Source organism: Saimiri boliviensis, chromosome 1 (genome assembly GCF_048565385.1).
Source record: "Saimiri boliviensis isolate mSaiBol1 chromosome 1, mSaiBol1.pri, whole genome shotgun sequence".
NCBI lineage: Eukaryota > Metazoa > Chordata > Mammalia > Primates > Cebidae > Saimiri > Saimiri boliviensis.
In genome coordinates this window covers 97,896,590-97,968,678 of record NC_133449.1, presented here as the reverse complement: position 1 = coordinate 97,968,678, position 72,089 = coordinate 97,896,590, and the positions used below count along the sequence as shown (strand labels likewise).

At 45.6% G+C, this 72,089-nt stretch overlaps 1 protein-coding gene across 1 annotated transcript; it reads right to left on the bottom strand.

Moving 5' to 3' along the window:
• Nucleotides 1-16,418: 16,418 nt before the first annotated feature.
• On the bottom strand, nt 16,419-36,441 carry MLYCD (malonyl-CoA decarboxylase). The gene is made up of 5 exons (XM_039478654.2): nt 35,873-36,441; nt 25,559-25,671; nt 24,062-24,218; nt 20,173-20,322; nt 16,419-17,654 (listed from the first exon to the last, which is right to left on the bottom strand). Exons 1-5 carry the CDS (start codon nt 36,398-36,400, stop codon nt 17,121-17,123), a joined length of 1,482 nt encoding a protein of 493 aa, XP_039334588.1. The 5' UTR covers nt 36,401-36,441; the 3' UTR covers nt 16,419-17,120.
• Between the last annotated feature and the right edge of the window lie 35,648 nt (nt 36,442-72,089).

Below are 72,089 nucleotides of genomic sequence, written 5' to 3'. Positions count from 1 at the left end.
AGGGGTCCAGAGCTGGTGGGCTTTCTCCTACTGAGTCTTCATAGCCTGTCCTGTGTTGAGGTGACCACCCCAGGGCCTCCTTCGGAAAAAAACTGAGTTCCAGTCCTTTCTGCTCCCATGGGAGAAGCCACAGGTACCAACCACTTCCAGAAGAAACAGCTCAGGCTCTCCAAGTGCAGCCTCAGTCTACACCTCTGCAGGTAGCTTTGGGCCCAAGATGCCAGCCAATATCAAACACCCTTGTGCCTGCTTGTGCCAGTGCCTCCTCTGAGGACCTCATGGGGAGGATGGACGCCTGCATCCAGGCAGGATCTGGGTCCTGGTGGGTCTCTTCTTCTAATTCATTGTGCCAATATCTCACTCTCCTTCGTCCTTAGCACAGCGTGGCTGTGCGTGTATGTCTGGGGGCCCAAACCCCCACATGGCTGTTGTGGTTTGCTCTTGGCATTCTCTACCCTACCTTGAGCTGCCTAGATAGCTCCCCTCCCTGGGCCAGAACAAGGACTGGCTAGATAATTTGCAGGGCCTGGTGCAACCTAAAAATGTGGACGCGTGTCAACAGTGATAGCGAATTTTAAGGTGGTGACGGCAGAGCTTACAGAAAAGGCTGACCACCTTCTCTCATTCATTCGGTTGCTCATTAACTCATTCATTCCTGTCCTGGTCAGATATCAAGCTCCTGCCATGCGCCAAGTTCCACTGAGGCCCTGGGAACACCACAGGTTCCAACTCTGTGCCGGCTTCCAACGAATCCCCTGCACCCAAGGCTTCCATGCCCCTCCTCGCCAGGCCTCCCCTCGCCACCCAGCCCCCCATCCTCGGACCTGCTGTCTGCTGGGCTACTGCCAGGCTGAGTGTAGTGCTCCCCAACAACACTCCCTCCTCAGAGCACTGGGGCATGAAGCCACATCACTCATCATCCCCTACAACCCGCAGTCTGTCCCTTACCCCAGGCCCCTTCAGCTCTCTCATCTGCTTTATCATTATTATGATCCTACAACATGAGGCACAACTTACACCTTACAGTAAATCCACCTATCTCAAATGCACAGCTCTGTGAATCTTTGCAGATTACACCACTCAGGACAAATGCAGAACATGCCCAGCTCCCTGGAAGGCTCCCTCAGTTAACCCCTTTTCTTTCCTTTTTTTTTTTTTTTTTTTTTTCCCTTTAGAGGCAGGGTCTTACTGTCTTCCCCAGGCTGGAGTGCAATGGTGCAATCACGGCTCACTACAGCCTCAATCTCCCTCAATCAAGGCTCAAGAGCTCTTCCCATCTCAGCCTCCTTGTAGCTGGGACTACAGCAGCATACCACCATGCCCAGCTAATTTGTAAAAGTTTTTTGTAGAGCTAGGGGTCTCATTATGTTGCCCAGGCTGGTCTCAAACCCCTGGGCTCAAGTGATCCTCTGGCTTCGGCCTCCTGTGCTGGGATTACGAGTGCTTACCAGTCAACCCTTGTCTGACTTTTGTCCCATAGATCAGTTGTGCCTGTTCTCGATGTTGGCATAGATGCGATTGAACAGGAACCTCTCTCTTGTGCCTGGCTTCTCTGGCTTGACATCCCATCTCTGCCGGTCACTGCTTGGAAAGACGCACAAGAAACTGGTGGCTGTGGCTGTCTCCCAAGATGCAAGTGGGGTGGCTAGGAGACTTGCTTGTCACTAGAAACCTATTTGCACTTTTTCAAGCGTTGTACTTCTCATGTAGTACCCAATCAATTAACATATACAATGTAAACACGAATAAATAGTTGCTCATGAAATTTAGCAGATGATGACTCTTGTTCATTCTCAACTTAGCCCCTTCTAAAGCCAGTTTCCCTGCTTCTTTCCCGGTGCTGAATGACCAGGGGAGGAGGCCCTCAGCCAAGTCCCTGCCAGGACCCTGAGTTTCACTCCTCAGGGCAGGAAACCTGGTGGCTCCAAAAGAACGTCAACAGTGGTGACTTCTCCTTTGCCTGAGAGTGCTTCGTTCATCCTCTGTCTCTGTCCTGGCTCTGCTCTGCTCAGCTCAGGAGGCTGAGCAATGACTATGCCCACGTGAGAAGGGAGAAGTGAGGGCAGGGGGTGGTGTGATGGGGCCAGGGCCACATGGAGGGCTCTGGGAGGGTGGAGATCTTGCATGCCTCGGACACTCCATGACACCTGGGCTGTCCCGGTACCTGGCTCAGGGCATGCTCAAGGTCTGTGGAGTGACAACCACTGGACAGGACCCAGCCCCTCTCGGCTGGAACAGCCTTTCCGTTCAGTTCCACAGGAAGCTTGATTTCACCATGTTTCTGCCTTCCACTCTTGGGTGGGTGGAGGGGCTTCCACCCAGACTTGCCTGGTGACCTCGCGTAGGGGGATGGTTCTAGAGCAGTGCTTCACAAATTCACTGACCACATACCTGTTCTTCACGGGGCATCCTGCAGAAATAGTGCTCGCTGGAACACACTTTGGGAGCCACAGTTAGCAGCTGGCATAAATGCTGTCACTGTTAAAGACCTGGAGACCAGGGACTTAGGGAATAATGGATGGTGGTTGGGGCTCGGAGGACTAGGAGGCCAGGGGACACCAGCACCTCCAGTTTTTGGTTCTGGCTACCCACTGAAATCACCTGATACCATCTCCAGAGATGGTAATACTGGATTTTTAAAATTCTCAAATGATTGCATTGTGTAGGCTGGAGAGAACCACTGTCCTAGACGTAGGATCAGAGGGAGAGGCAAGAGGATGACAACCTTTCTGCATTACAATCTTGGGTCACATTAATAAGGGCATTGTCTACAGAATGTGGGACGTGATGGTCCTGCTTGATTTGTCATTGATCGATGATACCAAGCTCTGGGCTCCACAGCTTAACACAAACATCAAGTTGGAAAATTTTCAGAAAAGAGAAACCAGTGCGGCAAGGAGACTCAAAAGGAGGCCTGTCCTCTGCAGAACTCCACAGAGAGCGGGCATTCTGGAGAGCATGGGAACAGGTTCGGGGCTTGCCATCTGTCATACCAGCCCTAAGCTCTGACAGTTGAGGGGCACCTCTGAAGCCACTCTGGTGTCTGTCTTCCCATGGAGGAGCAGGAGGGCCTTCCTGATGGTGGAAACGGCAGATGCAGGGTGGGCAGAGCCCAAGATGAGAGGACCTGGGGCAGGGCTGCAAGGATTCACTTGGTTGAGGACAACGATGAATGATTCTCCAAGGTCATGCAGGAAGACCAGCTAATCTCAGGCACTAGCCAAGGAGCTCATGAATATTTAAGAGGAAGGATGGTAAGAAGAAGGGTCAGATGACATGCAGGCCATGCTGGTACTCGTTCCCAAGAATGCACGCCCTGTTCCGGAGGTCACGTCTTGCTGTCCTCGTTCTCTCTGCATCCCTGCCCAGACGGTACTGAGGGCACGCTCAACACAGCTGCATTCAGTGAAAGAGTGAGCAGGACAGCGAGACAGGGTCCTGATGCGGGGGGAAGATGGGCCGTCTGGGCTGACCTCTGTGAAGAGGGGACTTTTTCACTGGGGCCCGAGGAGTGGGTGGCAAGCCGGCCACTGGAAAAGCATTCCAGGCGGAGAGAACAGCACATGTAGAGGCCCAGAGGCTGGCAGGGCCCGGTGGTCGGAGGTGAGCAGTGGGACCCGAGGGTGTGGACCTCTGGGCGTGAGGATGGCAGTAACAGAGAAAGTGGGAGAGGGCTGACCCCACAGGGCTCAGAGGCATTGCAGTCAGGAACCAGCTGCTTCCTGGCTGTGCTGCCCGAGCCAGTGACTTAACCACTCTGAGCTTCAGTTTCCTCAGGGCAAAATGTAGAGGAAAATAGCAGCTATCTCTCGGGACAGAATGACAGGTGGCACTGGGAATCGTGCCTGGCACACAGTAAACTCTGAAGCAATGGTCGCTGCCATTGTTACCATTATTGTTATTAGCAGCGGAGGAGCTGGGAAGACAGAGCTGGACCTGGACGCTGGGTTGGCTGGCCTGGGTTCAGGGTCTTTTCCCCTGATTTGGAAGAGTCCGCAGCTGACAGAGGTCCAGGGTTTCTGGGTGCTGGCCAGGCGCTCAACTGGGAGCTGTGTCTCTGACACTTCCATGTCCTGGAAGGAGGGTTTGGTGGGCCTGCCCATCCCTGGAGACTGGGTGCCCTGGCAGGTGTGCTGCCTCCTGCTCTAGGTGGCAAGGAGCAGGGAAGTGGGCAGGGCAATGACAGGGCCTGGGAGTCTTGCAGGGCTGTGAGGGCAGTGGGCTGTGTCCCAGGTGCTCAGGGACACGGTGTCCCTCTGTGTGAGCCACTCGGCTCTGGGTGAGCCGGGTGGGCTGGGTGCCCTCTAGATGGGTGGGTGAGGCCCTGCCCCTGCCCATGGGCTCAGCAGAAGAAAGGGGCTTCCAGGTGAAGAGTGGACCGGGGCAGGGCAGCCAGGTCGCCTCTTCTCTCTGGGGGCTCACACTGCTCCCTGCCTGGGCGCCGAAGCCGGTGCTGCCTGCAGCTTCACCCTTCCCTCCCCAGCCCCGCTCTCCTGTTTCAGTGGCTCAGGCTGAACCCCGAGTCAACTCTGCCTGCTCTTTTGTTCACACCCCAATCCCTTAGCAAACCCACCAGCTCCACCTGCAAATAGATTCGGATTCTGACCCCTGGGCCCCTCGCTGCGACCCTGGGTTCAGCCTCCCAGCTGACCGGTGCCCCTACGGCACCCTCCACACAGCAGCCAGGACACCCAGACCAGAACAAACTCCTCTGATGACCACCCTGGATGTCGACAAGTCCCTGCTGAGCTGGGTCCCTTGTCCCCGTTTCCATCTCCCTGGGCTCCTCTCAGCTCCTCAGCTCCTGATTCATGCTTACCCCAGGGCCTTCGTCCATGCTGTTCCCTGGGCCTGGAACACTTTTCCCTCAGATGCCCACCCGACGCTGCCTCACTAAGTTCAGGTCTGTGTTCCAACATCTTCCCAGCCAGGTCGCGCTCCCTACACGAAACCAGAGCTCACTCCCACTACAGAGCCTCATTGCTGATTTAGGAGCTACACACTCCTTGTTCACTTGTTTATCTGAATCCCCATGGTGGGATGTAGGTTCCCAGAGGGCAGGGTGTCCTCTGCTCTCTTCCCTGGTTATCTCAAATGCCTGGCACATCGTAGGTGCTCCCTAAGTACCCTTGCCTGAATGGGGCCGACACAGCATTTCTCACGCCAGAGACAAACAGGACCACAGCCTCCTCCCTCTGGGACTGGCCTTTCTGTTCCTGGAGACACAACACCAGAAGGGTCGGCCATTGTCGAACACGTTTAAGCTCCCCAGGAGTGGCCGCTGATCCTCCCTTTGGACGGGCCATGGGGAGCACTACATAGCCAGCAGGCTGGAGCTGTTCTTTCTGGCCAGGGAATTGGGGCAGGACACAGTTTATTTGTTCAGCCAGCACGGGGCTAACTCTGTAGGGGCAAATGGCAGGACCTGTGAGACAGAGGAGGGGAGCAAGCAGGAGGCAAATGCCACACCGTGGCACATGCTGCCAGGTGGGCTAAGATGCCCCTCAACCCAGTCTAGGGGGCTCAGAGACTTTCTGCAGGAGTAAGATTAAGTCCAAAGGGATTAGCCAGGAAAGCTGGGCCAAGAGATACCCCCAAGTGGGGAAAGCAGCCAAGGCCAAGACAGGAGGGGACGGGGCTCTGCTGGGTTCAGCGCCATGGCTGAGCTTTGGGATGTGCAGGGCCGAGATGGAGGCTGCTGTCACCCCGAGGCAGCTGGGGCTGGGACGAAGAGCAGGGCGGGAGCCAGCTTCTGTGGCAGTTGCAGAAAGACCACCATTGACTGCTGGGAGAAGGGCCTGTTGCTACAGAGGTCGGGCGAGAGACAAGGGTGGTGGCGAGGGTGTAGACAATCAGATGGATTTGTGAGCTGGTTCAAAAGCCACAACCTGGGCTTCAGGATTCTCACGCGTAAATGAGGACGCTGGTCTGGCTTCTCTTCAAGGGACTTGGTGTCTTGAACATCTGGGTGTTTATTCTTCCAATCCCCTCCACTCCCGAAGGAGCATGAAGTGGCATGGAGAGTGGGGAGTGTGTCACTCACTGTCGGGAAGAGCAGGAAGCGTATTCAAGTGAACAACCACAGCAGAAACCCTGCATGGCTCCAGGCTGCTGAGACCCCACTGCACCTTGTGGGAGAGCAGACCGGGTGTTGAGGACGAGGTGTCGGCTTTCCAGTGCCACGTCCGGAATCTGTAAATGTGGCCTCGACTGGAAAGGGGTCCCTGCAGACGTCATTCAGTCAGGGATCTCAGAATCATCCTGCATTCAGGGTGGCCCAATAGCCAACAACAAGTGTGCTTATATGAAAGGGGAGATTGAAGGAGCCAGGGAGGAAGGTCATGTGACCACAGAGGCAACGGTGAGATCCAAGGGGCGCCTGGAAACCCCCGAAGCTGGAGGAGTCAGTGAAGATCCTCCCTGGGGCGTGGGTCCTGCTGGAGCCTTGGTGTTTGACTAGTAGCTTCCAGAACCATGAGAGGGTACGTTTCTGTTGCTTTAAGCCACTTAGTTTGTGGTCACTGGCGGTGTCAGGTACGGGACACTCATTCAGGAGGAATTGCAGGGGGATTAAACCCTGACAGCGGGACTGATGAGGAATCTGTGGAGGATCATCTTTCCTTCAAGTTTCAGGTCTCGGTTCCAGCATAGCTTCGGGCCCCGCAGGGGTGGGGGAGGCGCGTCAAGGAGACAAGAGACGGGGCTTGCGGGGGTAGCTCGGCACCTCTTCCCTCCCCCAGTTGGGCACCTGCGGCTGCCCCGTCGGAACATTCTGGGCCTTGTGTTTGCCGGAGGTGAAATCTTGCAAAATGAAGGGAACCAGGGGGAGTGTGGCTGAACCTGACTTCACCTGCCCTTGGCTGTGACCTTGGAGCCCCAGGAGCCTTTGCTGTCAACCTTGGAGATGTTTAAACTGGGAGAGACAGCACGGGAGGGAGTAACACTCTGCTCACACAGGGCGAGCGTGCACCGAGGCCATGCTGCTCCTACAGAGGGCGGCCCGCCTGACAGTGGAGCCGTGGGGGCCATTTCTGAGCACTCATTGCCCCCACCACACCCAAAGGCGGAGCTCAGCACTTTGCCTGTGTTACACCATGGGCGTCTCAGCCTCCCACGAGGGAGCTGCTGTTCTAGGCATTTTACAGTTGAGGAGGCTGAGTCCAAACAGCCTTCCCAAGGTCATCCTGTCAGGAGGTGGCAGGGGTGGGGTCAGAGCGGCTGAGGCTCCTGACGGCTCTCGGCCCCAGGAGCCTCCAACTAACAGGCTCTGTGGGCCTCGTGTGTGCAAGCGACCAGGTGTCCCTCCAGGGAGTGGGCCTGTCCAGAGTCAAACCCAGCTGGACCTACCATGCTGACGAGGTCCCAGCATGGGTTCCCATGCTCAGGGCTGAAGGTTCCCCAGTGGCTGCCACCACTGAAAGGACTAGAACAGGTTTCGGGTCCCTCCCGGGCAAAGACTCCAAAACCAAGTGTGACTCAGGCAGGAGCAGTGGCTGAGGGGGTGGGAGCAGGGCTGAAGCGTCCCGACAGGGACGCTCCAGTCCAGTGCACTGAGGCCCTGGACCCCCGATCTGCCGCCTCTGCTGGTGGAGCTAGGGATCGCAGGGCTGGGTGGGGCCCGTGTCCAGGGACTCCAGTTGTGGTCTGGGGTTGGGAACTGGGTGTCAGTGTTGACCAAAGCTTCCCAGGTGGTTCACATGTGCAGCCATGGGTTATAGCAGAACAGGCTGGAGAGACCTGAGGTCAAACTGCAGCCCTGCCCTTTCTTGCAGGATCCAGGAGGTGGTTCCCGCTCAGCCCTGAACGGAGCTTGCTGGACAGAGCAATCGAGAACACCCAAGAACCAAAAGCCCAGTGATGCCGCAGCCATCTGCCATTCTGTGGTGAGAGAGGCTGGGGGTGGCCATGGGCGTCCCTGGAGGGCCTGTAGTTTATTCTCTGCGTCTCACACTGTGGGTGGGGCACACAGAGTCCCTTGGGCAAGCTCAAGCTCGTTCACAGACAAGGTCAGGGTCAGAAAACCTAATGCTGGGCCTCTGACTCTGCCAGGGTCCCAAGTCTTCCCCCCAGGTGAGTGGCAGCCAGAGCCAGGTGAGAACGGCAGGAGCAGACACAGAGGGGAGACCTGCTCCTGCTACCTGCTCCTGCCCGTCCACCAGGATGAAGGGGCCAGACCCCAGTGTGGCAGTGGGTGGGGAATCGATGTGGGGCTGGTGACCAGAGGACAGCCCCGAGCCTGGCTGAGACAGGCATGAGTGGTGGTCGGTTCCGGGGCCTGATGACAATGGCCAATGTGTTTTGGGTGCATTCTGCACCTGGGGCGAGTGCCAGGGCCTGGCACTTTCCCAAGATCACGACAGGCATGCAACGGCACTGGGTTCCCACCCAGGCCACCTTTGCCCGAGTCCACAAGCTGAAGCTCCTCACTCCAGGGCCACCTCCTGTTAGCCTCTCCTCCTGCCTGGCCTGACCAGGCCTCCCCACGACACGCCACCCCCTCCTGGAGCAGCCCCTATCCCTCCTTGCTCCTGGCCCTCCTTACCTGATGATGAAGGGGCCGGGTGTGGCAGAGGTGATGGAAGTGACTGGCTGGCCGGGGAGGACCGGACACAGTGGGGCTGTCCCTCCCCCAGAAGACCCCCCCGGTGTGGTAACAGAGCAGCTAGGGGACAAGAGGCCAGCCTGGGCCGTTTGTTGCATCACAAAGTCTTGCCTGCGCAGTAGCGGGCAGCCTCAGGGTGGCTCTGCCCGAGGGCCCAGCAGGCCCCGCTCCTGTCCTCTGCTGTGCCTCCACCAGAGCATCTGTAGCCTCAGTGGTGGCACCTGGAAAAGGGGCACATCTTGCTAAGGTGTGGCTGGGGGGCGGGTAGGGTTGCTGTGACAACTGGTACACAGGGCCCTGCACACAGATGCTCAGTAAACACCTGCTGAAGGACGTGCCTTGCCCAGTCACATGCTCGCAGGTGCTGGCACAGGGTTCAAACTCAGACCCACCTCAGTGCCCTTCTGGTGCCTCCTTCCAGGCAGCCCTGGTGGCTGTGAGGATATGGGAACCCTGGGGATGGACGTTTCTACCTGTCCTGACTCCCTCCCACTTCCTGCAAGGGAAGAAATTCTCCGTGGAATCCCCCTGCTGGACCGACACTCCTCCACCCCTCGACACACTATCAGGCCAGGGCTCGGTCAGCTTGGAGCCTTCCTCTGGGACAGTGACACTCAGGAGGCTGCCGGCCTGGCAAGGAACTCTGGGCAGAACCCTCGAGAGCTGAGATCCGCACCCCCCCCACCAAAATTCAGCCCATGTTTATTCTCCTAAGAGCTGTCCTTGCACAGGCAGCCGCTGTGAGGGAGGAGAAACGCACCCCCATCTCTAGAGCAATGTACCTCCGTCTCGCCGCCATATCCCCTTGCCAGCCATCTCCACCCAGCACTGCTTCCCCACCCACAGGGACACCGCCTACCCCTTCTCATGTGGACACCAGCACTTTGCCCCAGATCCCAGGGTGAACATTGCAGCTGCTTAAAGACAGCACAAAGACTAGGAAGATAAGGTGGATGACATCAGGAATGTTCAGAGGGTCGTACATGCCAGCTGTGGGAACAGCCCCAGGGGCGAGGTCTGTGGGCACCTGGGCCTCTCTGAGAGGCAGCCTTTGCAGACCAGAAGAAGCAAGTGTCCATGTGTGTTGATGTGAGCCTTCTGGTCAGAGCTGCAAAAGGAGACACAAAAATCACAGCTCATTCCAGGAGGCGCCGGGAGCCAGCAGCACCCAGCAGCATCGTCACCACCACAAGCAGCCGCCGAGGGCCGATGCGAGAATGAACGCGACGGCTAGGGATGGGGTGGCCCGGCCTTCCAGGTCAGCAGTGCAGTTCACCAGGGCCTGCCAATCGTCTTGCTCAAGTTTCAAATTCTGTTTGCCAAACGACCACAGAAACCTTTTAATAAAACATCTCACTTGAAGGCCAATGTGAAAAATTTTACATAAAAATTTTTTACTGGTTTACATGGTTTTATACATTAAAATTGATATATTTACTTGTTTTTTCGAGACAGGGTCTCACTCTCATCCAGGCTGGAGTGCAGTGGCATGATCATAGCTCCCTGCAGCCTCCACCTTCTGGACCCAAGCAATCCTCCCCATTCAGCCTCCCAAGTAATTGGGACTACAGGTGCTCACTGCCACATCTGGCTAATACTATTTTTATTTCTTGTAGAGATGGGGGTCTCATTATGTTGCCCAGGCTGGTCTCCAACTCCTGGGCTCAAGCAGTCCTCCTGCTTTGGCCTCCCAAATTGCTGGAATTAAATTGCTCATTAAGGCATGAGCCACTATCCCCAGCCAAAATAGATACATTTACTTACTGTCAATTTAGTAATGGCCAGATGGCTCGTAAGTGACATTGCCAGGCTCAGGCCCCATCTCTGGGTTCTAATAAAATATTTTCTAGCCTCTGTACTCCTGTGTAACAATACAATTGAAAAAAACCTGGATATAGCTATGTTTTTATGTGCCTGAGGGTCAACAAGATGTCAGAGACAACAGCGTGTTCTGTGGAGGGGCTGGCACCGTCTGATGAGTATCGCATGCAGTCAAGTGCAATTCATAAATGACACGTGCTCCAAGGCAAGCTGGACTTCGTCAGGAAAGAGGTTCTTGGGCTCCTGCTGTCAGAGGACGGACCATAAAATTCAATGACTGCGTCTCTTCTCTCACCTCAGCTCTTCCACCACGCAGCCCTGCCTCTGCTCCAGAGCAATGTCCGTCTCTGTTGGTGAAGCGCAAGCTACCCGCCTTCACAGCATTAGACGCAGTGGCCTTTGGTTTCACAGTTATCAAGACAGAGACACAAGCGTTTCTCCAAGGCTTGAGCAGCGGCCGTGCAAGAGTAGAGGCTAAGTCTGGACCAGCACTGAATGCTGTATCCCAGGGACACAGGAGCCTGTCCTGCATTTGGGTCTGTGACATTAGGGCCTCTCAAGTGTGCGGTCCGTGGCTGGTGCCCTCCTGCCTGGGTCTAAGGCCGGAGCCAGTTATGGTTGTGAAAGCCTCACATTCCTTTCGGAAGAGGTATAGCAGTCGGCTGCTTTGCTGAAGTGTGGCGCTAACACGATCCTGAGGCCGTGGGTAAAAATCTCCACTTTCAACCACAAGGCTGCTTTGAGGATTGCAATTGTTGGGCAGCAGGGGTTTGAGGTGTCTGTGGCTGGTTTCTAAGCCAGCCTGTTCCTGTGGTTGCACAGTAGTGAGCAGGAACTCTGATTCATACAGACAAAAAGCTACACATTCTAAGAGTTTTAGACAGTTCTCTCTGTGTGTGCCCCAACTCACAGATTTTGGGAGAGGCCTGGGTAGGCTGAGGGCTTATGAAGTCAAGACCTCATGCCACAAGCCGACAGGTTGGTGGCTCCAACGTGCTAATATCTGATGTATCACATTGGTGAATCAGCCACTTCCAGTGCAGTTACAAATTTGATTTTAAGTGAAGGCATAATAAGTAAAGTATTCTGGAGCTCTGGAAGGCCTGCAGGATTCGGCCAGTCCCTCAACGCCACTGTGCCAAGCAGAGGCCAGGTTCTGCAGGGGTCCCCCACCTCCTGGTCACTGAGGGAAGCTCCTTCCAGGACGCCAAGGTCTGGCTTCTACCTGCACGTAGCTTCTCCTCCTAGGCCCAATGCTTATCACAGGGCTTTCGAGAACACATCTTATGGCCAGGCGCAATTACGTGGCTCAAGCCTGTAATCCCAGCATTCTGGGAGGCTGAGGCGGCTGGATCACTTGAAGTCAGGAGTTCGAGACCAGCCTGGCCAACATGATAAAACCCTGTCTCTACTAAAAATAAAAAAAAAATTAACCAGGAATGGTGGCCTGTGCCTGCAGTCCCAGTTACTTAGGAGGCTGAGGCAAGAGAATCGCTTAAACCTGGGAGGCAGAAGTTGAAGTGAGCCAAGATCGCCCCATTGCACTCCAACCTGGGCGACAGAGCAAGACAGATCAACTCAAGGGCAAAGTGCATTTTGTGTCCAGGGCTAAAACTCTTCAAAGGAATGCCCAAAGTGTGAGATTCTGATAATCTGGTGGTTCTTGGATAAAGCAATAATCTCATTTAATCCTTTTCCAAGTATTGCTCCTTCATGAGTCTTCTGAGGACTTTTTGAGTCCTCAAAGAGAAAGTCTGTGTTTAAAAAGTCTTAACATTTATTAACCACCCCCCAGTTTTTTTTGAGAGAGAGAGAAAGCAAGTGTATCTAACTGAAGTTTAATACTGTTTTGTTTTTATATTAATTTTTATTCTTAACTTCTACTTAAGGGAAAAAAATGAAGCTTTTATTGATGGGAGTGACATAAAAACATTGCGACAGTGGTCAGCAAATGACTGGTGCGTGGGCTCTAGATTTAGTGGGGTTGGATTTGTGATCTGGGCGCCATGCCTGAAGCAGAAAGTCATGTCCTCAGCCTGACTAGAGACCCATGGAAGGGGCCAGAGGGGGCCCTCTGAGACGTTTGCAAATGACCACGCTCCTGCTCTACTGCAAATGATGACTGGACAAGGAGGGGCTGACCATGGGGCCAGGCAAATTGGAGCTGACCGTGGGCAGGGCGAGGAGGACTGACCGCAGGGGGCTCGGGCTGGGAGCCAGAAGAGCCCCAGGGGAAGCTTCTGAAAGCAGGTAGAGTGGCTGGTTTGGGCAGCCCCAAACGCCTGCCCTGGCTCTGAGTATCCTCACCCAAGCCGTGCGAGGGAATGGGGAGTGGCGGGCAGGCTCTGAGTGCAGGTTTAATACCAGGCTCGGTTTACTACCAGTTAGGAATTGTAACATCCAGCACCATAGTGCAGAGTGGAGGAGGCTGGAGGGGCGCAACACTGCCATCTCGTGGCGATGGGGTGCACAGCGCCTGTGAGGACCCAGACTGAGATCCACCTGTCCCAGCATCAAAGCGAGTCCTTGCGCTGTCCATAAGGAGCTTGCCACACGGCAGGTACCTTGCAGGACTCAAGCCTGCCTCATCTTATGAGATCCCCACAGTCCCTGAAGGAAGAGATCACTAACGTCAGCATTCACAGGATGGAACTGGAGGTGTCCTTGTGTTCGCAGCTGGGCAGCCCACCCCACACAAGGGGGAACTTGAGGACTGCTGTCTAGCTCGCAAGAGGTGGAAGTGGGCTACTGAGAAGGAAGGCCGCGTGTCGATTCACCATCCCCTTCTGTGTTTAAAAGGAGCTTCCCGGACGGATTAGGTGCCACGGCAGCAGTGTGAGAATGGAGTGTACTGTGTCCTCCTGTGCACTGTGTTCTGTGTACTGTGTGTTCTGCTGTGTTTGGTGGTCCCCTCTGCACTTCATTCTCTGCACTGTATGTGTGTTCTGTAAACTGTGTTCCATGCACTGCCTGAGTGTTCTGTGTACTGTGTTCTCCTGTGTACTGCCTGAGTGTTCTCCTGTGTACTGCCTGAGTGTTCTCCTGTGCACTGTGTGTTCTCCTGTGCACTGTGTATTCTCCTGTGTACTGCCTGAGTGTTCTCCTGTGCACTGTGTATTCTCCTGTGTACTGCCTGAGTGTCCTCCTGTGCACTGTGTTCTCCTGTGCACTATGTGTTCTCCTGTGTCCTGGCTGAGTGTCCTCCTGTGCACTGTGTGTTCTCCTGTGTACTGCCTGAGTGTCCTCCTGTGCACTGTGTTCTCCTGTGCACTATATTTTCTCCTGTGTACTACCCGAGTGTTCTCCTATGCACTCTATGTTCTCCTGTGGACTCTATGTTCTCCTGTGCAGTGCGTTCTCCTGCGCACTGTTTTCTCCTGCGCACTGTTTTCTCCCGCACATTGTGTGTGTTCTCCTGCACACTGTCTTCCCGCGCAGTGTGTCTCCCGCGCGCTGTGTTCTCCCGCGCACTGTGCGTGTTCTCCCGCGCGCTGTGTTCTCCCACGCGCTGTGTGTGTTCTCTCGCGCGCTGTGTGTGTTCTCCCGTGCGCTGTGTTCTCCCGCGCACTGTGTGTTCTCCCGCGCACTGTGTTCTCTTGCGCACTGTGTGTTTGCCTGTGCACTGTGCATGTTCTCCTGCGCACTGTGTGTTCTCCTGTGCACTGTGTGTGTTCTCCTGTGCACTTCATGTTCTCCTGTGCACTGTGTGTGTTCTCCTGCGGCAAGGCCCACCTTGCTTTCACCTGAATTTTAGTGATCTGTAACTCACAAAATGTTAAAAAAAAAAAAAACCTCTGCCTTAGTGAGAAAAACAAACAAACAAAAAATGGGGTCATATTTGGCCTAAGGAGTAGCATGATCTGATGAGTGGCCTTGCTGAAAGGGGGGCTACTTGGCCCCAACAGTTAAATGTATTTGAACAGTATTCCGAGACACACCTCAGCACAGCAAGTTCTTAGTGACTTAAGGACAACTGACATTTACAAACTCCTCTGGTGAGCCAAAACTTCCACGGATGTGAACTGAACCCATCTTTCCAGCAGCCTGTGTGGTGGGAATTCCTATCACCCCTGTCCACACAGGACAGAACTAGTCAGCACAGGTGAAGGACACAGGCAGGAAGGGCACTGCCAGGTAAGAAAGGCTGCCAGAGTGATCCGGAATGAGTGATCTGTTCACAGCACTCTGGAGGCAGCAGGATGAATCACAGAAGACTGTTGGTCTTTGCGGTATAGGCCAAAAGCTAAGCAAAGACGGTAAAGCCTGCAGGTTTCTGTAGGCCTGAGGGTTTGGGAACGCTTGCGGTAAAGAACTCTGCCTGTAGTAGGGGCCAGCAGGTTGCCAGGATTGGAGTGATTAGCCTGCCAGCTGCTCTGGTGCTTTCAGAATCAGCCCAGAGAACAAGAGGCATGAGACACCTTCCACCATCACACTGTCTGTCATGAGGCAACAGGCTGTATGCAGAAGACAGAGAAGTAGCCTGGCATGGTCTGGGAGATAAAAGGTAATGAAGGCGAGGGGAGGTACCTGTCTGCCCAACACACAAACGCGCACTGATACACACATCAGTTTAACTCTGTAAGTTGAATGCACACATTGACAACCATTCTGTTAGACAGCTCCGTTTTGCCTTAGAACCATATGTTTCTCTTTACAGCACATACTCCCATTCTCTCTGGAACGTCCAAACGCAGCTCCTAGAAGAAACTTGTTTCTAACTTGCTGAATCTAAACACAGGTTGAGCTCTCTTAGCTGAACGAACACACAGCAGAGCAGTTTGAAAGATACGTTTCTTCTGTGATTTAGATGCAGTCTTACTGCTAATTCTCATATGTCATGCACATGCACACACAGATGTGCACTGATACAGACAAGCCTATGCATATGCAAAGACGTGAACTGATACACAGATTGAGACATGCTCGTGCATATGCACAAACAAATATGCACTGATACAGACAAGCTCATGCACATGCACAGATGTGCACTGATATAAAGATTCAGAGACACGCTCATACACATGCACACACAGATGAGCACTGATACAGACAAGCGCATGCACATGCACAGATGTGTACTGATACACAGATTCAGAGACACGCTCGTGCACCACATGCACACACAGATGTGCACTATACAGACAAGCTCATGCACATGCAGACGTGCACTGATACAGATTCAGACATGCTTGTGCACATGTACACAGATGGGCACTGAGAGATACAGACATACCCGTGCACATGCACATAAAGACATGCACTGATACACAGATACACACCAGTGCACATGCACCCAGACATGCGCTGATACACACATACACACCAGTGCACATGCACACGGACATGCACTGATATACAGATACACACCAGTGCACATGCACACAGACATGCACTGATACACACATACACACCAGTGCACATGCACACAGACATGCACTGATACACACATACACACCAGTGCACATGCACACAGACATGCACTGATACACAGTATACACCAGTGCACATGCACACAGACATGCACTGATACACACATACACACCAGTGCACATGCACACAGACGTGCACTGATACACAGATACACACCAGTGCACATGCACAGACATGCACTGATGCACAGTACACACCAGTGCACATGCACACAGACATGCACTGATACACAGTACACACCAGTGCACATGTACACAGACATGCACTGATACACAGTTACCAGTGCACATGCACAGACATGCACTGATACACAGATACACACCGGTGCACATGTACACAGACATGTACTGATATACACATACACACCAGTGCACATGCACACAGACATGCACTGATACATACATACACACACACACACACCCTTCCTCCCACAAGCACAGTGATTGTCCCTTCCTTCATCTTTGTTTTTATCTGAGTCATCGCAGGTCCCTTCATGCCAAACACCCCACTGGCTGGCTGGCAGATTTCAGCCTTCCCAAGTCTCTAATTTTAAAGACAACCACCATTACATAATCATGTTTAATGTTTTATAGAACAAACATGTTCTTTACTGTAAAGTTCACTATGAACTTGAATCCCTGATAATTTAAAGCCTACCACCCAACGTACGCCTCAAGCAGCAAGATTTCTGTGTTCAACAATTTCACTTACTACACACACCTTGTGCAAAGTCACAAACCTTTTCATACATTTATGAGCTTCAGAATTTAACTGGGAAATTGTAGCACAGCCCTTTATCCCTTTGCACTGCATGGAGAGAAATGGCTAAAGCAACCACCGCCGCCTTCTGTTCTATGAGCGCGAAGGAACATCTGTTCTCATCTGGGCCACTCGCCCTGGTCAGTGGGAGGCTGCCGGATCCCCCTGGGACGACACTGGCAGAGGCTGCACTGCTTCCTGAAGACAGAGGTGCCATGGCACCAGCCCAGGGCAGAGAGTCAGGCCAAGGGCAATGACAGAATCTTCTGGAGACCGCACAGCGACCTACCCATCTGTGTGCATCCACACCCACCACTGTCTTGCACTGGGCACATGTCTTGCCCAGGGCAAGGGAAGTTGAGGCCTGGCCTCACAGCGTGGCCTGGATGCAGGCCTGAGAACACAGTCGACTTTGGCTTTGCTTGGAAAGCTCCTTCATAACTCCCAGCCCCTCCAGAAGATGACTGTCTTCTCAGCCGGAGCCGTGTGACTCAAGAGAGGTTTATTGTCAGAGTTTGCTGTTCTTCTGAAACTGGGCCACTAGGCTGAGGACTTGCTCGGAGGCTTTGATGTTCTTGGAGCAGAGGTAGGATGTGCTGTTGGGGCCGGTCTCCTCCAGGAAGTAGCGGTAGTTGGCCATCAGGCTGCAGGAGCTGGTGAGGCCTTTGAGGCTCACGTCCGCCATCCAGTTGATGCGCCACAGCACTGCGCCATTCTGCAGGTGGAAGTTGGCCACAGGGTTCAGGGCGTAGCCGCGGTGCTTCTCTCCATACAGGTACCAGGCGCACAGCCTCATCAGCGGGGCCTGCAGTGCCCGCACCAGCTTCTCTGACTGCACCCACTCGCTGCTGCTGAGGCGGAGCTTGAGGGTCTCGTTAATGGGGCCACCTATGATCTCCGAGATTTCCTTACATTCCAAATCTGTAAATAGTTCATTCCTCCCGTGCTCCTTTGTTTGCGAGCTCAGAAGCCCCAGAAGCCATTTGGTGAATCCAGGTATAGGTGACAGACTCGAAAACACCTCAAGGTGAGGAAACTCTCTCTGTAAAGCATGGTTGGGGTGGAAGGAAGGTGGAGAAAACACACAAATTCAGCAGGCACGTTACCAAGAGAGGAGCACCTCTCAACCTACGGTTGCTGCTGTGTAGCGGGCGAAGTGACATCCGATACATGTTACTTATCTTCTTTCAAGAACTTTTTTTTTCCTTAGAGTCAGGGTATTGCTCTATTGCCCTGGCTGGAGTGCAGTGGCGTCATCCTGGCTCACTGCAGCCTCGATCTCCTGGGTCCAAGCCATCCTCCTGCCCTGGCTTGCTCAGTAGCTAGGACCACAGCCATGCGCCACCGCGCCCAGCAGGGAACAGTTATCAGGAACCTGATGTGTGCCCGGCCCTGGAGACATCCTGACTCCCTGAGGCAGGTCACCTGGATCCCCACCATCCCTTGTCATGTCGGCAAAACCGAGACTAGTGTGTTGGGGGACTTGCCTAAAACCAGACAGCCGGCCAGGGTGTCCCACAGTTACTCACTGCAGACCGTGTCTGTCCCGCACACCATGCCCCTCCCATGGCCACCTCTGAGGCCCCACAAGCTGCTCTGTTGCTTGGCACATGAGTGCCCAGGGATGGATAAGTGAACAACCAGCCACACCACAGAGGGTGCACAACGGGGCAGAGGAGGAGGCTGCAAGGATCTCTCCAAGTCACATGACACAGCTCAACAGTGATTGTCCCGACTATAGACAGATCTCATTCTCATTTCCAAAAATCCACCACTTTCTGATTATAAATGTAATACATGCTCACTATAGAAATTTAAAAAAAAATTAATGACAGAAGAAAAGAAAACCGTCATACTCCACTACACTGAGAAAACTACTGTCCACAGTTTGCTACAGTGAACTGCTGGTGTTTCTTGATGCAATTTTTGCATGGGTGAGACACTTACTCTGCATTTTGCATTATGAATTTATATTGTGAGCATTTTCTTATCATTTTAAAATTCAAAAACAGAGAATTTTAACCACAGAGTAATATGAACAATGAAAAGGGAAGACTATTATGCTCCTCACCGTGTTCCTTTCCTTGAGCATTTGTGGTGGCTCCCAGGTTTTTTGCTTTGCTTTTTTGACACAGTTGCTCCCAGGCTGCAGTGCAGTGGCGTGATCTTGGCTCACTGCAACCTCCGCCTCCTGGGTTCAAGCAATTCTCCTGCCTCAGCTTCCCAAGTAGCGGGGACTATAGGTGTGTACCACCACACACAGCTAATTTTTGTATTTTTAGTAGAGATGGGATTTCACCACATGGGCCAGGCTGGTCTCAAACTCCTGACCTCAGGTGATTCGCGTGCTTTGGCTTCCTAAAGTGCTGGGATTATAGGCATGAGCCACCATGCCTGGCTGCTTTCTACTTTTGTAAACCCGGATGAGCGCCTCCCTGCAGAGGGGTCATTCACTCCCTTCTAGACTCCCTTTGAGGACTCCACACTGGCTGCACAGGGGCAGGTAAATGGCACCCTCAGGACGGCTAGTAGGTAAGGCCTGACTCCCCCAAATCCCAGGATCTGCTCCTCCTCTTCCTGCCTTCCTTACCCTGATACATTTCCCCTCCCTGCCCTGCTCGTTACCACCCTCAGCTAAGACAGAGGAACAAGGAAACTGTGTGAATGAGAGGTGGCTTATTGTTACCCAGGGGAAACATGGCTGCGTGGTAATGAAGCCAACACCCAGCCTAATCCTGAGGGCTTCAATTTGAAATTGATTATGAATTTATGAAGAGCATGTAGATGTCCCCACTGCACACTGTCACCCTCTAAGGAAGGGCTTTGCTGCAGCTATCTGCAGCCCCCAACACAGAGAGTACCCCACTCAGAGCCAGTCATTAGCAACCATCTAGCTACTGCAACTAAGCACTAGATTCTACACATCTGAGTTTATTCAAACCCCTGCTGAGGTTGGTGGTTTCTGAAAGCCTAGGTTTCTGTTGTAGGATGGTTAATGTGTTTTTCACAGGGCAGCAAAGCAAAGGGAGTTAGATCAAACTGAGCCGAAGCACCTACCTTTGAGCCCTCTGGTCTAACCTCGGCACCCCCTCACAGGCTGTGAGAAGGCCCATGCTGACAGCATGTCAGGCACCAGAGACCCTGAGAGTGTGGGCAGGGGCAGGGGGAGGTCTGACACGGCAGGATGACCACCAGCTGTGCCATCAGGCTGGGACACCTGAGAATGATACTTACACCAGGACGCATGAAATCAAGAGCGTCCTGAGCAGATCACAATGAGGTCGCCCTAGAGACAGCTGATGACCTCAGAACACAACTGCATCTTGCTGGCAGCTGCGCAGCTGGGCTGGAGGCCTCATTTCAGCATCATTCTCATCTCTCTGGGAGACTCATGGCTCCTAGGAGCTGCTGGGGGGCTGCTGGCACCCTTTCTATTCCCTGCCTGTCCCTTTAGCTCCTGTCTTCATCTGTGTCCCTCACGGCACCTGACACCCCACGAGGTTCGCTGACTCGACCACATGGAAGCCAAGTGTGACTGGGCTTCCCTGCGTGTCACTTACCTGCAACTCCTTGACAACTCGCTTTATGAGGAATGTTCCCAGCTCCACCCCCTGGAGCCCCTGCTGGGTCAAACTGATAGAATAAAAGATGGCAGCAGCAATTCTGTTTTTCTCTTCTGTTTCTGATGGAGGACTTTCCTTCACGATTGCCTGGAAAACATGAACGATGGTTCTTAGGACAGCCTGGACGCTCTGCAGCCCATATGGCAACCCTGTTGATGGGGTCAGAAGACAATTCTCAGAGCACTGAAAGAGATGGCAGAGAACTCAGCTTCCCCAGCTGGGGTTCAGGCTACAGAGCCTAAAAGCTGCTGTTCTGAAAACTCTCTACAGGAAAATGTCCTCAGCCTCCTTGGGGTCCTCAGGGCTGCACTGTTTGTGCCATTTTGCAATGTTCATGCAAACTTTGTTGATGAGCAACACATGTCCCTTTCTGTCTCTTTTAAGCCTTTGTGCAAACAAAAATGTGCTCCATAAACTCCCCCGCCGACACTCAGCACTAACACGCTGATCCTCGAGACCAAACAGCTTCAGTTCCTTCAGCTTGTCCTTAAAGTCCTGGTTTTTGACACCATTTAACTGTCTTTCCTCCATTCCTCTGACCCTAGTTTCTCACATTTCTCAAGAGGCCATATGCAGTCCCACAACATTTTCTTTTAGGAAACTGACCTTCGTTTGAATTTTTCATGTCCGTTTTCGGTTTTGTGCCATCTTTGTTTCTCCTTAATGGCAACACACCTTTGCACAGATGTACATGTGAGGCAATCTAAGAAACGACCTAGAATGGAAGCTGCTTCACTGAAGTCTGAGTTTACTGCCTCTCATTTTTGACTGCAGCATTTTCTAATCCCCAATACTCTGAAGCACAATCCTTAATACTCTAAAGGCCACTTGATAACAGTGGAATAGCAGGGGGTTACCTTTTCGATTGCTTCGAAGCAAGGATACTAGCTTACTTTTGAAGAACCAATTTAAACTGTTTTAACTTCTACCAGCTACCTCTGATTCTGGAAGAAGTATTTAGCTCAGAGCGCATACATCAGGTCTGGCAGTCAGTCCACAAACTTTCTGAAACTGTCTATGGAATGTGTGAGTTTATGCATATCTTCCCCGAGGAAAATGTCCTCAGCCTTTTTTCCCTTTACATTCTTAACAGGGTCTGTGACTCCTACAAAGTTAAGCAACACTGTGAGGAATGCAGGAGAGCTCATGACATGGAGGGACATCCTCCGACGCCCACGCCGGGCCTGCTGTCCTACACTGCACTCTGTGGAATAGCCCTGGGGCTCAAAGAACAGAGCTCACTTCACATCACTCCCAGGCTTATCTCCTTTTTTTTTTTTTGAGATGGAGTCTCGTTCTGTTGCCCAGGCTGGAGTGCAGTGGTGCAATCTTGGCTAACTGCAACCTCTGCCTCCTGGCAAGCGATTCTTGTTTGAGCCTCAGCCTCCCAAGTAGCTGGGATTACAGGCACCCGCCACCACACCCAGCTAATTTTCATATTTTAGTAGAGATGGGGTTTCACCATGTTGGCCAGGCTGGTCTGGAACTCCTGACCTCAGATGATCTGGCTGCCTCGGCCTCCCAGAGCGGTGGGATTACAGGCATGAGTCTGTAAGTTACCTTGTGATTCTTTGTGCAGAAATCCCAGCAATATTTTTTTAAAGTTTTCAAAATAAAAACAAAACTTTCTTTAGTTATACAGGGAGGTATGTTTAACATTAAAGAGGCAAAAATTTTTTTTTTACAAGGCAAAGTGAATAAAACGAACAAAAAGGAGAAAAAAAAATACATGCGTAAAGAAAAAATACTAAATTAGGCTGGGCATGGTGGCTCACGCCTGTAATCCTAGCACTTTAGGAGGCCGAGGTGGGTGGATCATTTGAGGTCGGAAGTTCAAAACCAGCCTGGCCATCATGGAGAAATCCCATCTTTAGTAATAAAAATAAATTAATTAATAAAAAAGAAAAAATACTAAATTACTCCAAAACCTAATCCCCACGCCCGCTGCTGTGGACCTTTTCATGGACACCTTTCCAGATCTGTCTCATAGGCTCCCAGTATGCACACTGTTAAATATACACAGGACTGCGGACCCACGCATATTCTCATGTGTCCAAATACATACGTGCAATTCTACACATAGGGAAGGCACCTTCCCCTTAGTCAGGATGTGGGCGGGGTTTGAATTCCAGTTCCACCCTTACTTGCTCTATGGTCACGGATAAGTTACAAATGTTCCCCTAAGCCTCAGTTTTCTCATAATACCTAAATCACAGGCGCTCTGAGCAGTAACACACAAAATGTGCTTCATGGACTGACAGGCACAGAGCACATACTCAACAGGTATTATTAATATCGATCATAAGACCACACTCTACGCATGCTACTGTATAAACTTGAACTTCACCTCAACAATAAGTCAAGCTTGGCTTTCCATGTCAAAATATAAACCTACATCAATACTTAAATATGTGACAGAAATCCGACGTACGTGAGGCCACACCATGTGTTTACAACACACCCCCGGAGCCCATTTTCTCCTGATGGGCCTTAGGTTATCATCCAGCCTTTCTTTTTTTTTTTTTTTTTTTTTTTTTGAGACGGGGTTTCGCTCTTGTTACCCAGGCTGGAGTGCAATGGCGCGATCTCGGCTCACCGCAACCTCCGCCTCCTGGGTTCAGGCAATTCTCCTGCCTCAGCCTCCTGAGTAGCTGGGATTACAGGCACGCACCACCATGCCCAGCTAATTTTTTGTATTTTTAGTAGAGACGGGGTTTCACCATGTTGACCAGGATGGTCTCGATCTCTTGACCTCGTGATCCACCCGCCTCGGCCTCCCAAAGTGCTGGGATTACAGGCTTGAGCCACCGCGCCCAGTCTCATCCAGCCTTTCTAACTGTCAGCAATGCTGCAGGAGCAGCCATCTAACTCTCAGGGCTGAGCATCTCCCCAGGAGAAGTTCCTAAGGTGGAATTTTTAGGCCAGAAGGAACGCACAATCTGAATTTTCATACATCTTGCAAAACTGCCCTGAAAGAAGTCAGAATGGCCCCTCATCCCACCAACAGGGCGTCAGAGTGTGATTCCTTCAAACACAAACACTGTAAGGGGATGAGTTTCTCCTTGGTGATTAGGAACATCCGCTCATTTGCGATGTTCTCTAACTTCTCAGCAGGACACCTGCTTAGGGCACTCACCTTGTGCCGGACCACCATCCACTCAGCTTTCTAACAGTCCCTCACGTCCTCTTGGCCTGAGCAAACCTGTGCTGGCCCAGGAGTCTCAGGCTCCCTGCCACCTGTCTTTAGCGCTCCTATTTCCAGACCCTCCAATGTGGTCCCTTGTTCTTCTGCCCCCATGGGCCTGCATGAGCATTTCAGACATTCTTGCCAAACTCATCCAGGAGCAGAGCAGCTTGCCACTATCAACCACAAGTCCCATAACCTGCACTCGCCAGGCAGCATCCTGGGCCCAAATCACGCATCAGGGATGGAGTTTATCTTTCAATTTTCCAATCAAGTCTCTTTCAAAACTCCCCATAGGCATTTAACAAAAGCTGTAAAGGTGAACCATGTAAGAACCAGGTATCCTGTCTCTTCTTCCTTCACAATTACTTTCTGCCTCACAAACGTGTTCCATGAGAGACTTTAACTGTTTCTCAACCCAAGGTCAACGCAGCCAGATGAACGCCGTCCTTGCTCCGTAACTGCCTGCCTGCTACACTTCTACACTCTAGACCTACACATCTGGAGACTTTATTTAAGCAATTAAAAAGCCCAAAACCATTTCTTTTCAAAAACAGAGCATAAAATCAAGTAAAAACAAAAACACAACTTAAGGGACTTTGTGGGATGCCTATCTTGTCCCGAATTGACCATCGCAGGTACCTGGATGTTGCTGGAGATGTCACCGGTCAGTGCCACGTGCAGAACAACCAGGGGCTCCCCAGGGGTGGAGCAGTGAGAAAAGAAGTAACACCTTCTGTAGGGCCCAACACGGCGCTTCATGTCCATCCAATTTTTTACAGGATGCACGGCCTCCGACCTGGGGTGAAATTTGTAAAGAGGTAAGACAAACGTATAATTCACAACTTAAATAATGGTTTATGACTGCTATTCATATTATTCATCTAAGTCAAACAAATTTTTTTAAATAGAGCTTTAATGGAAAGAAAGTCATTTTAATGAGAAACAGAACCCACTGAGAGGAACTACAATGAATGACCATTTTACAAACAAAATTGTGCTCCAATTTTAATCCCAGTTTTAAGAGGAGTTTGTGAGGCTCTGGGGCAGGATTCACGCGGCATATTTTCACACAAAACCCAATCAAATGCTTGGTGTTGGACACTGCGTCTTTTCTTTCCTTGGGATCTCTGTGAAGCGCTGTCAGTGCTGCCAACACCGGGCTCATCTGGTTTATTCTGTCTAGCAACCTCACCCACCGCTACTGTGCTTTCAGCACGTGAAATGGCAGCAGGCACCGTCAGCCCTTTGAATTGGTTACATTTCCAAGAGTAGGACACTTTTCAAACCTTGGATTTTGTGGGACTACATGTAACGTGAAGACGCTTACTCACAAAGAGTCCCGGGTTGTGAGGCACCATGCCACGCTAGCCTGTGTTATACTGCGTCCTGGATGTAACACATGATATAGTTTGTTGAGAGACTTTAACCTAGGAAGACATCTTTTTTTTTTTTTTTTTTTTTGAGGCGGAGTTTCGCTCTTGTTACCCAGGCTGGAGTGCAATGGCGCGATCTCGGCTCACCGCAACCTCCGCCTCCTGGGTTCAGGCAATTCTCCTGCCTCAGCCTCCTGAGTAGCTGGGATTACAGGCACGTGCCACCATGCCCAGCTAATTTTTAATATTTTTAGTAGAGACGGGGTTTCACCATGTTGACCAGGATGGTCTCGATCTCTCGACCTCGTGATCCACCCGCCTCAGCCTCCCAAAGTGCTGGGATTACAGGCTTGAGCCACCGCGCCCGGCCCTAGGAAGACATCTTAACAACCAGGTGGGCTAAATGTCGTTTTGATGATGAATGCCAATGCTTGGTCCAGTGAGTTTCTACAGTTCTGATCGTGGGGTCTTGGGAAGACAGAAAATGGGCCTGTTTGCTTTAAACAAGAGGACACAAGTAAGACCCCATGTGCAGGTCACCAAGAGATGCATCAGTTTCTCTTGGTGCTCTTTCCTCTTCCTCCACGATCTTAGTATCACGTGTGGCGACAGTCACATTTGCAAATATCGTGTTTGGATTTTATTAGACTTGAAATAAACTGCACATGTGAAGGGAGATAGACTGACTTTTAGCCAAAATAAAACACATATAAATACACATGAAAAATATCTGCACAAAGCAAATGAAAACCTGAATACTTACTCACTGACTTTCTGCAGCACCTCACATGGTGAATGCCAGGTAACACGTTCCAGGTTAAGGAACCCGGAGGAAAACCATTCGGAGAGCATTCCTTTCAGCACCCCATTCATCTCCTGAAAGGAGAAGACACAGGCCTTCAGGGGACAACAGATCAAGCCCAGCTCTGTGCTGTGGCAGCACAGGGAATGAAAACGCGCCGACACGATACGGAAGACGACTGTGTAAGATGATCCTCTCAACAGCTTTTCCCAAGATTCCTCTGTCAGACTCTTGTCTCAAACCAAGTCAGGCTTTAACTCAACTCTCGATTTAGATGTAACCACTTCAGTCTGTAAGACCCCTGAACAGAAATAATTCAATTTGAGCTAAGTTGCCCAAATTAAACAGTATGTTCCAATTCATTTACCAGAGTGAGCATACTAAGTACATAAAGTTAACATAACAATGGAAGAGACACTGTAAGAGAAATCTATGACAGACAGCAAGGGGGTCAACAGCACTGTCCGCAGCCTCTCGGGAACCTTGATATGTCAAAACATTACTCCTGCTTTTCCTTAGAAAAACAAGTACTTGGTCCAGGAGCCCTATTTCATCAACTTGGAGATGTACATTTTCATATTTTAACATCTCTTACGTCAGCATGCATCTTTTGAATGATGGCGGGTCACAATCTAATTGGCAGCATTTCTATTTTTTTTGAAAGACGGGGTCTCACTCTGTCACCCAGGCTGGAGTGCAATGGCATGAACACATCTCACCGCAGCCTCGACCTCCTGGGCTCAGGTGATCCTCCTCTCTCAGACCCCCAAGTAGCTGGGGCTACAGGTGAGCGCCACCACACCTGGATAATTTTCCTTTTATTTTTTGTACAGATGGGGTGTCACCATGTTGCCCAGGCTGGTCTTGAGCTCCTGAGCTCAGGCAATCCACCTGCCTTGGCCTCCCAAAGTGCTGGGATTAGAGGCATGAGCCACTGTGCCCTGCCGTAACTGGAAGCATTTTTAATCTACCTTAGAGGGACATAAAATAAGAGTCGTATGTGGCAACCAGTGCATTTCAGAGTTGATGAAATTATCCTGAGTTTGCTCCACTTATTTATAGTGTATCTGCTTCCCCAAATGATGTGAGCTGACTTGACCACCCAAGATCCATCAGCACTGAAGCCTTTCAATCAAGAGCAGGAAAACGCAGGCACTGGGCAGGAGCAGCGCCACCTCAGTGCTGCCTGCACGGCCACAGCCTGCTGTTCCCAGTGGCTGTATCCCTTTTCTTCCAAATCAACAGAAGCCTCACTTTTCAGCTAGGGACACAGCTGTCCAGTATCAAGACCGCACTGCAGCCGGGGGTCAGCCATGTGACAGAGTTCTGGCCAACGAGGTGTAAGCAGCATTCTCTTGCAGCCACTTTGGGGAATTTGAAACGACAGCAGGAGCCTACCCTTGGCCCATCTTTTTGTCTTTTCTACTGCAAACTGGAAGGTGGTGTGATGGCTGGCACTGGAGCAGCCAGCTTGTGCCATGACGTGACTTTGGAGATGAGGATTTTCTGGGCAGAGCAACAAGATCCAAGTCTGGATCCACCAAGGACACCAAAGAGCAGAATCAGCTCTGGGCTGCCTACTTGTAGACTTTCACATGACAGACAAAGTCTGTCAGATTCAAATCACTGTTATTGTGGGTCTCTATCACTCACAGATGAACTATATATTAACAGATCCCCTGAACATTACTATTGAACAACAGTAAACACCTCAGGACATCCGTTACAGGAACGACCTTCTGAATCTCTGTATATGGGCCATAAAGAACATGATGGGCAACAAATAGAAAGAATGGCTTTACAACAGCTATAATTTTTTTTTTTTGACAGACATTGTCTTGCCTTGTCCCAGGCTGGAGCGGTGCAATCTCGGCTCACAGCAACCTCCGCCTCTTGGGTTCAAGCAAGTCTCCTGCCTCAGTTTCCAAATTTTATAAGACCATTTTACATTTTAATTCCTGTTAAAGGGTGAAGGGACTCAAAACTGTTGCCTGAGGAAGAGATGCAGGTTTTGGGATGGTGGCTCAGATAAGTTTTCAGAAGGAGGTGAGAACTACCTTTAAATGTTTAATCACTGGGCACGAAAGACAGCCCAAATTTGTTCCGTGTGACCCCACGGGGGCCGGGGAAGTCAATCTAGGACCAACTGGTAGAAGCTGTGGACAATCAGACTTGGACTGAATTTACTGTCAAGAAGAAATTTTGAATAGCTAGGGCTGTCCACAGAGGTCATCCTGGAAGATGCTGACCCTCAGCACTGGAAGTGATGAGCACTGGGTGGACAGAACTCAGCAGAGCTTTTTAAAAAGGATTTAAGCATTGGACAGATGGCTGATCAGATGATCTCTGCAATTCCTTTTAACTCTACATTCCCTAACTGAATCTCCTTTACTTGGTTGTAAACTCTGTCAAGGCAGAGTCCATTTCTGATTCATTCCTACAGTTCCCAAAACATTCACTAATAGATTGATATCCGACGAAAAAGATGGAAAAATGGAAAGAAGGTGATTAGAAAGTAGCAGGAGGCGGGGGACGAGAGAGGTATTTTGCTGCGTGACACAGAATGGCCCTTTATGAAACGGCATTTTCTGCATTTGACGACAGTGCTTCTTAGCCTTCTGGGATCCTCACAAAACTGAGTATATGCTAAAAACCACAGGCCCTGTCCCCAGAATACTGCAAACACATTTTCCTGGGGTTCATGGACTCCTCTGATACCTACCCACAGACCATCCCAGAAGCCAGGGGGACTTCCACATCCCAGGTTAGGAACGGGTGAGCTGAGCTCTGTGTAAGATGTACTGGCATCTCTCTTACAATCATGATGGGAAAAAAGCAGGAAATACCTAGTTTTACTATCAATTCAATATTAATTATGAAAGAAATGGTTTGGCTGATGAAAGCTCCTCCCCTACAAATCTCTTCATTCTATTTTGGGCTCCTGACAGCCACAAAATGTGATGTTGGTACACGAGAACTGGGAATCTAGGCTAAAGGTGAGAAGCCTCTGTTGCTCAGTTTTAACAGCAGCAGCAGCTGCTCAGGCTGGAATGAACCACAGCACGCGGCAAGGTTGCCAGGATACAAACGCCACCAAGGAAAGAAGCCTCCTCGACTGTATGTGCATTAATTCAGCCACCATTTATCACCAATACAAGACTGAGAAACACAACTGCTGGGAATATCCTGATGATGCTAAGGTCAGTGACAGTTCTCAGTTGATTCTGCTCGAGTGCGTCTTATTATTACATTTTTTTTTAGAGACAGGTCTTGCTGTGTTGCCCAGGCTGGACTTGAACTCCTGGGCTCAGCTGAACCTCCCAAGGAGCAGGGACTACAGGTGCATGCCACTGCACCCGGCTCTGTGTATTCTGTATTGTTAATTCTGTTGTCTTGTACGATGCTGCTTAGACCAGCCAACTTTTCCTTTTAAAAGAGAACTTGGTTCCCTCTCTTTTGAAGATCTATCAAGATCTGCCTCTTTTGGGTATGTGACGAAAACCTACCTTCCCTTGTCCAGAAGCCCTGAGCTGGGAAAGGGAGTTGAAGGCCATGGATGAGGGCAGCCCTGCAGAGGCTGAGAAACCTGGGGACAATTCCCACTACATGAGCTGCCACTCTGCAGGTGTACACTTCATACTGGGGTATACTTTCCTATTTAAAAATAACTATTATTTAGCATAGCTAAGCACAGAATTTACTAGAACCTACAAGGAGTACTCTATTAACTAAAAGGCAGAGGAAACACAATTGTCTAGCATGGCCGGGTGGCTGTGGCAGTGGGAACACGTCCCTTCTCTAGTTTCTGTGCCTCTGTTAAGGTTCGAGCACCTCTCATTCCACCCTAATTCCGAGGTCCAAACCGCCCATCGGGAACCCTTTCCAAGAATTAATGGTCAGCCTCCCTTGAGTGCCCACAAATTGCTGAATCTTGCTCAGACCTTCCCCTCTACTGGGGATTCAACTCAGTTTCATTGTGATTTCACCTCTAAGAAACTGAAGTCATCAACCCACTGGGCATCTGGAGAAAAAACAAAAGCCTATAACACATACTGCATCCTCGTACCCACACTTACCATGAAACCACAGGGACACACATACCCACAAACTCCCCTATGTTCAGGAGGCCACACATCCAGACACAGTAATGAGCCTCCAAACTCACTCAGACCAGAGGAAAAGAATCTTTTAAAAAGTAAGAACACAGCTGGGTGCAGTGGTTTACACCTGTAATCCCAGCACTTTGGAAGGCTGAGGCGAGTGGATTATGTGAGGTCAGGAGTTCGACACTAGCCTGGCCAACAGAGTAAAACCCCATCTCTACTAAAAATACAAAAATTAGCTGGGCATGGTGGCAAGTGCCTATCCCAGCTACTTGGGAGGCTGAGGTGGGAGAATTGCTTGAAACTGGGAGGCAGAGGTTGTAGTGAGCAGAGATCACGCCATTGCATTCCAGCCTCGGCAACAGAGTGAGATTCCGTCTCAAAAAAAGAGAACATTTCAAAGGGAATACAGGTATTGATCGACTTATGACCTATGCAATTTACGACCATTCGACTTTACGACCACAATCGCTAGCCACGACTGCCAGCGTCTGGCAGTGCAAACGCTGCCCAACTGGGCGTACGACAGTGCAGACCAGCTTCTGGCAGCACTACCATCTCCACGTGCACCATTTCAACTGCACATATGGCCTACTCAACTTACGACCAAATCGTGTTACGACTGTTCTGCAGTCCCGACCGTGGTCGTAAGTCGAGCACTGCCTGTACTTCTTTTCCTGATATAATTATGCCACTTTATAGATCTTTTTTTGAGACGGAGTCTCACTCTGTTGCCCAGGCTGGAGTGCAACGGTGTGACCTCAGCTCACTGCAACTTCCACCTTCCAGGTTCGAGTAATTCTCCTGCCTCAGCCTCCCAAGTAGCTAGGATTACAGGTATCTGCCATCATTTTTGTATTTTTAGTAGAGAGGGTTTCATTATGTTGGCCAGGCTGGTCTCGAACTCCTGACCTCAGGTGATTTGCCTGCCTCAGCCTCCCAAAGTACTGGGACTACAGCATGAGCCATCAAACCTAGTGCTTTACCGATTTTTCTGTCACTCTCCATACTAAATTATTTCTTTATTACTCTCTTTTCTACAGATTAAAATTGAGTTTTGTGATCACAGTAGTAAGGGATATTGACAACTACCCTCTCTACAAATTCCTTAATTATTAAAACAACTAAAATTTTCTCTTAGAATAAATCTATTAAGATCAATCCACTTATTATAGTCCGAGGAGCTCTGCAAATCTACATGAGATGAACATAGCACAGCACAGAAGTGAGGGCGTGACACGCATCAAGGCATTGGTAACAGGGACCTCCTAACATCCTTATCATTAACCATGGATAGGGTCTACCTTCTCCATGCACCGGGTTTGCTATCTAGACAAACACCACACAGACACTTGGCCATTGCACACTGTGAAAACTTTCAAATAGCACTTGTTTCTTCCCAGCCCGGAGACCTGATACTGGGTCTGAACTTTGTATCAAAAAGGATAATGACTCCCCAACATAAAGAAGAGATACCTTACCTGATCTGAAATATCCAAGGAGAGAGAGGTATCCCAGCCCGGTCACATGTCTCCTGTCCTCATGCTGGGCTATGCTCACAAAGGAAACACCAGTCTTCTGGATTCACGCATTTTCAATAATGCCAATCCCTGGTCAGAGACCAAAGTCTTGACAAACCATGCCCTCATTTTTATACCATATTTTAGCAAAGCTCCAATATATTATTCTTGGAGGAGTGGAAGGCTGCCTCTCAGCTGACCAACAATCAACTGAATTTCTCCCCTCAATGCAGTGTCAATGGGCCCAGGAGGGTTCAGTGAGTTGGATAAAAATCACCTAAACTCACTTCTCTAAGCAATGGATGGCAAAGACGGGCCTGGAAACAAACTCCCTTCTCGGTCTCTTGCTTCTTCCACTATGCCCACTGTCCTGTAACACACATAGCATCAGCTGGGTGCAGTGGCTCATGCCTGTAATCCCAGCACTTTGGGAGGCTGAGGTGGCGAATCACAAGGTCAGGAGTTTGAGACCAGCCTGGCCAACATGGTGAAACCCGGTCTCTACTAAAAATAAAAATAAATTAGCTGGGCATGGTGGTGGGCATCTGTAATTCCAGCTACTCGGACGGTTGAGGCAGGAGAATTGCTTGAACCTGGGAGGCGGAAGTTGCAGTGAGCCAAGATCATGCCCCTGCACTCCAGCCCGACTGCGTGTAGGACTCCGTCTAAAAACACATAAACGAACAAAAACCGACACAGCATCAGCATCATTCTGTGGCTTCACATTTGCCACTTATTCTAAAAGTGCCTTTGCACCTATAGCATTCAGTAAGAAAAGAACCTGAGCAGCATCACACAGCCAACTACATTCAGGCCCAGGGAAACGCTCAGGTCCAGCCCACAGCAGCTCTCCGGTAAAACAGTGCATGCTCACATGTGCTTATCTAGCACGTGCAAAGGCCAAAAGAAGCCAGGCAAGTAGCACACCTGTGTGACAGGGCTCAGTGTGCACATACCCAGGGTGCCGAGACCGGGGCAACCTGGGAGTGAGACCCCTGCTCCCCTGGGAGCACTCAGCGCTTAGGAAAGCCCTTGGGGGTCTGGGAAGCCTGCACTAAAGCGTCCTGTGTCAAACTTCTGGTGTTTTCTAATGCCGGATGCCTTAAAACGAAGAAGTTCTACCTGAGTCACCTCATTAATGTCGATGCAAAATCCAGACTGAGGTAAAAGGAATGGAATCAAAATGGACTCCACACCAAACCCACAGAATGTTCAACACTACAAGTGAATGCTAATGTCTACTGGGGACTTGGGGTGACAAGGATGTGTCAGTGTATCTTCCTGAGTTGTAACTAATGTCCGGCTCTCTTGGGGGATGTTGATAATGAGGGAAGCTATGCCTGGGTGATGGCAGGGGGTATAAGGGAAATCTCTATCTTCTACTCAGTTTTGCTGTGAACCTAAAACTGCTTTAAAACAGAGTCTTTTAAATAAAATGGGGCCAGGCGTGGTAGCTCACACCTGTAATCCCAGCACTTTGGGAGGCTGAGGCAGGCGATCCCCTGAGGTCAGGAGTTCGAGCCACCCTGGCCAACATGGTAAAACTCTGTCTCTACTAAAGATACAAAAATTAGCTGGGTGTGGTGGTGGACACCTGTAATCCCAGCTACTTGGGAGGCTTGGACAGGAGAATTACTTGAACCCAGGAGGCGGAGGATGAAGTGAGCCGAGACTGTGCTGCTGCACTCCAGCCTGGGCAACACAGCAAGACTGTAACAAAAAAAAAAAAAAAAAAAAAAAAGATCAGATTAAAAAAAAATATCAGATCATACCACATTGATTTCTGGTGATAGTTATAATATCAGATCCCAGTTCAGGTTCTATGCATAGAACAATTTAACTCCATCCACAGACTAATTTAAATGACAGAAATTAAAAAAAAAATTACATCTCTGCTCATGCCTATCTATAATCCCAGCACTTGGGACTGCAGGATTGCTTGCTTGAGGCCAGGAATACAGGACCAGCCTGAACAAGTAACAAGATCGCATCTCTAAAAAAAATAAACAAACACAACAAAACAGAAACCTACACACACACACACACACACACACACACACACACACACACGAGGAAACTTAACTATGTAGAACAAGGGACGAGGAAGGGAATTAACAGGTTCAGCTACTAATAGTTATATGCACTGAATATAAGGCTAGGATTTCTAGGTAAAGAAATGGAAGGGGCATGGCAGAGCAATCACAAAAAGGCTCCCGGAGCCATTATGTCCAAACTATGTGTAGAGGCAAAGGTCAGGGTGCCGTTATCCATTCTAGAGGTTTGATAAATATCTCCAGTCCACAGGACTTTTGGCCTGGCATTATAGTAGGCAGTGTTTTCTCCCTTATATATATAGATAGCCTTGGTCAAAAAGCAAGGAAACTTGTGAACGTCTGAGGACACAGCAGCCTCTGTATTTCCCAGGGGCCAGCTCCTTCTTCTCAACAAGTCAGGGCTGAATGTGAGTGTGTTCGGCTGCCATGCAATGTGTTCCTTCCCAACTATGTGATACTCAAGTTTTCCTGCATGGGGAAGAACAGAAGGATGTATTCCACAACATCTCACAGAACCAGGTAACTCAGAATTGGACTGGGTGTGAAAAATAAATGAGGAACAAAGCTGTCCACATGTCTGATATGAGGACTCTCTCAGCTGTGCAGAAACCTTTCAAGCTCTTCGTGACTTCCTCCCAGGCTCAAAAATCTATGACAGGGTGTGGGGCAGTCGCAACTCCACATCAATGCTGAATGATTAGTGTCAAGTGTGTCTCATGCCAGGGCACCCAGGAATCTACTGCAATGATTCATTCATCATTCTGCTATGCAAGAAATTTAAGACAAGTTTCCCAGTTTTTGGGGAGTTGATCATTTACTTGGATATATCGCAAGTACTCTGTCCATAGTGGGGATCAGAAAAGCTCATCCATTCCGACTAGGCTTGAGCCCAGAACAAGACAATTCAACACCGTTAAGAATTCATGACTGATTTCATGTCACGCAATGAACAACTGTAGGTTTTCTGTCTTGGAACCAAAGATGCCTGGCCCTCAGTAACGCTTAGCACTGCAAACTAACCAGCTATCATGGGGAATTAAATCATGGCCACTGTTGTCAATCCAGGCATTAATCCCATCCTTAATTATGCCCATTATTATGCATCTAAGACTAAGTAGCCAAAAAAATAAGAAAGTTTCTAATACACGTAGTGCAAAGAAACCTAGATTTGTGTGGGTGATCAGTGAGGGCTTTTTGCTCTGAAGTTAAGGACAAGTCACAGAATCGCAGCATCTATCTCCTTTGCTGTAAAAGGGATACACGTTATCACCTACCTAAGACTGAAAGAATGAAAATGAAAACTATTAAACTAGTATCAGAGTTCTTAAATGGGTTAGGTCATAATCATTCACCTGCTCAGCATTTTTTTTTTTTTTTAACACCAACTGCTCACAAACTTCTGAATGTCCAGAACTTGCTGAAACACTTACATCATTTTTCATTCATGAAGAGGGCAGGTTAAGCCTGGGTAACATGATGAAACCCCCTCTCTACAAAGAATGCAAAAAAATTAGCTGGGCATGGTGGCAAGTGCCTGTAATCCCAGGAACTAGGGAGGCTGAGGCACAAGAACCGCTTAAACTCCAAGGTTGCAGTGAGCCAAGATCACACCACTGCACTCCAGCCTGGTGACAGAGCAAGACTGTCTAAAAAACTTAGCCAGGCGTGGTGGCCTGCACCTGTATTCCCAGCTACTCAGGAGGCTGAGGTGGAAGGATCGCTGGAGCGTGGTGCAAGTTGAGGCTACAGCGACCCGTAATGGCACCACTGTACTCCAACCTGGGCAACAGAGTGAGACCCTGTCTCAAAAATAAAAATAAAAAGGGCAGGTTAGTGTTTCGCCGTATTTAATACTAATAGTATAAAAGGACTATACGTTGCTCTAGGCCATCTTTTGGGTTATAATCATTTAAACCTCAGAGTATGTATCTGCATCTAACATGAATAAGCAGTGCTAATGCCCGATTAACTCAAGAAGCCAACTCGGAATCATCACATTAAGTACTGAACTGAGGGAGTTCAGTTGTCCTACCAAAAGTCATGCAGCGGAGAGAAGGCCAGAAGCCATGGAGACTCCTGCGTGGTGGTGGTGACCTTGAGTCCTATTTATCTTTGTGCATTTCACAGGACATCTTAGGACAACGTCTCACACACAGTGGGTGCCCAATTAACCTATGAAACACCATCCAGGGTCTCAGAAGGCTGCCTGATGCTCAGCCTGACACTCTAGTGCAGGTATACCATAAAGATAAAACACTTCTCAGCTACAGTGATTAAATAAGAGACGGTATAGCACACACTAATCAGGTACAAGAGGTGACAGTTACCTTAAAGGTCACCAAGTGCGGAGTACTTAGTAAACACTATACAAATGAGGACTTCAAGGCCAGACTGGAGGGAGGCAGGGATGTGCTCTGGCAAGGCCAGGACTCAGACAGCGTGGGAAGGGGGCACAGGTGGCGGTCAGTAACCGCGGGCGAAGTCAGCGTGGTTTCAGGCAGGGAAGGCGGGGTGTGCGGGGCGTGGAGTGGGGAAGTGAGGACTACTCGGGGCGGGCGGCCCGTCGGCGCTGCCGGGGGGTCGAGGGCGGCCCCTTACCCGGACGTCTGGCCCCTCCACCAGCTTGAGGGCCTGCGCCTCGAGCAGGTCGGCCCGCAGCTGCACCAGGAAGCGCACGCCGCCGTCCAGCTTGCTGATGTGGTGGAAGAGGCCGCGGTAGCGCGGCACCAGCGCGTAGCGCAGCCGGTCCTCCGCCTGCAGCAGCACCGCGGCCTCCCGCTGCTGCTGGCGCAGCTGGAGCACGCCGGCGCTGTGCTCGGCCACCTGGCCGTGGTCCACGCCGAAGCCCCGCGCCAGGCGGCCCAGCAGCTCGGCCCGCTCGGCCGTCTCGGCCAGGCCGGCGTAGAAGCTCACGAAGTCCGCGCACTGACCCTCGGCGGGCGCTGGCGTCTTCTCCCGCAGCTCGTAGGCCGGCGTCGGCGGCACCGCGCGGCGCAGCAGCTCGTCCATGGCCCGCTCCAGGGCGCCGGCCGCCTGCCGGCTCATCAGCCGGGGCCCGGGCGGCCGCTGCGGCAACCGCAGCGGGAGGAGACGCCTGGCCGTCAGACCTGGCCGGAGGCCTCGCATGGCGCCAGACTACAGCTGTCCCGGGGTAGCACCGCCGACGCTGCCGCGCTTCCGACTTCCGGCGCGCGCCGGCCCCATTGGCCGAGGCCGGGGGCCGGGCGGGGAGGCGACCAATCAGAGGACAGGGTGGCGGGGCGGGGCGGCTCTGGCGGTGGCTCCGGGCCAAGCGTGGCCAAAGGTTACCACCTGGCGGCGGGGCGGCCTGGGGCCTCCCGCTCAGCTGGTCGCTTGTCCTCCGGTCCTAACACCTGGTCTCCTAAAGGCACCGTCCCCTCCTCTCTTCCCCCACTGCTGCACCAGTACCGCCTCCTCCCTAGATCTGAGCACCTCCAGCCTCCAGGTGCATCACAGTCGCCCGGGAGCTCCTGCCCTGGAGGATTCCCCAAATCAGAATCCGAGACATTGAGATTCAGTGTGTCTGGGAGGAGCCGAGGAATCTGCGTGCTTAAAGGTGTTTGTGGCAATCCTCTGGCAGGGTAGACTTTGTTTGACCCCTGCCTAGGCACTCACCATTCGTGTCAGGGTCTTAGAGGTTGGCGGGGTGTGTGAGTGTGTGTATAGAGAGGGACAATATGGCTATATGGATGCATGTATGTATATACACGTACGTATGCATACACACATACGTATGTATGTGAGAGAGCAAGAGAGACTGATGGAAAGCCATACCCTTGAGCAAAGGCCAGGATGACACCAAGAGTTTTCTTTGAAATAGTTCTCAGATAATTGCAGTTATCAAGAGAGATTTATTTTGTCCTCTGGAAAGTTAGGCCTGAACTCAGTTTCTCTCTCCTTCCCCAATCCATTACAATTTACTGAAGAGAATGTCACATACCATGTCTCCCATATGCAAAATTACAGGAGGTATTAGGAACGCAGTGGGATTTTGTTCCACTCAGATGGAAATACGGAATCTTTGGTTGGAGGCTGAGGGAGCCATGTATTTGGCTGATTATGTCTAGGTGCTAGGATTTCTATAGGTAGAACGCTTTGGTGCAGGTATTGGAGTATGAGGACACCGAGAGGTAGTTCTGTATGAGGACAGCATTTGCTGAGTGTGTCTCATGGGGTATGAAGAAACTACATTTGGCTCATTCTGCCAAGACACAGACACACAAAGCATTCTGAAGGCCTAGTGGTGGCTTTTGAGCACACCTCTCCATTCCTCTTTTCTTTCCTTTTTTTTCCTCTGAGACAGTCTCGCTCTGTTGCCCCGGCTGGAGTGTAGTGGTGCTATCTTGGTGCACTCTGCCTCCCAGGTTAAAGCAATTATCCTGCCTCAGCCTCCCAAATAGCTGGGACTACAGGTGCCCCGTGCCACCACACCCGGCTATTTTTTTGTATTTTTAGTAGAGACTGGATTTCACCATGTTAGCCAGGATGGTCTTCATCTCCTGATCCACCTGCCTCGGCCTCCCAAAATGCTGGGAATACAGGTGTGAGCCACCGCACCCTGCCTCCATTCTTCTTTTCTAAGAAGTGGCGAAACCATATTGCCAGCTGGCTAAGCGAGTCTGTCTGGTTCAAACTGGTGGTCTGTTTTCCTTGTTGGGTGAGCTCTTGTCTAATCCTAGAATACTCCTGCCTTGCTTTAGGAATCTTGTCTTGAAAGCTTGATTTTGCTTAAGCCTTTGTCAGGTGTAGTACCCTCACAACCCTGCTCTTTTTCAACTTTCCCAGTGCCTTGTTTTTTTACATAGTTTCTGGCTCCTGCTTTTTTTGTCTGTGTTTATACTTGTTTTTCTCTAGGTGTCAACAGCCTTCCTCTGCTTTTTCCCACTCATGTCCTTATTTCAAAAGACTGCCCCAATCCAAAAATGAAATCAAGGAAACAATTCTATTAACAGCAACATTTAAAAGAATAAAAGAAACATGTTTAACCAGGCAAGTGTGAGACTCCTGGATAGAAAACCACAGAACAGTATTGAAGGAAATTAAAGACCTGAACAAATGGAATGGTCCACCCATGGCTCATGGATTGGAAGATTTAATACTGTTAATATAGCTAATAGGATTTGGATCTGTGTCGCTACCAAATCTCATGTGTAATTGAAATCCCCAGTGTTAGAGGTGGGGCCGGCTAAGAAGTGACTGGATCATAGGGACAGAGTTCTCATAAGTGCTTTAGCATCATCCCCGCTTGGTGCTGTAGTGAGTTCTCATGAGAGCCGGTGGTTAAAAAGTTGCATTACCATCCCCTCTCTTTCTCTTGCTCTGACCATGTGAAGATCCTCACTCCCCCTTTGCCTTCTGCCATGAAAGGAAGCCTCCTGAGGCCTTCCCAGAAGCAGAAGTCACTATGATTCCTATACAGCTTGTGGAACTATGGGCCAATTGAACCTCTTTTCTTTATGAATTACCGAGTCTCATGTATTTCTTTATAGCAGCGTGATACAATGGCAATACTCCCGAAATTAACCTACATATTTAATACAATCCCTATTACAATTTCAATTGCCTTTTTTTTGGGGTGGGGGCAGAAATAGAAAAATGCATTCTAATATATATATAGAAATGCTAGGGAGCCTGAGTGGCCAGAACAATCTTTAAAAGGAAGAACAAACTTACTACAAAGCCACAGTAATCAAAATAATGTGGTACTGGCAGAAAGATAAAACACAAAAATGAATGGAATAAAACTGAACATCCAGAAATAAACCCATACATTTACGGTCAATTGACTTTTTTTTTTTTGAGATGGAGTCCCATTCTTTCACCCAGACTGGAGTGCAATGGCATGGTCTCCGCTTACTGCAACCTCCACCTCCAGGGTTCAAGCAATCCTTCCACCTCAGCCTCCCAAATAGCTGGGACTACAGGCAAGTGCTACCACACCCCACTAATTTTTATATTTTTAGTAGAGATGGGATTTCACTATGTTGGCCAGGCTGGTCTTGAACTCCTGACCTCATGATCTACCCACCTCAGTTTCCCAAAGTGCTAGGATTACAGATGTGAACCACCATGCCCAGCCTGGTCAATTGATTTTTGACAAGGGTTCTAAGACCATTCAATGGGTAAAAGAGAGTCTTCAACAAATGGAACACAGACAACTGGACATCTACAAACAAAGTAACAAACATGGATCCTTACCTATCTCACAGCATATGCAAGAATTAACTCAAAATGGATCAGATCTAAATGTAACAGCTAAGTCTATAAAATCCTTAGAAGGGAAAATAAGTGTAAATCTTCATGACTTTGGGATAGGCAATTATTTCTTAACTATGACATCCCAAGTGCAAACAACAAAAATAGATAACTTGGATCTCATCAAAATTAAAAACTGGTATGCATTGAAGGACACCAACAATTAACTGAAAATACGAGTCACAGAGTGGGAGAAATACTTGAAAATCATATATCTGATAAGGGTCTAGCATCTGAATTATATAAAGAATTCCTACCACTCAACAATAAAAAGACAACCCAACTAAAAATGGACATGGGGGCTGGACGTGGTGGCTCATGCCTGTAATCCCAACATTTTGGGAGGCCGAGGTGGGCGGATCACCTGCGGTCAGGAGTTCTAGACCAGCCTGGCCAACATGAAACCCTGTCTCTACCAAAAAAAAAAAAAAAAAAAAAATACAAAAATTATCCAGATGTGGTGGCGGTTGCTGTGATTCCAGCTACTTGGGAGGCTGAGGCAGGAGAATCACTTAAACCCAGGGGGCAGAGATTGCAGTGAGCCGAGATCAGGCCACTTAACTCCAGCCTTGGCAAAAGAGCAAGACTCTACTTCAAAATAAATAAATAAAAGGACAAAGGATTGGAACAGACATTTCTCCAAAGAATCTGTGAATGTGCGTATATGTAAGTGGCCAGTAAATGCATAAACATGCTCAACATCATTAGTCATTAGGGAAATGTAGTCAAAGCCACAAGTTACCACTTTACATCCACGAGGATGGCAATGGTAAGAAAAATGGATGGTGAGAATGTACGGAAATTAGAACCCTCAGACTCCGTTGATGAGAATCTTAAATGATACGGCCACTGCGGAAATCAGTTTGGCAATGCCTCAGAAAGTTAGAGAGTTGCCATATCGCCCAGTAATTCCACTCCTAGGTACCCAAGAGAATTGTGAACATACATTCACACAAAAACCTGTGCACAGATTTTCATAGCATGTAACTTATAACAGCCAAAAAGTAGAAACAACTGACATGTTTGTCAGTGGATGAATGGGGTAAACTGAATGTGGTCTCTCCATACCACGGAATATTATTCAGTCATAAACACAAATGAAGCACTGGCCCATGCTACAACATGGATGAACCTTGAAAACGCTATGCTGAGTGAAAGAAGGCAGTCATAAAGGGCCACGTGCTGTATGAGTCCATTTATATGACATGTACAGAGAAGGCAAATCCATAGAGACAGAGAAAAAGTAGCTATGTGACTGCCAGGGGCTGTGCGGACAGGGAGAGGGAGAGGGGAAAGATGGCTTATCAGCACAGTTTCTTGTTGGGGTGCTGAAAACGTTCTGGAATTCGGTAGTGGTGATGATTGCATAACTCAGTGAATATACTAAAAACCACTGCTTTGCACACCTTAAAATGGCTAAAATGGTGAATTTTATGTATATTTTACCTTAAAAAAAAAAACACCACCACAAAACAACCCCAAAGGCATTAGTGTTTCTCTACCAGTTTCAGAGACTCAGTAGAGAGAATCTGATTGGTTCAGTTTAGATCAGGGCTAGACCAGATGCAGGGTAACACAGAGCCCTCAGAGATATTAAGGATTTACCCCTTTGGGTAGGGACACAGTGTTCAGACAAGAGGGGTGTGGACTAGGCAGTTGTCCCGAAAGATGTCTACTTTAAGTGTTAAAAAAAATTAGGCTGGGCACAGTGGCTCACATCTGTAATCTCAACACTTTGGGAGGCCAAAGTGTGCAGATCACCTGAGGTCAGGAGTTCGAGATCAGCCTGGCCAACATGGTAAAACTCTGTCTCTATTAAACAGACAAAAAATTAGCTGGGCATGGTGGTGGTGCCTGTAATCTCAGATACTCGGGAGGCTGAGGCAGGAGAATCACTTGAACCTGGGAGGTGGAGGCTGCAGTGAACCCAGACTGCACTACGCTCCAGCCTGGGCACCAAGAGTGAAACTCTGCCTCAAAAAAAAAAAAAAAAAAAAAAAAAAAAAAAAAAAAAAAAATTAAAGAAAATCTTGGAAAAAAGAAAAAATAAATAATCACCCATAATCCTAGTATCTTAATCACTAAGGCTTATATTTCTGCAAATCTTTCCAGTATCTGTTCACAGGTCAACATATTTGTTTAGAGTTGTAATCACTGTGTTTTTGCTGTTCATTTTTTTTTCACTTCCCATCATATCACAAACGTTTCCCATGTTTCTAAATCACCTTCATAATTATCCTTTTTAATGGCTGCATAACATTCAGTTGAGTCTATGTACCATAATTGTTGTAATCACTTTGCCATTTCTGGATGTTCACATAATTTCTAATTATTCTTTGCTATTATGTATAGACATATCTCATACTACAGGAATTACTTTCATGCATACTCATTTTTTTTCTTCACTTGAATTGCCCACATTCCTTAAAACGACCAACCAGGATAAAATTTTCCTTGAAATGTCAAACTAACCAGGCAGCCTAGAAAGAAGAGAGACTCACAAACTTACTGGGGATCATTGGGAATGCAGCCACAATTCCAGGAGACCCCCTTCCCACCAGGGAAGGCCCTGCTTTCTCACTCCTGCTGTTTCTGTCTCTTTCCCTCACTGACAGTGCACTGACTTTGTCTGTGCTATGAATGTGCTGCTGTAGATTTATATTTTCATTGGCGTGGCATCTGGGTTGGTTTGCCTGTCCTGTTATAATGCTACCATGAACATCCATAGACATGCCTCCTGGTCCTAGGGCACACATGGAAGGGTCTTTCTAGTCAAGTTTCTCAACCTTGACATGACAGATATTTGGGGTTGGATCCTTGTTATTATATGGATATTATGGATGCTCAGCAGCACCTCTGACCTTGACCCACTAGAACCTAGGAAGAGTTCCTGGTAAAAAGACATGTACCAAATATGTCTTCCTGCCACTAGGAATTGCCACTCTGGACTAATGCCCCACCTGCTCTTGAGAATCACTGGTCTGGACTAATGGTTTCCAAACCTTGCTGTACTTTAGAATCACATGAGGAATTAAAAAAAAAATTTCACCAGCCTGGGAAACATGGCAAAAACCCATCTCTACAAAAATCACAAAAATTAGCCAGATGCGATGGTACAAGCCTTTAGAGGCTAAGGTGGGAGGATCACTTGAGTCTAGGGAAGTTGAGGCTTCAGTGAGCAGAGATTATGCCACTGCACTCCAGCCTGAGTGACAGAGGGAGACCTTGTCTCAAAAAAATAAAAAGCAATTTGGCCGGGCATGGTGGCTCACAACCATAATTCCAGCACTTTGGGAGGCCAAGCTACATGGATCACTTGAAGCTGGGATCATTTGAGGTCAACCTGGCCAACATGGTGAAACCCTGTCTCTACTACTAATACAAAAATTAGCCAGGTGTGGTGGCAGGCACCTGTAATCCCAGCTTGGGATACTGAGGCATGAGAATCACTTGAACCCGGGAGACAGAGGTTGCAGTGAGCTAAGGTGGCACCACTGCACTCCAGCCTGGGTATCAGAGCCAGACTCTATCTCAAAAAATAATTAATTAAAGAAATAAAAATTTTAATGCCTAGACTGTATCCCAGTCCAATTACATCAGAATCCCTGGGGACACAGTGCAAGCTGGAATCACCTGAAAGCCTTAAAAAAAAAACTGATGCCTGAGCCACACGCCCAGAGGTTCTGATTTAATTGGTCTGGAGGTGGGCATGCAGAGTTTAAAAAGCGAAGCCTCAGGTGTCATGTACAGTCATATTTAAAACCACACAAGCAAATGCCTATTAGTGGAATTGCTGGATTGCAGGCCTATGCTTTACTAAGTAACGACAACCTGTTTTCCAAGGACTTTTCTTTTTAAAAACACGTCTGCCTTCTACCCTCTGCCTATGTCCCAAAACTGAACTCCCCAAGGGCAAAATCTGTGTCTCACTTAACTTTTGATTCCTACTGCCTAACCCAGTAGCTGGTATACGGTAGCTGCTTAATGTATACTTGTTGTTGAATGATTGGGAGTAGTTTATCATTTTGCTGCCATCAAATAAGATTTTGTTGTTGTTGGAACCAATAAGAGAGAAGCAAGATTATAAACAGTGATGGAGTTGGAGTCTTTTGTTTGTTTGTTTGTTTGTTTGAGACAGAGTCTTGCTCTGTCCCCAGGCTGGAATGCAATGGTGTGATCTCGGCTGACTGCAACCTCTGCCTCCCAGGTTCAAGCAATTCTCCTGCCTCAGCCTCCCAAGTAGCTGCTGGGATTACAGGCACACACCTTCCCACCTGGCTAATTTCTGTATTTTTAGCAGAGACAGGGTTTCACCATGTTGGCCAGGCTGGTCTCAAACTCATGACCCCAGGTGATCTGCCTGCCCCGGCCTCCCAAAGTTCTGGGATTACAATGTGAGCCACCATACCTAGCCAAGATGGAGTCTTTTAACACAACACCTCAGACTCAAGCTGAGAAAGGTGGTGCCTATCAGCAAGTTTGAGAACTTGTAGCTGCTTCATTTTTCTTAAGTCTGAAAGAGGAAAGTCCAGCCCTTAGAGAATGATAAACAGCTATGAGGGACCTCCATGCTGTCTGAAGAGGGTGTCAGGAAGCAGAGGCCCCAACCTTGACCACAGGGAGTCAGGGTTGAGGTGGGGAGGCCTGAGCAAAGAGACAAGGAATGCAGATCAGACCGACAGGGTTCTTAGTTTTTGTTTGTTTATTTTTTGGAGACAGTGTTTCACTCTTGTTGCCCAGACTGGAGAGCAATGGTGTGATCTCTGCTCACCACCGCTGCCTCCTGGGTTCAAGTTATTCTCCTGCCTCAGTCTCCCCAGTAGCTGGGATTACAGGCATGCACCACCACACCCAGCTAGGGGGTTTTTATTTTTAGTAGATACGGGGTTTCTCCATGCTGGTCGGGCTGGTCTCGAACTCCCGACCTCAGGTGATCTGCCTGCCTCGGCCTCCCAAAGTGCTGGGATTACAAGCATGAGCCACCGCACCCAGACAGGGCTCTTAGTTACTGGTCTGTGGTTGGCAGAAAGATGTCACCACCGATAGGTCTATGTCCCCATCCCTGGAATCTATGAACATGTTAGGTTACATGGCAAAGGGGAATTAAAGTAGCAGATGGAATTTAGATTGCTAATCAGCTGATGCGGAGATGTGGAGATTATTTTGGATGATCTGGGTGTAAAAAGGAGGTGGAAAAGTCAGATTAAGAGAAAAATATGAAGATTATATGCTACTGAGGAAGACGTAGGGGGTGGGGTAGGTGCTGTAAGGCAATGCAGGTGGTCTCTATAAGCCAGGAAAGAAGGAACAAAGCCCTGCTGAGACCTAGATTTTAGCCCGGTGACACCTGTGTTGCACTTCTGGCCTCCAGAACTGTAAGAGAATAAATGTGTGTTGTTTTAAACCGCTGAATTTGTGGTCATTTGTTACAGCAGCCACAGAAAACTAATACATCCTTCAAGGCTGGCTTTGTTTGCTCCAAAAGGAAATGCAAACGGGAAAGTAATACTTCGTATCAAACTCTGGCCTCTATGAATAGTAATCATAACTAAAGCTTGGTATTGCACTCACTAAGTGCTAGGCATTGTCCTAAGTGCTTCACATCAACCCATTCATTAAACTTTCACAACTCTGTAAGATAGGTCCTGGTTTTTTTTTTTTTTTTTTTTTTTGGGACTGAGTCACATTCTGTTGCCCAGGCTGGAGTGCACTAGTGCGATCTGAGTGCGATCTTCGCTCACTGCAACCTCTGCCTCCCGGGTTCAAGCCATTTTCCTACTTTAGCCTACTGAGTAGCTGGGATTACAGGCATGTGCCTCCATACCTGGCTAATATTTTTGTATTTTTAGTAGAGACAGGGTTTCACCATATTGGCCAGGCTGGTCTTGAATTGCTGACATTGTGATCTGCCCACCTTGGCCTCCCAAAGTGCTGGGATTACAGGCACGAGCCACCGTAGGTATGACTTTTATCTGCATTTTTCACTGATAACTGAGGCACAGAGAGGTTGTGTAACTTGTTCAAGGCTGCCCAGGCGGTCTGGCTGCAGCGTCTCTGCAGCACAACACTGCCATGCTTGTGTTTGGTCACTCAAAAGATTGGTTTCCTTTGAGTAAGATATGCCGCCCTTCTAGATAGGGAAGAGCAAAATCGTGGAGGCAATTCTGTTGGGAAAGCAAGCTCACAATTTCTGATTTAATAACTATAATCTATACAAGTCAATCTCTTGATAACACAGTGTCCTCACCAAACCCTAGTTAGCTTGAAACTGTTGGAGATAAATCCATGTTGTATGGGATGTACTTCGTCATGCTCCTGGGAGCTCCTGCATTGACACAGAAGGTCACTTGTTACTGTGGAGCAAGTCAGCTTCTGCATTGGGCAGTGTGGGTGAAATGCTGCCTTGCTGGTTTATTAGCTATGAAACTCCAAGCAATCTACTTCACCTCTCTGAGTGTAAGTCTCCTCTTAAACAAAACAAAACAAACTCTTCCTTCAAGGATTGGCACTTCAGTGACAGGAGGAAAAGTGTGAGTGTTACAGGAGGCAGAAAGAAATTACTTAGGTAGACAGGGTAAAGAATCCCTGGCAGAAAACTTTCCTTCTAACAAAAAGCAGCTCAGAAATAGCTCCCTTTCAGGCTGGGCACCAGCCTGTAATACCAGCACTGGAGGAGGCTGAGGTGCATGGATCACCTGAGGTCAGGAGTTCAAGACAAGCCTTGCCAACATGGCAAAGCACTTTCTCTACCAAAAAGAAAAAAATTTAGCTGGGCATGATGGCAGGTGCCTATAGTCCCAGATATTCAAGAGGCCGAGGCAAGAGAATTGCTTGAACCCAGGAGGTGGAGGTTGCAGCAAGCCAAGATTGCACCATTGCACTCCAGCCTGGGCAACAAAGCAAGACTCTTAAAAAAAAAAAAAAAGAAAGAAAAGAAGAGAAAAGAAAAATGAAAGGGCTGGATGCCATGGCTCACGCCTGTAATCCCAGCACTTTGTGGATAGTTTGTTTGGTCCTAAGAAATTTGGATTCGATATTACAGCACAAAATGACTTTTTTTTTTTTTTTTAAATCTGCTCTTCTAGTTTGGCTGAAAGTGTAAAATTTAGGCGGGTTGCTCACCAGAGTTCTGTGGAGGGATACGGACAGAGCTGAGCAAGGCCATTCTGCTCTTACCCTGATGTAACGACAGCCCTTAGAAACCAATATTAAGCAGCTGTCCCACAGTAAATGGTGTTGAATACCTACTGATTCTTTAACAGTTTTGCTGAGATACGATTCACATACTGCATAAGTCACCCATTTAAATAGACAATTCAGTGGCTTGTTGTCTGTTCAGAGTTGTCCATCACTAACAATTTTCACAAGTTTTTATTACCCCAAGATGCTACTCCATACCCCTCTGCTGTTATTCTCCAGTTTCCCCTCTCCCCTCCCAGGCTTGATTCAGTCCCTCATCTCTTTCTGTCACTGTGGATTGCCTGTTCTGGACATTTGCAGAAATGGAACCATTCACCACCCTATGGGCCTTTTTGACTGGCTTCTGTCACATAGCAGAGTGTGTTTTGGCTCATCCATGTTGCAGCACGTGTCAGCACTTCACTTCTTTATATTGCCACCCTTGTTTCTTAATCTGTGTTGCTGGTTTTCTACTTCAGGTTCAGGGCAACTACCTCACTGACAGTCAGCTGAGTCTCCAGCCTCTAAAGTCACAGAGTTAATCTTTTTACCCCTCAGGGGAACCAGCCCAAGAAGCAGCTCCAGAAATGGGTCCCTGCTACATGTGTTTATAGTTTAAGGTCTTAGAAACTCAGGCATTCCTTTCCCATAGATAATCTTGGTGCCAAATGTAGGCTATCTTAGGTCAGATGCAGTGGGTCAAGTTTTGGAATGGGGGACCATTCTGGAAGCACAGTTGCCAATATAGGCCCTGCCTGCTGTAGGGAGCAAACCTCCAACCTGGAAAGGTTGGTACCTGTGGGCATTCTTTGTGTCCAGATCCTAAATCAGGGTTCTCAGGTTGTCCCCTCTAACTTACGTGGGCTCACCCCTAGGAAGGGGCATACATAAGAGCTGGCCTTGCTGAGCTGGGATCCTTTTCTGATTCTTGGCAAACACATGTGGCTGTCACATTTCAGAAGGATCTTGTCCTGTTGGCACCTCATGCATCTTACTGGCATAGAGCACATTTCCTCAGTGCTGCCTCCTGGAAGGCCTAACTGTCCCCAGACTGCCCTTTGCAGGGTAGATCATTGAGTAAGTGTAGACACAGTAAACTTCTGGGAACTTGGTGGCGTTCTGGTCAATCTAGCAAATTGAGCAACCACTGTGTGCTGAGCACAGTCTTAAGGTATGGTGCTCCTTTGGGGAAATGCAGAATTAACTAAAGGAGTTACTTGGAATGGTGCTTAGTATATTCTAGATGTTAAAACAGAGCCTTTAGTAAGTGTGAATAAAAGAGACTTACACTTTTAAGCTACAACAGGATGCAGCTGCCAGAATAGCTGGTGTAAGTTTGAACTGCATGGATTGTGAAGTGAGAGATCATGACCCCCTTTGCTGGTCAGGTCACACTTAGATAACACTCACAGAGAGACCACCTGTGGCTTCATCGCAGGAGAGGGACACAGCAGGACAGGGCTTCAGATTAGATCCAATGAAGATGGGTCAAAAGAAAAGAGAACAGTTGGTAGAAGCAAACATATATATATATTCCTTTAAAGATCATTCAGCTGATCAGTCCATCCTGCTTTGGGGTAATTAACAATGATAGCAATGGGATTTTATGTATATTTGCTATGTACCAGGCCCTGTGTGCTAAGGGCTTTTATGCTTGCCTTCTCAGCCTATAAAATAGGAGACTGGGCTACCCATTTGCTAATTTACGTTTATTTGGAGAGATATAAATTCAGGAGCCAGAGGATAGAGCTAAGAAAAATGGATTGAGTGCCCCAGGGGCAGAATCGGCCTCAGTATGAAAGGGACAATCAGAACTGTCCAAGGGGATGAAACAGGCAACTTTAGTGGCTGGCCAGGTCCATGCATCTTGAGGCAGACTTTGATGGGATGTAGATGACCTGAAAGCCTTTCAGTACTCCCTAGCGTCACCTGCCTTGAGGTAAGTTGGGACTAGATATGAGTAAGGGTGGTATATTAGTCTGTCTTCATGTTGCCGTTAAAGATATACTCAAGACTGGGTAACTTACAAAGAAAAAGGTTTAATGGACTCTCAGTTTCACATGGTTGGGGAGCCCTCACAATCATGGCAGAAGGCAAAAGGCATGCCTTACACGGCAGCAGGCAAGACAGAATGAGAGCCAAGTGAAAAGGAAAGCTATGAAACTATCAGATCTCATGATACTTATTCACTAACATGAGAACAGTGTGAGGGAAACTGCCCCTATGATTCAGTTATCTCTCACCGGGTCCCTCCCACAACACATGGGAAATAGGAGAACTGCAATTCAAGATGAGATTTGGGTGAGGACACAGCCAAACCATAGCAGGTGGTGTGAGCAATTCATGAGCCACTTAAGAACACCTCTGAACTCATTAAATGGCTTTGGTATTCTTTGTAAACATGAATGGACTCTGGATGTAGCAGAAATGGGGTCTGCTATGGTAGAGGTAGAGACTTCTTCAGGACATGTGGATGTCTCACTGGCCCAGTTAGTGCCCTCTCTGGGGCCTGTTTGTGGAAGGCTGACTATACTCGATTCTTTATTCCTGGTACTGTGGCTGGCTCCCCAGTGAACCCTACAGTTAGCAGGTTAGGAAATCTACAGGCTTTCCCACCACAGGAAATGGGTGATCCTTCTAGATCAGAGATCAGGCAGAGTTCTGTCTGGCCCTGGAGAGCTTTCCACAGGTAGTCAACCCTTTAGGTGGTAAAAGAGAAATGGCTGTGTGTACTCAGACCCAAATCTGTCAGATTTCCAACATTAAGCGCCGAGTGCCCATTCTTTTTTTTAATTAAAAAAATGTTTAGAGTGCTCATCTATGAAGCCAATTAAAGAAGTAGTGCGGATTTTAAGTTTGAATTTACAGTATTCTTCAAAAGTCAAGCAATGAGAATGCAAGAGAGTCAAAGATAAGTGTTGGGGACACTATTGGCAAACTTCGAGGGGGTGAATGTGGTGATGTCTGGAGCCTCAGAAAGCCTCATTCCCCCTCTGGAGACAGACATGGCACCAAGTTCCCTTCATTTCCTCGATGCTGTGAGGAAGGGGGGTTTCAGCTGAGGTGCTTCATGTCCCCACGAGAAGTCACATGCCACAGGCTGTAGGGTCCATGCAGCTGATTGGCTGCACTTCCCACAGCAGGCACTGGGTGTTGTAGACAGGATGCCGTGTCTTGTGCAGGGAGGCGTGGGGTAGCAACCTCTGAGTCACCTGATGGGAGCGAGCTGGAGCCCATCCTGTCTGGAAATGAAGTTGTCAGAGACTTCTCATAGTTGTGGGGGAAAATCCCACTCCACCATTATGTCCGATTACTGGTACCTGTCACGTAACATGTCAAAGAAAGAAAGGAACACAGACTTGTGTGGTAGAAACTGATAAAGGTGACAGTAACTCTTGGTGCCCTCATGACGTGTTCATACGTAACATAGTCTTGACTAACAGGATGTTGAGTGTCCCATTCTTCCTGCATCAGTCTGTACTGCAGGAAAAGCTCAGGAGCTCTTAGGAGAGTCCAGGCTTAAAGCTCCCTGCTGCTGAAGTGCAACCCCATTGTCCTAGTTTATAACCTTAATGCTTCTTGGCCAGTCTAGAGAGCTGCAGATGTTTCCACCACATTGTTTATGGGGAAGCCATCATTGTAAATTGAGAGTAACACAAGAGGATGCTCGTCCTGGAATCCAACAGAGGTAGTAACTTACCATCACCTAGGACTGAACCTTATCTTAGATAACATTCCTCTTAATTTCAGATAATCAAGTTTAGCTATTGGTTTTTTTAAACCCACATAAAACTGAACATAAAGGATCTGCATCAGAAAAGTTTTATGATTGTAAGCATGAACTTGTTTATCCATTCAACCAATATGAAGTACCATGCTATGTACAAGCCACTGTGTTCCATGCTGAGGTTATTGTAAAAAGTTAAGGAAGAGGGTCTGATTTGAGCACAGATTCCAAAAGGAAGTTTGCTATAAGGAATTAAAAAGATACAGTGAATAGAGAACCATGAGGAACACTTGAGAACAGTGCAGCCTGAGGCTCAGGCTAGGAGTAACTGCAAGGCTGCCTACTCTTTCCAGGAGTGAACCTTGAAGCTTTCTGGAGCATGCACCAGATTCCTTAGAGGGCTTGTTATAGCAGATGCCTAGGCCTTACCCCAATGTTTCTGTTCTAAAGATCTGACGTGGGGCTGGAGAATTTGCATTTCTAGAAAATTTTCAGGTGGTGCTGAGGGCCGGTATGGGGCTTGCACTTTGAGAAACACTGTTCTGTAGAAATTGTTAGTAGAAACAGGACAATTAAGGACATTGGATGTTAAGAAAAGTGTAACCGGCCGGGTGCGGTGGCTCAAGCCTGTAATCCCAGCACTTTGGGAGGCCGAGGCGGGTGGATCACGAGGTCAAGAGATCGAGACCATCCTGGTCAACATGGTGAAACCCCATCTCTACTAAAAATACAAAAAATTAGCTGGACATGGTGGCATGTGCCTGTAATCCCAGCTACTCAGGAGGCTGAGGCAGGAGAATTGCCTGAACCCAGGAGGCGGAGGTTGTGGTGAGCCGAGATCGCGCCATTGCACTCCAGCCTGGATAACAAGAGTGAAACTCCGTCTCAAAAAAAAAAAAAAAAAAAAAGTGTAACCATATGAGGCAAGTTCGAGATCAGAAAGAGAACTGCCAGAGGGGAGAGTGCAGGCTGTCTCTTACCCACACTTCTGAAACCTCATTAGAAAATTCCTTAATGAGAAGGAACTGGGGGCTAACACCTGACTCTCTTGTCTCTCCCTGCTTGTTTTGTACATGACCTAGCTCCTGTTTCCAGATAACTCGAAAGCCCCAAAGGTTCTGGTGCAACCCTACAGGGAAGGAGCCGTCCCCTAAACACATTGTAGGTTAAATTCCTCAACATTATAACCATTGGGGGTTTGGAACAGATTGGATCTGATTCTTAAATGACGTGCCATTTCTTGCCCTGAAGTTGTGGAGCAAACTCATATCTACTACACAATGTGTACATAAATAGTAGGCTAAGCTTATAGCACTTTTTAAAACTTCTTATGGAAAAAATTAAATATATACGAAAATAATAGAAAGAATGATCCCCTATGTATCCATCACCCTACTTCAACTATTATCAATTTATGGACATCTTTTGAATCTATTCTCCAACCCCACTATCCTCATGGCTTATTTTGAAGCAAGACCCAGACATTATAGCATTTTATCTGTAAATATATCAGTATTCATTTCTAAAGCCACTCAACCATTACTGTGCCTAAAAAACTAACAAGAATTTCTTAATTTTAGCAAATATTCATTCATGTTTTTTTGAAACATGTTTGAACCAAGATCTAAATAAGTATGATACATTGTAATTGGTTGATATATCTCTCTTAAAAAAAATTAGGATTATTGATGCTCAAATGGTCCCAGCTTTGACCAGTAGACACCTCTTCACACTGGCTCTTTAGATATGACAAAAGTAGTCTGTGATAGCTTTCTTGCTTTCTGGTATGACAAGTTCCAGGCTCATTTTGTTTTCTTTTCCCAACTTAGCCCTGGAGTCAGCCATCTCTCCAGGAATTAGGGTTCATTTCATGGGAAATGGTATTTTGCAATCACAATCTGGTGTTGGTGTTACTCACTGCTGCAGAGGTCATTTTTCTTCATCTTTTCAATGTAAAAAGTGTTGTCCTTTGTCCTTTCTCCCTCCCTTCCTCCTTCCCTCCCTCCCTCTCTCCCTCCCTTCCTTCTTTCTCCCTTCCTCCCTTCCTCTCTCTGTCTCTGTCTCTGTCTCTGTCTCTGTCTCTCTCTCTCTCTCTATGTCTTGCTCTCTCTCTCTCTCTTTCTTTCTGTTTTTTTTTTTTTTTTGTGAGACAGGGTCTCCCTCTGTGGCCCAGGATGGTATGCAGTGGTGGCATCTTGTCTCACTGCACCTCCACCTCCCAGGCTCAAGCAATCCTCCCACTTCAGCCTCCCTAGCAGCTGGGACTACAAGCGCAGCCACCACATCCAGCTAATTTTTGAATTTTTTTTGAGAAATGGGGTTTCACTGTGTTGCCCAGGTTGGTCTCAAACTCAGGCTCAAGTGATCTTCCCGCCTCAGCCTTCCAAGATGTGGGATTACAAGCCATGAGCCACACAGCACCTGGCCGTTTTTTTTTAACAATAGAAAATGCATCATGAATTTATGCTGAAATTTGAGGTGATAGGATTTTGCTTTAACCTCTTTCAATCTCATCGTCTGTATCTCCTTTCTCCCATCCTGAAGGTCCCTCTTCCCAATAAGACCACCACCATCATGAGTTTGTCACAATACGTACACCACAGGCTCAGAGTAATTAACATCAGCACTATCACAGTACGTACACCACAGGCTCAGAGTAACTGACATCAGCACTATCACAGTACGTACACCACAGGCTCAGAGTAACTGACATCAGCACTATCACAGTACGTACACCACAGGCTCAGAGTAACTGACATCAGCACTATCACAGTACGTACACCACAGGCTCAGAGTAACTGACATCAGCACTATCACCAACTACCAACAATATGATGACTGAAAACAGTTTGAAGCTTGTTTAGGAGATGGGTTTGTTAGTTTTTGTTGTTTCTTTTGTCCTTAGAGTGGTTATACCACCAGCTGAGTATTTCATGTTGCTTTGGATTTTTTAGGGATTGCTTTTTATAAATTTAACTTTTTTATCATTGTGTAAAATATTACCTTGTCCTAAAGCTATAACTACAAAGCAAAATCTAGTCAGAGTATTCAAGCTTCCCTCCCTTCTCCACCAGTGTCTGCTTTATCTTTGTAACAATCTTTATTAGTTATTTGTTTAACCTTCCATTTAAAAAATATATAAACAAATGTGTTTGTATATTTATGTTCACTTTTTGGTGACCTCACTTTTCCCAACCTTGCTTTGTTTATGGAATAATATACTCTGGAGGCCACTCCCTTGCTTACCTTGTATAAAGATGTTTTGCAGTCCATTTCTAAAACCATTTTTAGGTAAAATTTACATACCATGAAATTCACTTATCTGAAATGTCCAGCTGGATAAGCAGTAGTACATTTTTAGAGTCATGCAGCATTGCCACAACCAGGAAGCCCTTCCTGCCTCTTTGCAGCCAACCCTCTGATCTCAGTCGGCTGTTCTCTCTGCACACTGCAATGAACAGCTGCATGGTATCCCTCTGGGTGGATGTACCATAGTTTTTTTCAGCCAGCCTGTTGATGAGCATGTGTCTGTTTCTAGTATTTTAGTAATTAAATAATCCTTCAATGAATAACCTGGTGCATGGGTCTTGCTTAAATTTTTGCCGTCATATCTTTGGAACAGATTCCTAGAAGAGTTTCTGAGTCAAATGGTAAATGAATATGTAATTCTTCTAAATAGTGCCAAGTCCTTCTCTGAAGTATTCTATTCCCAGCAAAAAATGTTTGAGTGTCTGTTTCCCCACAGTCTCACCAGCAGCGTATTTTGTTAAACTTAGAAATTGTATCTCTGTACCATTTTTTTTTTAAGACAAGCTTTCACCATGTTGGCCAGGCTGGTCTTGAACTCCTGACTTCAGGTGATCCACCCGCCTCAGTCTCCCAAAGTGTTGAGATTACAGGCGTGAGCCACAGCGCCCAGCAGAAATTGTATCTCTGTATAGTTTCCATTTGCATTCCTGTTACTGTCAAGGAAGTTGAGTGTTTTTCTCATGAGCTTATGAGCCAACATATGATGTTGGTGTTGTTATTGGGAACAAGGACCCTCATGATGGGAGAAAGGAGATATAGGTGATGAGACTGAAACAAGTTAAAGAAAAATTATATTGTCCTGAATTTCAGTATAAATTCATGATGCTTTTTTTTTTAATCATTAAAGTGCATCCCCACTGGAGGAATCAGGGAAGCTTGAATAATCTGACTAGATTTTGCTTTTTCTATGAGATGTCAGCTCCTATCTCCTGTCCATCTCTCTAGTCTTTTTCTTGATAATTTTTAGAAACTCTGTATACATTAGGAATAGTTTTAAGGCAGGAAAATAAGGTTTGGAGACCGGGAACTTAAGGCCAATTCGTGCTAACTTCCTAAAACTGAATCAAGGGAAAACACCAAGGTCTGGGAGCAGGGAATCCAAGGCCAGTTTGTATTGATGTCTCCAAAGAGAAAACACCAAAGTCTAGGGGCAGGGAATCTGAGGACAATTCCTGCTAACTCCCTAAAGGAGAAAACACTTGGGGCTGGGGGCAGGGAACCTAAGGTGAATTAACCCCAGCTTCCAAAAGCTAAATCAAAAGGAAAAACCCCATCTCCCCACACCCAAGTAGCAAAAGATCAAAGGCTACAACCCTCCCCTTTCTACCACGTCTCAGATGGAAAGGAAGTGTGCTGTGAATTGGCTATGGGCCAAGCAGGGGCCATCCCTTCATCTGCATAGGGCACGAATTCACCTCAGTCTTTAATTAGCCACAGACCAAATCCTAAATCTAGATAAGGGGTAGTACATAGGGACTGCATTCGTCCATTCTCACGCTGCTATAAAGAACTACCTGAGACTGGGTAATTTATAAAGAGAAGAGGTTTAATTGATTCACAGTTCCGCATGGCTGGGGAGGCCTCGGGAAACTTACAATCATGGCAGAAGTGGAAGCAATCACATCCTTCTTCACAGGATGGCAGGAAGGAGAAGAATGAGTGCTGAGCAAAGGGGGAAGCCTCTTACAAAACCATCAAAACTTGAGAACAGCAGCATGGTGATAACTGCCCCCATGATTCAGTTACCTCCGACTGGGTCCCTCCCATGACACATAGAGAATATGGGAGCTACAATTCAAGATGAAATTTGGACGGAGATGCAACCAAATCATATTATTTCATCCTTGCCCCTCCCAAATCTTTGGTCCTCACACTTCAAATCACAATCATGCCTTCCCAACAGTTCCCCAAGGTCTTAACTCCTTTCAGCACTAACCCAAAATTCCAAGTCCATAGACTCATCTGAGACAAGGCAAGTGCCTTCCACCTTAAGCCTGTAAAATCAAAAGCAAGTTAGTTACTCCCTAGATAGAATGGGGGTACAGGCATCAGGTAAATACATCCTTTTCAAACGGGAGAAATTGGCCAAAACAAAGAAGGCCCCATGCAAGTCCAAAATCCAATAGAGCAGTTATTAAAACTTAAAGCTGCAAAATGATCTCCTTTGACTCCATGTCTCACATCCATCCATAGCCTGCTGATGTAAGAGGTGGGCTCCCATGGCCTTGGGCAGCTCCATCCCTGTGGCTTCACAGGATACAGACCCCTGCCTAACTTCTTTCACAGGCTGGTGTTGAGTGTCTGCAGCTTTTCCAGACAGATGGTGCAAGCCATTGGTGGCCTAACCATGCAGGGGTCTGAAGAACGGTGGCCCTCTTTTCACAGTTACACTAGGCAGTGCCCCACTGGGGACTCTGTGTGAGGGTTCCCACCCCACATTTCCCTTCTGCACTGTCCCAGCAGAGATTCTCCATGAGGGCTCTGCCCCTGCAGTAAACTTTTGCCTAGACATCCAGGCATTTCCATACATCCTCTGAAATCTAGGTGGAAGTTCCCAAACCTCAGTTCTTGACTTCTATGCACCTGCAGGCTCAGCACCACTTGTAAGCCACCAAGCCTTGGAGCGTACACCCTCTGAAACAAAGGCCTGAGCTGTAGGTTGGCCCTTTTTAGCCACATCTAGAGCTGAAACAGCTGGAACACAGGGAATCATGTCCTGAGGGTGCGTAGAGCAAGGGGGCTCTAGGCTGGACACACAAAATCATTTCTTCCTCCTAAGCCTCTGGACCTGTGATGTGAGGGGCTGCCATGAAAGTCTCTGACATTCCCTGGAGATATTTTCCCCCTTGTCTTGGTGATTAACATTTGACTCTTTATTATTTATGCAAATTTCTGAAGCTGACTTGAATTTTTCCCCAGTAAAAGGGTGGTTCTTTTCTGTCACATCCTCAGGATGCAAATTTTCCAAAAACACTTATGCTCCACTTCTTCCTGAATACTTTGCTGCTTAGAAATTTCTTCTGCCAAATACCTTAAATCATCTCTCTCAAGGTCAAAGTTCCACAGGTAAATACATTTTAAGCAGGGGCAAAAAGCTGCCAGTCTCTTTACTAAAGCATAGCAAGAGTCACTGTTGCTCCAGTTCCCAAGTTTCTCATCTTCATCGTCCTCTCACTATTAGTGTTTTGGTCAAAGCCATTCAACAAGTGTCTAGGAAGTTCCAGACTTTCCCACATCTTCCTTTATTCTGAGCCCTCCAAATTTCTAGGAAATTCCATACTTTCCCACGTTTTCATGTCTTCTTCTGAGCCCTCCAAACTGTTCCAACCTCTGCCTGTTACCCAGTTCCAAAGTTGCGTTTACATTTTCAGGTATCTTTACAGCAGCACCCATTTCCTGTAGTACCAACTTACTGTATTAGTTTGTTCTCACACTGCTATAAAAAAATAACAAAGACTGGGTAATTTATAAAGAAAAGAGATTTAATTGACTCACGGTTCTGCATGGCTGGGGAGGCCTTAGAAAATTTACAATTATGACAGAAGGAGAAACAAACATATCCTTCTTCACATGATGGCAGCAAAGAGAAGTGCCGAGCAAAGAGAAAAGCCTCTTATAAAACCATCAGATCTCATGAGCACTCACTATCACAAGAACAGCAGCATGGGGATAACCATCCCCATGATTCAGTTTCCTCCCACTGAGGATTATGGGGACTACAATTCAAGATGAGATTTGGGAGGGGACACAGTCAAACCATATCAGGGACCTCGAAAGGAGTACTTAAAACCCAGAAAACTTTGTAACTGGGCCCTTGAGCTGCTTGCTTGGGCTTACTCCCACCGTGTGGTGTGCTTTCTTGCTTTAACAAATTCTTTCTTTTTCTGCTTTGTTTCTGTTTCGTTCCTTCATTACTTTGTGTGTTTTGTCCAATTTTCTGTTCAAAACACCAAGGATCTGGACAACTGACACTCAAGGCCCTCCTTCCAGTAATGGTTTTACTGTGTGTTATATGTTGCAAGTAGTTACCCTAGTCTGTTATTTATCCATTTTATTTTTTAAAATTGTTTTTTTATGCCAAATAAAACAAATTTTGTTTTTATGTAGTCAACAATCAACCTTTTCCCTTATTTATTTCATCTGGATTTTGAGTCAGTAGAAGCTTTCCCAATCCTGGTTAGAAAGGAATTGGCTCATATTTGCTTCTGGTATTGGTACTGCTTCTTTCTTTCTTTTTTAACATTCATTTTATTGTTTGATTTTATTAATTGTGATATGAAGTTTGGGGAAAAAATTTGATTTTATCTTTTCCATATGACTTTCTTAATAGCATATACCATATATTAGCAAACCTATTTTAGTCCTGCTGATATAAGATGACATCTTTATCCTATACTACATTTGTTTATATAATTGGGGCTATTTATGAACCTTTTGTTTTGTTCCATTGGTTAGTCAAATGCCATAGTATTTTAATAATAGGGACTTTATATCTTAAACCACTGTTTTCTTTGATTAATCAACTTTAAATATTTATTAACTCTCTGTTAAGAAAAACAAGGCTTTGCCTAATTTATCCTTCATTTCTTATTCTTCTTTCCAACTTTTCACAATTATAGATTTTTATTCTTTTATTGGTTATATTTTAAATATGAATTAAAGGTTGATTTTTAAAACAACATTTTGATATAAACTTTATGGAGGTGTAATTTACACACAACAAAATGTCACCATTTTAAATGTACATTTTGATGAGTTTTGACAACATATACATATGTAACTACCAGGACTATAGAAACAAACAATGCATGGACATCTTTTTCAGTTGCATCCAATTTAGTCAGCCTGTGCTAACTCCTCATGGAATGAGATGTGTGCATTAGCCCCACGCCCTACCCTTTGCCACTTCTTTCTCTCTTCCACCTCTGATTCTATCTTTATGATTTTACACTTGATAACTTTTGAATTTTGTTCTGTTACTACATTTAAAGTTATTTAAAGCTATTTATATGAAAGTTGCAAGTAGATACATAGTATTTACATTATTCTAATTCTAAATATTATTCTCTGCCTAGTCAAGGAGTTGCTAGAATTACCTTTGCCTCTACAATTGAATATTATGACCTCTATACTACTAAGAGGAAGATGATATCTGGATCAAATGAATGATCTTTTCCTTTATTTTAATTGGTCAAATCTTGATTGACATTTAACCATGGTTTTTCTAAGTAGCATGTTTTTCTTAGAATCCTGAAGTACTTTTTAAAAAGATATCTTCATCTTATCTTCAAAATCATCCAATCTTTCACTGATATTGCCCTATTGAATGCAATTCACTTTTTTTTTTTTTTTTTTTTTTTTTTTTTTTTTTTAGCAACATCCCTTGTAGACCACTGCCACTTCCTGTTCCAGCTTGGATTGGTTGCTATCTAGAACTGCTGACCAGATCTCATTCTGAAAATTCCCTTCACTGATCACTGCTCCTCCCCCTACCTGAGTTAGATTTCAAATACTTTCTGAATTTCACTTCCTTCTCTTTTTTGTTTTCCTTCCTTATTTTCTTGAAGTACATCCTTGAGAAACTTCCTCAGAAAAGCTACATGGGAAGAAAACTTTTAAGTCCTGTCTTTCTGAAAATATCTACATTCATTCCATCTCACATAATTAATTGATACTTTACCTGGGAATAAAATTATACATTAACATAAGTTTCCCATAGAATTGTGATGATATTGTTCCATTGTCTTCTATCACTTAATTGGTGCTGATATGAGGATTCCTACCAGAATGACTAATTACTTCGTGCTTGGAAGTTTTGCCCTCTGGAAGCACCTAACATTAAAAAAAAAAAAAAAAAGAAATCTTTGGTGTTCTGAATGCTTTCATCACATTTTGGATCTATTTATTGGATTTTTTTCAATTATCCTAGTTGACATTCAGTAGTCTCTTTTAACCTGAAGTCTTCTGATCTGTGCCTACTTTCACTAACTCTGACATTGCAGGATCTCCTATTAGTTGGATGTTCTACCTGGTAGATTGACTCTTTTTCTCTTTATCTTTTTGACCAAAGTTTATGGTATTATCTTTCTGCTTGTTTACTGAAAAATCTTGATATTGACTTTCAGCCTATCTACTCATTTATGTTTTCATTTGGCAATCATAATTTTATATTTTTAAGCTCTGGAAAAGGCATCAGGTAATGATTGAATTACATGTTCCAGACTGTCAAAACCAATTAGAAATGCTGTAAAAAAAATAGCCCCCCAAAATTTATTTTGGGAGAATCACTCATGAAGTCTAAACTTAAGGGGTTACCAGAGGGAAGGAAGGGCATAGGAGTGAGCTATAGAGCTCACTAAGGAATTAAGGAATATAGATTCCTTAATGCACCTACTTTTGAGAGGTTTGCTAATTTGAAAGTGGTATGGGCCAAAGAGCAGAAAATGGCAGCTAATAGCCTGGGAACTTGAGTTCGGCTTTCAGTAGTCAGCTTTTAGCAGCCTTGTAGTAAGTGAGGAAACAAAATGTAGATGTCAGAGCTCCCAAGGAGGCCAAGGCTTGGAAGTCTAAGATCCCAGAGAAAGAGAAGCCAAACTGAGATGAACCAACATTTTTTCCCACTTTTTCTGCCATAGACGTATGAAATCAAGAAACTAAGAACCTGGGAAACAATGAAGAATTTTGGTAGTCATATAATTCTAGGGAGGCAAAACTTTTAGCAAATGGCCCACTTAGAAGGTGGGCTCTGGTAAAAACCCCAGGTTTCCTATAAGTATCACGAAAAGGGTGCAACCTAGGATTTTTTTTCCAAGTTATTCCTCCCCACCCTCCCTACCCTCCACTGTCCCTCCCCTAGCCCCCCTCAACTGACCACAGTGTGTGATGCTCCCCTCCCTGTGTCCACGTGTTCTAATTGTTCAACACTCGCCTATGAGTGAGAACATGCAGTGTTTGGTTTTCTGTTCTTGCATCAGTTTGCTGAGAATGATGGTTTCCAGATTCATCCTTGTCCCTGTGAAGGACACAAACTTATCGTTTTTTATGTCTGCATAGTATTCCATGGTGTATATGTGCCACATTTTCTTTATCCAGTCTATCGTTGATGGACATTTGGGTTGGTTCCAGGTCTTTGCTATTGTGAAGAGTGCCACAATGAACATACACATGTATGTCTTTATAATAGAGCAATTTATAGTTCTTTGGGTATATACCCAGTAATGGGATTGCTGGGTCAAATGGTATTTCTATTTCTAGGTCTTTGAGAATTTGCCACACTGTCTTCCACAATGGTTGCAAATGTTTAGTTTGCACTCCCACCAACAGTGTAAAAGTGTTCCTATTTCTCCATATGCTCTCCAGCATCTGTTGTCTCCTGATTTTTTAATGATCGCCATTCTACCTAGTGTGAGATGGTATCTCAATGTGGTTTTGATTTGCATTTCTCTAATGACCAGTGATGAAGAGCATTTTTTTCATATGTTTGTTGGCCTCATAGGTGTCTTCTTTTTTGAAGTGTCTGTTCATATCCTTCACCCACTTTTGAAAGGGTTTGTTTGTTTTTTTCTTGTAAATCTGTTTTAGTTCTTTGTAGATTCTGGATATTAGCCCCTTGTCAGATGGGTAGATTGCAAAAATTTTTTCCCATTCTTTTGGCAACCTAGGATTAAAGGGCAAGACAGAAAAAGGCAAGCTCTCCTTCAGAATTGAAACCTAACTTGGAATTAACTCAATCTCAGACTGGATAAGGTGTTCCACCTCTGCTTTAGCTGCCTGCCAGGGTCCAAAATCGATTATCTGTGGAGGGAGATAACATTAGTGAGCCTTAAATTTTGTCTGTAATTTTTCATATACAATACAATATCCAGCATGCAATAAAAAATTATTGAATATCCCAAGAAATGGCAAAAAAAAAGTAAGAAAATACTATAGGAAGAAACCTGCAGGTGATACAGATACTGGAATTATATTGGAATATTCAATTACTATGTTAAAGAAAATAAGTGAAAAGATTGAAAATTTATTCAGAGAAATGTAATCAATAAGATAGAATGAAATGGAAATTTGATAACAGAAACTACTGTTAAAAGTTTTGTGGCTATGAAAAGACAATCCATAGAATGGAAGAAAATATTTGCAAATTACATACCTGGAAAGGTGTTAATATCCAGATCATACAAAGAACTTTGATAACTACAAGAAACAAACAAAAAAATGTTTAAAAAATACACATCGGCTGGGCACAGTGGCTCATGCCTATAATCCCAGCACTTTGGAAGGTTGAGGTGGGCAGATCACCTGAGGTGAGGAGTTCTAGACTAGCCTGACCAACATGGAGAAACCCTGTCTTTACTAAAAACACAAAAAAATTAGTCGAGCGTGGTGGCACATGCCTGCAATACCAGCTACTTGGGAAGCTGAGCGAGAGAATCACTTGAACCCAGGAGGTGGAGGTTGCGGTGAGCCGAGATCATGCCATTGCACTCCAGCCTGGTCAACAAGAGTGAAACTCCGTCTCAAAAAAAAAAAAAAAAAAAAAAAAAAAAACACCCGCAAAGAAATTGAATAGATATTTCTTCAAAAATGATATACAGGTGGCTAACAAGCATGTGAAAAGGTGTTCAACACCACTAATCTTTACAGAAATGCAAATCCAAACCACAATAAAATACCACTTCACACTCATTAGTATGGCTATTCTTAAAACAAACAAAGCAAAAAATAACAAATTTGGGCAAGGATTTAGAGAAATTGGAATCTTCGTGCCCTGTTAGTGGAAATGTAAAATAGTTCAACCACTAAAGAAAATAGCTTGGTGGTTTCTTAAAAAATTAAGGATATAATTCGCATATGATCCAGCAATTCCGCTTCTGGGTACATACTCAAAAGAATAAAAAGCAAGCTCTCAAAGAAATATTTGTACATCCATGTCCATAGCAGCATTATTCACAGTAGCTAAAAGAAGCAACCCCAGTGTCCGTCAACAGATGAATGTATATAAAAAAAAAATGTGGGCTATCCATACAATGGAATAGGAAATTCTGGTACATCTTACAACATGGATGAACCTCAAGGACTCTATACTAATTAAAATAAGCCAATTACAAAATGACAACTAATGTATGATTTCACTTATATCCTGTGTAGTCAAATTCACAGAGGAAGAAAGTAGAATGGTGGTTGCTAGGTGCTGAGGGAGGAGAAAATGGAGAGTTGTTTAATGGTTATAGTTTCAGTTCTGCAAGATAAGGATAGAATGATTATAGTTTCAGTTCCTGGAGGCTGGTTGCAGAACAATGTGAATGTACTTAATGTTGTTGAACACTTAGAAATAGTTAAGATGATAAATTTTGTTATACATTTTAAAAAGAAAAGAAAATTAAAAATTTAAAACTCGACTCCACAAATGGGCTTAACATCAGGTTAGGTACAGCAAGATAGAGGAGTAGTGAGTTAAAAGCTAGGTCAATAGAAAATATACAGAATGAATCACAGAGAGAAATAAAGAGCGGAAAACAGAAAAGAGAACAAGAGACGTATGAGACACAGTCCAAAAATCTAACATTGGTGGATACTGATGTTTCAGAAAAATTGGAAAATGAAAATGGGGCAAAAGCTGTATTTGAAGAGGCTTTAGACAATAATTTTTCTAAACTGATAAAAGACATTAAGTGATATATTCAGGAAGCTCTATAATCCTTAAGTCAGAGGATAAACAAAGAAAAACACACATGAAAACATCACTAAAAATTTGCTGAAAATCACTGATCCTTTTGCTGTCTACATAGCTTTGCCTTTTCCAGAATATCATAGAGTTGGAATCACACAATATGTAGTCTTTTCAGACTGGCTGCTTTTATCAGCAATTTCAGATTCCTCTATAGCTTTTTGTGGCTTGATAGCTCACTTTTATATTGAGGAATATGATTCCATTGTGTGGATGGACCACATTTTCTTTATCTGTTTATCTCTTGAAGAACATTTGGGTTGTTTTCAATTTTTGGAAATTATGGATAAAGTGGCTATAAACATTTATGTGTAGATTTTTGTGTAAACATAAATTTTCAACTCATTTAAGTAAATACCAACAAATATATTTCTGAATTGTATACTAAGAGTATGCTTAATTTGTAAAAAACAAAAACAAACAAATGAAAACCACGACCAAACTGTTTTCCAAAGTGGCTGTGCTATTTTGCATTCCCAATGACAATGAATGAGAGTTCCTGTTGCTCCACATCCTCATCAGCATTTATCATCTTGGAGTTTTGTATTTAGCCACTCTAATAGGTGTGAGGTTGTTTCTCATTGTTGTTAATGGTATTCTGTTTCTGAGTTCTGCATATTTATGTTTTGTATATAAAAATGTGATTGATAATTGTGTGTTTATCTTGTATTCTGCAACTTTTCTGAATTCACTAATCCCAGGAAATTTTAGTGTAGATTCATTGGGGTTTCTATGTAGAAAACTCTGTTATTTGCAAATAGGAACAGTTTTATTTCTTCTTTTTAAAACTGTATGCCTTTTATTTCTTTTATAGCCTAACTGCAGTGGTTAGAGTTTTATTACAATGCTGAACAAGAGTAGTGAGAGTGGATGTCCTTACCTTTCCCTTACTTGTAGAGGAAAAGATTCAGCCTTTCACCATTAAGTACAATGTTGTTTGTAGATATTTGTAGACATTCTTCATCAAGTTGAATTAGTTTCCCTGTAGTTCTATCTTATTGAGAATTTTAATCACAAATGGGTATTGCTAAAGCAGTGGTTAGAGAAAAAAATGTGTAGTATTAAAGCTTCTATTCAAAAAGATAAATTTTCTTCCACCCTATTGAACTAGAAATATTAGAGCAAATTAAACCAAAAGAAAGCAAAAGGAAAGAAATAATAAGGGTAGGAGCAGAAATCAGTGAAATGGAAAACAGAAATAATAGAAAAAAATACAGCAAAAGGCTGGTCTCTTGAAAAAAATGAAAATAATGTATAGACTTCTAGCCACACTGACCAAGAAAAATAAAAAAAAGAAAGAAAGAATACACAAATATCAGTATCAAGAAATAGGGGATATCACTAGAAACCTTACAGAGGTTGGAAGCATAATTAAAAGCATAATTAAGGAGTCTTATAACCAAATATATGACCATAAATTTGAAAATTTATTCAAATTTGGGTTTTTGAATTCAAAATTCAAAAAACAATTTTTTTTGGAAGACAAAAGCTATCAACATTCAGGAAAAAATATAACAACCTGAGTGGTCCTATATCTACTAAAGAAATTGAATTTGTTGTTAAAAATCTTTCCACAAACTAGAACAAAGACTAAGAAAGAATTATGCAAAACGATACATTCAAAACATTATAATAGGTCAAGATCAAATTCTAAAAATAAACAAACATAAACACAAACTGTAAATTGCCCACATGATGACAAGAGAAACAGGAATGAGAAACAGAGGATACAAACAAAAAGCAAGTAATAAAATGGCAGACAACAGCTCTAATATAAATGACTACCTTAAATATAAATCATCTAGTTGTACTATTACAATATAGGGACTAGGGCCAGGTACGGGACTCACACCTGTAATCCAATCCCAGCACTTTGAGAGGCCAGGGTGGGTATATCACCTGAGGTCAGGAGTTCAAGACCAGTCGGGCCAAACATAGTGAAACCCAGTCTCTAGTAAAAATACAAAAACTTGCTGGTTATGGTTGGGACCCTGTAATCCTAGCTAACTTGAAAGGCTGAGGCAGGAGAATCACTTGAACCCAGGAGGCAGAGGTTGCGGTGAGCCAAGATTCACTCCAGCCTGGGTGAATAAGAGCTGGGAAGTCATTTGTGATGTATATATGGAGATTGGTAGATTGTATAAAAAATCATGACTCCACTGCAGTTGACCCTTGAACAACATGAGTTTGAACTGTGTGGGTCCATTTATAAGTGAATTCTTTTAATAAAAGTTACACCAAATGTGCTTACCTCTCCTGCTTTCCCTTCCACCTCTTCTACCTCCTTCACATCTGCCACCCCTGAGATAGCACAACCAACTCCTCTTCTTCCTCCCAAGCCTACTCAAATGAAGATAATAAAGATAAAGACCTTTATGATGATCCACTTAATAAATGGTAAACACGTTTTCTCTTCTGATTTTCTTAATAGTATTTTATTTTCTCTAGCTTACTTTAGTGTAAGAATATAGTACATGTAACATACAAAGTGTGTGTTAATTGACTGTTTAGGTCCTGGATAAGGCTTTGGTCAAGAGTAGGCTATTAGTAAACTTTTGAGGGAGCCAAAAGTCATTATGTGGATTTTCAGCTGTGACAGTTAGGTTGACCCTTAATCCTTGCATTGTTCAAGGGTCAACTGTATATGTGTTTTTTAAAAACTCACTCCAATGCAATAAAAATGGTAGGTGGAAAGAAAAAGGTAGACAAAGATATACATGCAAACATTAATTAAAATAAAGAAGGACTAGTTATGTCAGTATCAGATAAAATAGGCATGAGATCAAAGAAATTTACTAAGGGCAAGGATTAGGCACATTACATAAAGATAAATGGATCAACCCACCTAGAACACAAAATGATCCTAAATGCATATGCACCAAAAAAAACACAGCCTCAAAATACTTCAAGCAAAAATGGATAGAGCTGAGAACAATAGAGAAATAGACAAACCACAATTATAGTTGGGGATTTTAACACCAGCCCCCTCAGAAACTGGTATAACTAATACACAGAAAAACAAGTATATGGAATAACTAAACAATACTATCAACCAACAAGATCCAATCAATCTGTATACAATATTCCAGCCAATGACAGCTGAATATACAATTTTATCAAAAGTGTGGAACACTTGCCATGACAGATTATATCCTGGTTGTAAAATTCACTTCAATAATTACTTCAACTCTATGATTTAAAAGAATTGAAATCATAGAGAGTATGTTTTATCACCGTGATAAAAACAAACTAGAATCAGTAACAGAAGGTAACAGAAAAATCTCCAGACATTTGAGAATGAAACAAAATGCTTCTAAATAATCTTGTGGTCAAAGTCTCACAGAAACTTTTTTTTTGGATTTTTGATATTAAAACTTTATACTTTTATGAGTATAATCTGTTTTCCTGAACTTGTCAGCAGGATACACCATGATTTAATTGATTGTTACATATAATCAAATTAGTATTATTATTGTTATTTTTGAGACAGAGTTTCACTCTTGTTGCCCAGGCTGGAGTGCAGTGGCACGATCTCGGCTCACCACAATCTCTGCCTCCTGGGTTCAAGTGATTCTCCCACCTCAGCCTCCCAAGTAACTGGGATTACAGGTGCATGCCACCATGCCGTGAATATTGTATTTTTAGTAGAGATGGGGATTCTCCATGTTGATCAGGCTGGTCTCTAACACTCAACCTCAGGTAATCCACCAACCTCAGCCTCCCAAAGTGCTGGGATTACAGGTGTGAGCCACTGTGTCTGACCCTTTTTTTTTTTTTTGAGGCAGAGTTTTGTCTTGCTTTGTCGCCCAGGCTGGAGTGCAGTGGTGCGATCTTGGCTCACTGCAACCTCTGCCTCCTGGGTTTAAGCAATTCTTTTGCCTCAGCCTCCCAAGTAGCTGAAGTCATTTTCATGAATAGTTTTAATAAAAAATTAGCCACACCCAGCTAATTTTTGTGTTTTTAGTAGAGACAGGATTTCACCATGTTGACCAGGCTGGTCTCAAATTCCTGACCTCAGGTGATCCGCTCACCTTAGCCTCCCAAAGTGCTTGGATTACAAACCTGAGCCACTATGCCCGGTCTACAATTTTTTTTTTTTTTAAATTCATCTTTAAGCTCTGGGGTACGTGTACAGAATGTGCAGGTTTGTTACATAGGTATACACATGTCATGGTGGTTGGCTGCATCTGTCACCCGTCATCTACATCAGGTATTTCTCCTAATGCTATCTCTTCCTTAGCTCCCCACCCCCCGACAGGTCCCAGTGTGTGATGTTCCCCTCCCCATGTCCATGTGTTCTCATTGTTCAACTCCCACTTTTGAGTGAGAACATGCAGTATTTGGTTTTCTGTTCCTGTATTAGTTTGCTGAGAATAATGGTTTCCAGCTTCATCCATGTCCCTGCAAAGGAATGAACTCATCCTTCTTTATGGCTGCATAGTATTCCATGTTTCACATTTTCTTTATCCAGTCTATCACCGATAGGCATTTGGGTTGACTTCAAGTCTTTGCTATTGTGAACAGTGCTGCAACAAACGTGTGCATGTGCCTTTATAACAGAATGGTTTATAATACTTTAGGTATGTACCCAGTAATGAGACTGCTGGGTCAAATGGTATTTCTAGTTCTAGATCCTTGAGGAACTGCCACACTCTTCCACAAAGGTTGAACTAATTTACACTCCCACCAACAGTGTAAAAACATTCCTATTTCTCTACATCCTCTCCAGCATCTCACAGAAATTTTTAAAAACTACATTGAACAAAATAAAACTGAACATACAAAATACTAAATTATGAGGAACATGGTTAAAGCAGTGCTGCGAAAGAAACTTTTAGTACTAAATGTTTGCATTTAAAAAGAAAGAAAGTGCTGGACACTGTGGCTGATGCCTGTAATCTCAGCACTTTGGGAGGCCGAGATGGGAAGATCACCTGAGGTAGGTCATTTGAGACCAGGCTGACCAACATGGAGAAACCCTGTCTCTATTAAAAATGCAAAATTAGCTGGGCATGGTGGTGCATGCCTGTAATCCCAGCTACTAGGGAGGCTGAGGCAGAAGAATCACTTGAACCTGGGAGGCGAAGGTTGCAGTGAGTGGAGATTGCACCATTGCACTCCAGCCTGGGCAACAAGAGTGAAACTCCATCTCAATAAATAAATAAATAAATAAATAAATAAATAAATAAATGGAATGAAGATTTCAGATCAATGATCTAAGTTGCTAGAAACTGAGAAAATAGAAACCAGAAATAAAATAAACCCAAAGCAAGCGGAAGAATGAAAGTAACCAAGATAAGAAATCAATTACATTGAAAACAGTAAAACAACAGAAAAAAGTCAGTGAAACAAACTAGTTCTTTGAAAAGATCAATAACACTGACATACTTTTAGCAAGACTGACAGAGAAAAAGAGAGATAGCAAAGATTGCCAATATTAGAAATAAACGGGATTATCAGCACAGATCCAGTAGTGAGTAACATAGTAAGAGAAAACTAAGAAAAACTCTACACACATAATTCAACATTTTAGAATAAAATAGACCAATTAATTGAATTGCACAAATTATTAAGAACTCATGGAATAGGAAATAGATGATTAAAATAGGCTTATAACTAATAAATAAATTGGATTAATTGTTTAAAAATATTCTCAGAATAAATGAGATCATCAAGGTCACAGGATGTAAGATCAACACAGAAAAGTCAAATGTGATTTTTAGGCTACCAAAGAACATATAAAAACCAAAATAAAAACACAATACCATCTATAGTCTCAAAAAAGGGAAGTACTTAAGAATGAAGCTAGCAATTCATGTAGAGAACTCATATGCTGAAAACTATAAAGTACTAATGAAAGAAATCAAAGATCAGCTAAGTAACTGGAGAGGCATACCACGTTCATGAGCTAGAGGGCATCAACATAGTAAAGATGCCCATTTCCACAAATTTAGGTTTAATGTAATTGTATCAAAATCCCAGGAAGATGTTTTCGTAGATATAGACAAGCTTATTATAAAATGAACATGGAAAGGCAAAGGAGCTGGAACTGCTGAAATAATTTTAGAAAAAAAGTATAAAATATCAATTTATCTAAGTTCAAGAGTTTCTGTATAGTGACAGTCATCAAGGCAGTGTGGTGTTGACATAGAAATAGACACAGATCAATGGGACAGGATAGACAACCTAGAGATCAATTCACACAATTACAACTGCCCAACCTATTTTTGACAAATGTACCAAAAACTGTGCAATAATGGAAATATCTGCTTTTTCAACAAATGGTACTAGAAAAACTCGACATCCATAGGTCAAGAAAAACAATTCTCCAACAACCACACTGCTTATGCCAAAGTTAACTCAAAATGTATTGTGAATGTGTATGTAAAACATAATATAATAACACTTTTAGAAGAAAATATAAGAGAAATTCTTTGAGAGCTGGGGCTAGATGAAGTGTTCTTAAATGTAACACCAAAAGCATGATCCATGAAAGAAAAAATTGATAAATTGAACTTCACCAATATTAAAAACTGCTCTTTGAGAGCCCTTCTTAAGAAAGAGAATACAAACTTCAGAATGGGAGATAATATTTATAAACCATATATTAGGCACAGAACTCATATCTAAAATACATAAAGAACTCTCAACAGTAAAAAAACACCTAACATCCAGTTAGATAGAAAATGGGCAAAAGACATTAAGAATCATTTAACCAAAGAAGATATACACATGGCAAATAAGCAGATGAAATAAAGTTTAATAACATCAGCCACTAGGAAACAAATTAAAACCACAGTGAGATATCACTATGCATCTTTAGAGCTAGAATACGAAACAGCAACAATACCAAACACTAGTGAGAAAATGGAGAAACTGATCTCTCATTATATTACTGGTAGGAATGTAAAGTAGCTATATCCACTCTGGAAAACAGTTTAGTCATTTCTTAAACACAAAAATCAAAGCACACATTTGCCATATGACCTAACACTTGAGCTTCTGAACATTTCTTCCAAAGAAAAAAACCCTTATGTTCACACACACACACACACACCCATACACCAATGTTCATAGCAGCTTTATTGAAACAACCTGCATGAATTGTTGAAGTGTGATATGTACATACCCTGAAATGCTCTTCAGTAATGAAAAGGAAGACCCTATGGTTGCATGCAACAACTTATATGGGCCTCGGGGGCATTATACCGAGTGAAAACAAAGTCAATCTCAAAAGATCGCCCTCTGTATAATTCCATTTATTTGACAGTTTCCAAGTGACAAAATTCTAGAAATGGAGACCAAAACTGTGGATGCCAGGGTGTGGGAGTAAGTGGGTGCGACCATAAAGAAACACGAGGGACATCTTTACAGAGCTGACACCATTTTTGTTTCTTGATTGTGGTGGGTGATTACATGAATCTACACATGTAACAAAATTCATAGAACTATACACATACCCACACATGCAAATAAGTTCATGTAAAACAGAAATCTGAATAAATTGTACCCATGTCAATCTTCCGGTTTTGATATTGTGTTATAATTAGGTAAGATCTTATGAATGGGAAAAACCAACTTGAAGGATACAGAGGATCCCTCTACTATTCTTGCAACTATCTGTGAATCTGTAATTATTTCAACATAAAAAGTAGTAAAAAATAAATTACATTTCTATTCAGCAGCAAAGATTCCAAACTAAAATAATAATAATAATAATAAATACACTATTTACAATAGCTTTAAAAAATTCCAAAACCCTACAACTAATTCTTTTTGCTGTTGTTGTTGTTAAGGTGGAGTCTCACTCTGTTGCCCAGGCTGGAATGCAATGGTGTGATCTTGGCTCACTGCAACCTCTGCCTCTTGGGTTCAAGTGATTCTCCTGCCTCAGCCTCCGAGTAGCTGGGACTACAAGTATATGCCACTACACTTGGCTAATTTTTTTTGTATTTTTAATAGAGATGGGGTTTCAACATATTAGCCAGGATGTGTGGCCTGCCAAAGTTCTGGGATTACAGGTGTAAGCCATGGTCACCAGCCCCTATGAGTAATTCGAATGAAAAATGTGCACAACCTCTACACAGAAAACTTTTAAAGAATTCTAAACATCTAATCAAAGGGACACACTATGTTTCTTGACCAAAAAATGTAAAAGGTATCAATTTACTCCAAATTGATCTATGTGGATTTAATGCAATCCCAATCAAAATGCAAGCGTGACGTTTTTTTTGGAAGTGACAAACTGACTCTAAAATGTATATTGAGATGCAGATAGGAATATTCAAGATAATAATGAAGATGAAAAATTGGAGTATTTTCACTCCAGATATCAAAGCTTACTGTAAAGTGACAGTGTGATATTGATGCAAGAGTAGACAATTGGACCAAAGAAGTAAAAAAAAAAAAAAAAAAAAGCCAGAAATAAACTGACATGTGTATGGACACTTAAATTTATGACAAAGTCCGGAGCAGTGGGGAAAGAGTGTTCTTTTCAGTAAATGAAACTGAGTCACTTTTATATCCACATGTGAAAAAATAAATATCCACCCTTATCTTATATGGTGTGCAAAATCAGTGTTGTTGTATATGTGAAAAGT

What these genes read in the sequence shown, in the direction of transcription:
- MLYCD (XM_039478654.2), bottom strand. Translation starts at nt 36,400, where the DNA reads ATGCGAGGCCTCCGGCCAGGTCTGACGGCCAGGCGTCTCCTCCCGCTG. An exon ending in TGGAGGGGCCAGACGTCCGG is followed by an intron (nt 25,672 to 35,872) that starts GTAAGGGGCCGC and finishes TTCTCCTTTCAG; the next exon opens with GAGATGAATGGGGTGCTGAA. An exon ending in GTGCTGCAGAAAGTCAGTGA is followed by an intron (nt 24,219 to 25,558) that starts GTAAGTATTCAG and finishes ATTTCACCCCAG; the next exon opens with GTCGGAGGCCGTGCATCCTG.